This window comes from Mytilus galloprovincialis, chromosome 11 (genome assembly GCF_965363235.1).
Source record: "Mytilus galloprovincialis chromosome 11, xbMytGall1.hap1.1, whole genome shotgun sequence".
In the NCBI taxonomy this organism is placed as follows: Eukaryota; Metazoa; Mollusca; class Bivalvia; order Mytilida; family Mytilidae; genus Mytilus; species Mytilus galloprovincialis.
Genome location: NC_134848.1, coordinates 44,425,655 through 44,497,743, shown reverse-complemented (window position 1 = coordinate 44,497,743; position 72,089 = coordinate 44,425,655). Strand labels below are relative to the sequence as shown.

General features: G+C 32.5%; 3 protein-coding genes and 1 long non-coding RNA gene across 4 annotated transcripts; all 4 read right to left on the bottom strand.

Annotated features, from left to right (window-relative positions):
* Positions 1-22,825: 22,825 nt before the first annotated feature.
* LOC143051174 (uncharacterized) lies at positions 22,826-23,995 on the bottom strand. Its single transcript, XM_076224169.1, has one exon. It carries the CDS (start codon positions 23,819-23,821, stop codon positions 22,859-22,861), a length of 963 nt encoding a protein of 320 aa, XP_076080284.1. The 5' UTR covers positions 23,822-23,995; the 3' UTR covers positions 22,826-22,858.
* A 1,922-nt stretch (positions 23,996-25,917) lies between these two features.
* LOC143052235 (microfibril-associated glycoprotein 4-like) lies at positions 25,918-41,446 on the bottom strand. Its single transcript, XM_076225225.1, has 6 exons — positions 41,077-41,446; positions 37,646-37,760; positions 36,147-36,271; positions 34,774-34,870; positions 33,234-33,398; positions 25,918-27,980 (listed from the first exon to the last, which is right to left on the bottom strand). Exons 1-6 carry the CDS (start codon positions 41,368-41,370, stop codon positions 27,721-27,723), a joined length of 1,056 nt encoding a protein of 351 aa, XP_076081340.1. The 5' UTR covers positions 41,371-41,446; the 3' UTR covers positions 25,918-27,720.
* Positions 41,447-49,922: 8,476 nt separating this feature from the next.
* On the bottom strand, positions 49,923-51,163 carry LOC143051173 (uncharacterized). The gene is made up of 2 exons (XR_012970629.1): positions 50,944-51,163; positions 49,923-50,086 (listed from the first exon to the last, which is right to left on the bottom strand). It is a non-coding gene; the product is annotated as an uncharacterized LOC143051173 (long non-coding RNA).
* A 1,010-nt stretch (positions 51,164-52,173) lies between these two features.
* Positions 52,174-64,472, bottom strand: LOC143051172 (glucose dehydrogenase [FAD, quinone]-like). Its single transcript, XM_076224168.1, has 8 exons — positions 64,334-64,472; positions 63,471-63,676; positions 61,468-61,657; positions 58,704-58,832; positions 55,239-55,360; positions 53,193-54,879; positions 52,804-52,946; positions 52,174-52,343 (listed from the first exon to the last, which is right to left on the bottom strand). Exons 1-6 carry the CDS (start codon positions 64,464-64,466, stop codon positions 54,700-54,702), a joined length of 960 nt encoding a protein of 319 aa, XP_076080283.1. The 5' UTR covers positions 64,467-64,472; the 3' UTR covers positions 52,174-52,343; positions 52,804-52,946; positions 53,193-54,699.
* Positions 64,473-72,089: the final 7,617 nt, after the last annotated feature.

Below are 72,089 nucleotides of genomic sequence, written 5' to 3'. Positions count from 1 at the left end.
ATTCTTCAGTAGATTATGATTCACTGACTGCTGGTTGATAAACGACAGTTGACTTGTACATTTCTGTGATATTAAAGATGTTATTCAAATAACTTCATATAACCCTGCCCAGAACCGTCTGCATCTTCAAAATTGAAATAAAATATTTAAATATTTAAAAAATGTCCTTAGTCAAGCAAAGACATTTAAATTAGACAAGTATTTCACACACATATCTATGCTTTTCGCGAATATTACAACTTTCGTCATACACACCAACATTTGGTATAAATGTTCCACAAGATTGGTCAGGATCATTCTGGAAATCATGGTCATACCTATTCAACTCTACTGTAACATTAAATAGATACTCGAATATGTCATTTGTTACCCATCTTTCCTCTTTAAGGCCAATCCAGAGATTCGACATACCTGTAAATATATAACATTGCTGATGGACTATCAGTAACAGAGGATATCATCACGTCAATAATTCCAATTTTGCTGAAAACAAGTTTATAACTAACGTTTCATAAATTGTCAGTAATAAGTTTAGTAATAATGAAGAAAGTGTTCCGTCAGAACCAGCTGTCCGTAGACGTTTTGAATTATTTTTTATTATAAGCTCTTCAACTGTTTCGGTGCTTTTGTAGCGTTGACTATCAATTATTTGACTTTGTGTGCAGTCCGGAGAAAGGGCAACATAGAAAACTCTTCATAACTACCAATCTTAAATTCAAATTAGAAAGGGGGAAAGTCCATGGAACCTGAAAAACCAAACTTTAGAGTATATCAACGAACGATACATCCGTTATATTAAAAAAAAAGAGTGGGTTCCCCATAGTTTTATAGCAAATTATTTGAGCAAACCAAAAATAAAAAATGCTTTATTTCTTTGAACATATATCACAATTGACCTAGGCATGAGAAAGAAACATAATTTATATCTGACAAAGGAGTAAAATAGTTTTCACATAGTGACGAAACACTTCTTTATAATATAAATCATTAGAGTGTTGTTTTCTATAGTCCGAATACCAGCAGTTCAGTTACTCGTTTGATCAATACATTGATTGTGATTGCTTTTATGCCAAATTGATAATATGTCGTGCATGTTATGAACAAGAACAAATACATAGACAATAATAGTGCATTGACTTGACATATCAACGATATAAGGATGAGGCTTAGAAACGGGGAAATGCGAGGCCGTTTCGGGCCGAATCCTTATATCGTTGATATGTCAAGTCAATGCACTATTATTGTCTTTATACTGCAATATTAAAAAAAAAAACATTTTCAATTGTTATTTATTGTGTTAATGTTCTTTCAGAGCTCCAGATAAGAATTCACAAATTCGGTTTTTTACCCACCATTTTCTTATATAATTGGGTGATAAAGTTTTTTGATTGCATTATCAATTCCAATTCACTCCTCATGTTAATATCAAATTGGGGTTTTCACCACCAAGCTCCTTAATGTATTGGGTTTTTTCATCAACACAATATTGAATATTTAGGCAATATCAACCCCAGATTTTTTTACATCTTAAATATGTTTCTTTCTTTGTTTAGCTGTTTTATTTGGTTTAGGGTTAGGGTTAGGGTTATTTGCTAGCTGTTTTATTTGGTTTATTGACTGAGAAGCAATTGTAGGTTTAATTTGTGTTCCGTTTCAAACCTTTTGCCAGTTTTGTATGTTCTCATATAAACTGTAAAAAAACGGATATATATGTGTATTCACAGGCACTCGTCTTATACCTTTATATAATAAATTCTGAGACCAGTGCCTGTGTGTGTATTCATTAAGTAATTGTAAAATGAAAACAAATAGTATATAAACTCTAATTAAACTTGAATGTTTTTGTTGTATTCCAATTTTCATAAATCTGGGTTTAGTTGTCTTTTATTAGAACTTTTGGTTTCTGATGCTTTATCATGTCATAATTGATTTGGCCTTTCACTTTTTCCAACTGATTTCGTTTTTGACGAAACCCCGTGTTTATTAGCAATGTTCTCACTAAGGTACACACACACGCCCTTGTGTTCGGTGGACGCTTCCTAAAAACACTGGTTGAGTCTTGTTATCATCATAACTTTCCTTCGGCTATTCAAAAGAAGCTGAAAACGTGCTTCTATTCAATATTTTTACCGGACATTCACTTTCGTTTTAATTCAATATATGTTATGATGAACCCAGAGCAATTCGAGAAAAATACGACAACATAATTGGATAAACGCCGAGAAGATTTAAATGTTTTCAAAAACACGTGTACCTTTTGAGCAACGGAATATTCCAACAGGGACCCATTTCAGCTACTTGATGCAAGGATCTATTTTTAGAACGAAAGGACATCTCCAATTATAAATATTATAAAAATAGATTTACGCGACGACTGTAAACAGATAGGGGTAAATAACGCAAACGGTAGCCAATAAAAGGGTTGAGAACTCATGGTTTTGGCATATAATTGGGTTTTCCTATAAATTAATTGGGTTATTAAACCCTGCAATGGGCAATTGCATTGGGTTTTTTCTTATTTGTATTGCGTGATTACGCAAATACGCAGCTTATCTGGAGCTCTGTTCTTTATTTGATTTAAATATTGGGGAAGATCCCCTTTTAAAAAGGCCTCATATCACACAGACGGAGAAATATAAAACACGATGAAATGTACACCATTACCGCAATCAATGGTGAACGAATTCGTTGCAGACTAAAATATCAACAATAAACATAAAACATAATGATGTATAGGTTGCAAACAAATATTAATAAGTGAAATATGTTTTCCCAAAAATTGCAAAAGAAACAAGTTTGAGTCGTTAAACATGTTAAACGCATCGTTGTTTACATTGGAAACAAGAACAGGTTGAAAAGGTCGTATAAATAATTAAATATAATTTCGACAATTTCTATTCAAATATTCATGAGGAAAAGTGATATCAGGTCAGTGACTGTATATGGCATAGCAATATACAGTCAACGCATTTTGACTGCTCAAATAGAACGAGTGCAGTATAAAAATAAATAAATGCAAATAGTAAGTAACCTCAATGGTTGTTTCAAATGTGACTAAGGAATGGAAATATGGTGAAGACCTGTCTTTAATCGACTTGCAGTAAATCCATTACAAAAGTATGGCGTCCAAATGACTACGAGAGATGTACAATTATGCATCCATTTCTGCTCTGAGTGGGGACGGGACGTTAAATTTAGTATATTTATTATGCAAGGCTCTATGCACATTAAAAACTCTTGTTGTAACTGTTGATGAATGTGTACCTGATTTGTTGCAAAACCTTAAGCACAGACGCCATTTCTTACAAGAACTTCCTAGTGTATACATATACCTAATTTCTTATCGTTCTTAACATGATTACAATGCCTGCCACTGGCTGGTCAGCAACCTAAAACCAGACAAGCAATCGTCCTTGACAAAGGTCGGGACAATTATACTGCCTTTGAAAAACAATGAATCTTAACACGCAGGCAGTGTGTATATCTTTTTACACGAGGAATACTTATTTAACTTATTCATCATGACCAGACGTTGATCCACTTTGACAAAGGTTTAAATGCTTTTTCAAAGAAAGACAAAATGACCGTATTTCTTATCCATATTTACTCTTCAGGGGTTGCAATGTGTCGTTTGAAACACAGGTGTAATATATTGATATTCAAATACCGTTGCTAGTGCCCTCAAGGTCCTATAATAGATTACACCTTATGCTTTTCATAATTGACTGTTCTTTGAGATCGGACATCCTATGTTTAAATTAAGTTCAAAACTTTTTAATACTATCAAAAGAGATAAAACTTATGTAATGGTATACTTACAACTCGTAAAATGTGTGACAAAATTCCATTTTGCCATTGTGGTCATGCTAATTAAATCTCCGCCATCCCTTTGACAGTGGTTCCTTGCATGCTCCCAGGTTTTCCCGTGGCTGTCCACAAACATTTTTAAACACGTATCTGAGGAAAGGTCGTAGTAATAGCCTTTGTCTGAGCAACCTAAATTCAGAATATTGATTTGAAGATAATTATGAATTATGATACCTCAATATTTTTTGGGTAAATTAAATCCAATCATCGTGACAGCATCATAGACTGCACGTGCAGACATATCTGTTACATTGTATTATTTAATTAAACTATATAAATTTTGGTATGCCTTGAGTTTGTTATCAACTTAAATATTATTGGACTTATACGTGACTTATCAAAAACATATAATATATGTTGAAATATTTACGTAAAATAACCCCAATAGAGCACTGTATCGGCGTCTGCTATATTTTTGACTGCTCTCTTTGCTTTAAACTTTCCTTTTTTTGTGGGTTATATTTTCAAAAGCGTACACCGAAGCGTTTTGATTGGTTTAAAACATTATAAACAATGGAAATTCAACCAATGACATAACGTTATTTTCACTTTGGGGTACGAACAATGAAATTACCCATGATGCTTTAGACATTTTTGTATGGCGCCAATTGTACAAATGAGACTGATCTTCAAATGTTTTGTCACAACTTTATGGAATTTTGGATCCTCAATGCTCTTCAACTTTGTACTAGTTTGGCTTTATAAATATTTTGGTATGAGCGTCACTGATGAGTCTTATGTAGACGAAACGCGTGTCTGGCGTAGTAAATTATAATCCTGGTACTATTGATAAACACAAATACTTACCATTTTTGAAAGCATTGTAAATCTCAAATTCTGCTTGCATTGGAACATCAACCTCATCATTGTTTACTTTTTTGACCATGGTCGTGCATGTTTTATATATTTCATTCCATGTAAATGCTTTGCAATTTGGAGTAGAAAGAGATAAGCAATTGCTAGCACATTGTATATGAGAGCGTTCACTGACTCCTTTTATCACGAAATTCGGTAGACAGTAGATGTTTATCTTTATAAACTGGTGCTGTATCAAATGTTGTTTTATTGTGTAAACCTGCACAGTAAAAATAATAAAAGCTAGTACTGGTATAAACTTCATTGTTCCTTTACCTTCATAGGATTTCGGTTTGCTTTCAAAATTTTCAAGTGAAGACAGAGTTCAAGAATTGACTTTAAAAGCAAAATCATACATTTATTATATTCATTAAAAAAAACCACGCATATTGGAACTGATAAAACTAATTGAAAAATAATTAGATTTTCAAAATTTCAGAATATGCAATCAATATCCAATCAAAACTATGTTCAAGCAAGTGTTGATATATCTGATACTAATTATGAACATTTGTCATACAAAGCCTTTTCAGGGTTACCTTAAGGTCATGGTTAGAAACCGAACGTCGACCTGTAGTTGTTGACATCGTAGTGTACAACAAGTAATTGTTTTCTTAGAGTGTCGTTTTATGTTAGATAGGACACTATATCTTCGTTACATGCACACGCACAATTTTACAGAGTTAAACATGGCAGATGGCGCCCAATGCTCCCATTAACTAAAAAGATGTTTAAACAGTACAACATAAAAATAAACTATAAAAATCAGTTGAAAAAGGCTTAATCCATCAGATGAATAAAAATACAAGTACCAACACACATAATCGATGTGGCAGGGTTCTTCTGCATTCATTACAAAAATGTTCATTTTCGCATATGCATTTGTGTTATTTATTACAAAAAAAATGTTATCAAATTTTACAACCACATATTACGTTAGGCGTATTTGGGACCACATATTTTTTGGGGTGCAAAATGCTCTCCAACTATATAATTGTTTGGCTATATAAATTGTGTGATCTGAGTGGCACTGAAAATTATTATGTAGACGAAATTAAAGTCTGGCGTATCAAATTATAAGCCTGGTTTCTTAATAACAATGTATGGATTGTAGGTTTTTGAATGAATTTTTTTAAATCATGAGTTATTAAAAAGTTTATCTAGATATAATTTTTAAAAAAATATCACATTCATTATTTTACCCCATCAGGAGATATTGTCCTTTAAAGTCAATTAAACACCGTTTCGTAAATGTTTGTTATCTTTGTCAAAAGTATTCTCCTGAAACAACTGAGACAAATTTAACCAAACGGGGCCACAATCATCATAAAAGGAAGTTTAAGAAAATTGGTCAGATGACCCTGTCTTACAATCAACATGGTAGACAAGTATTAAACTAGAACAAAGGGGGAAAATGCAGATTTTTTTTTTAAATCTCTGAAACTAAAGCAAAAGTATAACTTGCATTTCATGCATCAATTGTAAAAAAAAAGATAACAGGTGAGCGACACCGGCTCCTTGGAGCCTCTAGTTATTTATGTGCCAGCTGAATCCACTGAAGTGTGGTATTTTCTGGCTGTGTTAAAGATCTATAGGTGGTCTTCTACTGTAATCTTCTCTTTGGTCGGTTTATTGCCTCTTTTACTTATTCTGGTTTCCCATTCTCAATGTTAAAACTAAATTGGAAACCTTATGAAAGGTATACATTCCCATTTAGGTAATGCACAGCCACAAAAAGGATGCTTGAACAAAATGTCACAAATAGAGATGATTTCAGGTGCTACGGAAGGGGAAGCATATTCTGCTCCAAATGTGGCACCCGTCGTGTTGCTCATGTTGTTACAAAGCCGGTAAATAGTCTAATCTGTTGGTCACATTCGTGAAAAGGGAAGGGGATTGTAGTTACGACATAAGGAACATATCCGATATCATCTTTATAACGAATATTCAATAACGTTCAATCAACTCGTGATGGCGTCTGTAATATTTACGAAGTGATGATTACAACTTCACCATTTGGATTCTTTGTTTAAAATGAAAAGGTAATAATCGGGGAGCTGAAATCGTCTCTTTTGTCATAAAGTTTTGTTTTCAACCGACCCTCATAGTCAATTTCTAGATATAAGTCCTAATCAAATGACAAAATCAAAAGCTCAAACACATCAAACGAATGTATAACAACTGTCATATTGGATCGAAACAAACAAGAGGTAAAACAAAAAATATGTCCTGCAGTGACACATCATATCATATACTAGTAATTATTGGTCATAGTGTACAAAAAAAACTCGGCAGGTATCACATTTTGAAAGTTAAAAAAAATGTGTCTAGATTTATATGACCATTACAGCAAATTCCCTAAAACGACCCAAACCCAATGTGGCAATCTCAAAGAAAAGGTACCCATGAAAAGGCTTAGAAACCCGTCGAGACACCTTGTAGCATTTCATTGTTTTAATCTTGAGTATCTGTTGGCAATCGAAAGATCCCACCCGATCTATCACGTTGGGTCATTGAAATATTAAATAAAACGTCTGTGAACAAATATTGTTCAGATAATGAGATAGAAATTTTCATTCTCAATTTTTTGTTTAGAATCTCAATTTGATGAACAAGGGCTATGGTTTAAAGTATTGCGACCCAGAGAAGGTGTTTCAAAATTGCAATTGTATACAATAACTGACGTGTCATTTGTTGGAGGAGGTGCACAATCGTTAGTGTACATTCTTCTATACGTGTCTCTCTATCGTACTGATCAATATTGCATAGCGTTTGTATCACTTAATGCTTATATGTTGTTTTGTTTTGTTTAGCCTTTTTAAACGACGATATGTGTTGATAGCAGGTCTTTGTTAAATTTTGTGGCAGATTTTCTAGACCGAGGTCGATCTAGCGTTATTAATATGAACAGACACATCCCATAGTTGACGATCGTTTGCTAACATGTTTTTTATACATGGTGCCGTAAAGCTGTTTTCACAACTGACTATATAATAGTAAAGTGGGATACCTCTAGTTGTAAAACTTAATTAAACAGTCAATATATAAATTTACTAGTATACTTGCACTGGTTGTACTGATTGATAATTAAGTCTTAGATGCATGGTTTTCTTAATTAGTGGTTAGTGGCATTGAACTAGCTGTAAGTAACTGCGAGTACTCTGAGATCTGTACTTATTGTCTTTTTTTTTGTTGTTAGGATGTACAAGTACCCGGCCACGTCCAGTTAAGTTAAGTTGAGTTAAGCCTTTTGCAACTGATTTTTATAGTTTGTTCTTATGTTGTACTGTTACACCACTGTCCCAGGTTAGGGGGAGAGTTGGGATCCCACTAACATGTTTAACCCCGCCACATTCTCTATGTATGGGCATATCCCAAGTCAGGAGCCTGTAATTCAGTGGTTGTCGTTTGTTTACGTGTTACATATTTGTTTTTCGTCATTTATTTTACATAAATTAGGCCTTTTAGTTTTCTCGTTGTGATACATGGCTGTGTACATAATGTATATACAACTCGTCCAAACATCAACCCAACAATGTTAGATCTGTAAATTTGCTTTCGCAAATTTTTGGTTCTTCCCTCGCCGGGATTCGAACCCATGCTACTTTGATATCGTGACACCAAATCGCCTGCACTGCAGCCGTCCCGCTAGACCACACGACCACCTGGTCTCTCTAAAAAAGAGCTTTCGCTGGCCGTGTGTTACCTTTCCTCGTTCGAATCCCGGCGAGGGAAGAACCAAAAATTTGAAGATCTAACATTGTTGGGTTGATGTTTAGACGAGTTGTATATACATTATGTACACAGCCATGTATCACCATCATTGATGGCGATCCGATGGATACATCTGTTGTAGAGTTGTCACTGACTCAGACGTACTTATAAATATAATTATTTTCTGTGACTGTATATTACATTAATTTGTAGGATCCTTTACTATAGATAATTTAGCTGATCTGTAACAATAACATCTTCATGCCTTATATATCATGTACTGTAGTACGCCGCTAGATTAAAACTGACGAGGAAAGGTAACACACGGCCAGCGAAAGCTCTTTTTTAGAGAGACCAGGTGGTCGTGTGGTCTAGCGGGACGATTGCAGTGCAGGCGATTTGGTGTCACGATATCACAGTAGCATGGGTTCGAATCCCGGCGAGGGAAGAACCAAAAATTTGCGAAAGCAAATTTACAGATCTAACATTGTTGGGTTGATGTTTAGACGAGTTGTATATATATATATATATATATATATATATATATATATATATATATATATATATATACACGTGTCTAAATTGAAAACTACGTTCAAACCTTTGATTGCGTTGGATAAAAACCGCAATTTTTATACGCGTGCATGTAAAACAAATTTCGTTTTAGAAGGGTCTAAATACAGCACAAACAACATTTTCCAAAAGACCAAAAAAGTGAAGAAGTATATTTAAACAAAACGCATTTGACTAACAGGTCGAACAACTGATGTTCTTTAACCCTGCTGACTGTCATTGGCGATTGCCTAATAAAATTAATCACAAGATGTAACAAAATGAATCTTAATATAAATTTAATACTAAACAGAAAACAAAGTAATTTGTGGCCACGATGTTATGACACAAACATAAGGTGTTAATATTTTTTTGTACACCAGATCCGGATTTCGACAATAAATGTCTCTTCAGTGATGTTAGGGATCGAAACGGTATTTGGAAGGCCATATAAAATGTACCCTCATTTTTAGATAGACTCTTGAATTTTAAGAGTCAATATAGGATGAACGGATCATATAAACTGGAGGGAAAATATGATACAAGCCCAAACGAAAAAATATAAACGAGTCTAAATTGAAAACTACGTTCAAACCTATGATTGCGTTGGATAAAAACCGCAATTTTTATACGTGTGCATGTAAAACAAATTTCGTTTTAGAAGGGTCTAAATACAGCACAAACAACATTACACGAGTCTAAAATGAAAACTACGTTCAAACCTATGATTACGTTAGATAAAAAACGCAATTTTTATACGTGTGCATGTAAAACAAATCGCACTAATTGTGCCCCTTTAATAGCAGACTTGTTTTTGTACTGTTACGAATCACAGTTTATGACTAAACTCAGTAAAGACCCGTCGAAATTGCATTTAATTGATAAATTCAACAACACTTACCGTTATCATGATGATATTTTTTTCGTTTAATAATCAAGAATTTTCTCAATATACTGCTGAAATTTACACCAAGGAACTTACTTTAAATAAATCAAATTTATTCGGTAATAACTGTCCTTTCCTGGATTAAGATATTTCGGTTTTAAACGGGGAAACTCCACACTAAAATTTACCACAAAAGAGACGATTTTTCGTTCCCTATTGTTAATTTTCCATTTTTAGATGGTGATGTTCCTTTGGCACCATCTTACGGTGTTTATATTTCACAACTTGTTCTCTATGCCCGTGTCTGTTGTGACGTTTTTGATTTTAACGAACGCAACCTATGTATTACTGGTAAATTATTAAACCAGGGATATCGTTACCATATATTACTTAAAACCGTTACTAAATTTTTCCATCTATAATACTAAAATTACGAGGTCCAATTTGTCAGCCGTCATCACGTAAAAACGACGAATCACAGAATTCAACTTTATATATAACTAATATAGTACAAAGGTGTAGATTAAAAATTACACCACTCCAGGCCCTTTCGTTTTCCACGTAATTAATATTGCCAATAATGAAGAAGTTCCGGGTCGAGTCCGCTACCGATACCAATAGTATATTCACCTGTTACCTATTACCTTATCTGTACGTTCCTCATCTGACAGGCGCACCACCAAACGTTGTATTCAGGATTAATATGCTATATACACGGGTCATAACCACAGGGTTGACACTACTAAATTGTCAAATTGTTACCTATTGTAGTATTTAAATCAGTTAGACTTTCTAAGATAACAATACGAATACTAAAAATCTGGACTAAAAATAAGGCGTATAGGTACAGTTTTCAATTTGTTAGTGGGCATGACGTAAAACAGCGAGGCAAAGAATTCAACTTTACTTATAACTTATACAGGACAATGCTCTTGATTAAAAAATACTCCATTCCAGGACCTTTTGTTTTCCAAATAATTAATATTACCAATAATTGATAAGTTCCAGTTCGACGGGTTCAAACAGAAAGACTTGAAAGCAGAGAAAAACTGTGTATCTTATAATCGGCATGACTTTAACAGATGACAATACTAATACTAAAATAAGGCTTGCGCATAGTTATATACTTTAATTCAATCACGGACCCGTGATATCACGGGTGTGTTCTAGTAGATATAAAGATTTGGTTTTACCTGTAGAAAACTTATTTCAAACGGGATAGCACAACCTCATTTTTACGGAAATGTTGTTAACCGTGCCCGGAAATTTAGAAATGATCCATGTAAACTTGTCGCTCCTTTAAATAAACTTATTCTAAAAGGTTACCTATTCAACACTGTAATAAGATCATTGAATATTGTTTCTATTGGTATAAATATTGATTTTGTTATCAGTAAATTAAAAACTAACTAAATATTACTAGTATGTTAAATTCATATACATATTCATGGATCTACAATCTGTCGATACCTGTAACTTGGCATTGCACAAGGTCATGTTTTTCTCTGGCTGTTTAAGACGTCTTTACACTAAATCCATTGGATGTTGGATATGTACGGATTGATAGTTTAGTCTAAGATGCATGATTTTTATTAGTTGTTAGTGGCTTTAAACTAGCTGTCAGATAACTGCTAGTACTATCTGATCTGTTCATTGTGTCTTTTTTGTCGGGATGTATAAGTACCCAGCCACGTCCACTTGTATTTTTGTCCATCTCATGAGTTAAGCCTTTTTCAACTGATTTTTATAGTTCGTTCTTATGTTGTACTGTTATACCACTGTCCCAGGTTAGGGGGAGGGTTGGGATCCCGCTTACATGTTTAATCCCGCCACATTATTTATGTATGTGCTTTTCCCAAGTCAGGAGCCTGTAATTCAGTGGTTGTCGTTTGTTTATGTGTTACACATTTGTTTTTCATTCATTTTTTTTACATAAATAAGGCCGTTAGTTTTCTCATTTGAATTGTTTTACATCCTCTTATCGGGGCCTATTATAGCTGACTATGCGGTATGGGCTTTGCTCATTGTTGAAGGCTTTACGGTGACCTATAGTTGTTAATGTCTGTGTCATTTTGGTCTTTTGTGGATAGTTGTCTCATTGGCAATCATACCACATCTTCTTTTTTTATATTCGTTGTAGAAGGGTCTAAATACAGCGCAAACAACATTTTCCAAAAGACCAAAAAAGTTAAAAAGTATATTTAAACAAAACGCATTTGACTAACAGGTCGAACAACTGATGTTCTTAAAACCTGCTGACTGCCATTGGCGATTGCCAAATAAAATTGATCACGAGATGTAACAAATGGATCTTAATATAAATTTAATACTAAACAGAAAACGATAAACTTGTGGCCAAGATGTTATGCCACAAACACAAGGTGTCAATATTTTTTTTTCTGTACACCAGATCTAGATTTCGACAATATATGTCTCTTCAGTGATGTTAGATATCGAAACGGTATTCGGAAGGCCATATAATTTACCCTCAATTTCAGATAGACTCTTGAATTTTAAGAGTCAATATAGGATGAACAGATCATATAAACCGGAGGGAAAATATGATACAAGCCCAAACGAAAAAAAAAGTCTAAATTGAAAACTACGTTCAAACCCATGATATCGTTGGATAAAAACCGCAATTTTTATACGTGTGCATGTAAAACAAATTTCGTTGTAGAAGGGTCTAAATACAGCGCAAACAACATTTTCCAAAAGACCAAAAAAGTGAAAAAAGTATATTTAAACAAAACGCATTTGACTAACAGGTTGAACAACTGATGTTCTTAAACCCTGCTGACTACCATTGGCGATTGCCAAATAAAATTGATCACGAGATGTTACAAATGTATTTAATATAAATTTAATACTAAACAGAAAACGATAAACTTGTGGCCAAGATGTAATAATGCCACAAACACAAGGTGTCAACATTTGTTTTTGTACTCCAGATCTAGATTTCGACAATATATGTCTCTTCAGTGAATTTAGGGATCGAAACGGTATTTGGAAGGCCATATAATTTACCATCAATTTCAGATAGACTCTTATATATATAGATTCTACCACTGGATCGAGTGTGATACGGTATTTATCCACTCGAGACAGTTCAATTTTCAAGTTTAAAATGTGAGGCTCGCCGAGCGTTTTAAATATTTAAAATTTAACTGTCGAGAGTGGATAAATAATTTATTACACGAGATTTAGTGGGGGAATCTGTTTCTGTAATAATTTTCAAACAATATGCAGGCAAATTTAGTCCTTCTTTTCGGATGATCTGCAAAAAGATGTGTTCTTTTTATGTGACGTCATCAGGCATGGTCGCCTTTTTTCATACCGTTACAATAGGAATTTCAGAGGAAAGTAAGAAAATTCGACGTCATAATCGGATTTTAACCAATGAAGAACTGAGATCAAACAAACCACACGTTGGTTAATTTTTTTATACAATGGGTGTAGAAAGGGATAAATTCACGAAGAATTAGAGAAATATAGTTGTCACTGACTCAGACGTACTTATAAATATAATTATTTTCTGTGACTGTATATTACATTAATTTGTAGGATCCTTTACTATAGATAATTTAGCTGATCTGTAACAATAGCATCTTCATGCCTTATATATCATGTACTGTAGTACGCCGCTAGATTAAAACTGACGAGGAAAGGTAACACACGGCCAGTGAAAACTCTTTTTTTGAGAGCCCAGGTGGTCGTGTGGTCTAGCGGGACGGCTGCAGTGCAGGCGATTTGGTGTCACGATATCACAGTAGCATGGGTTCGAATTCCGGCGAGGGAAGAACCAAAAATTTGCGAAAGCAAATTTACAGATCTAACATTGTTGGGTTGATGTTTAGAACCCAGGTGCTTCGGATAAGAAATTGAGAAGTTCTTTTTTAGGCTTTTGAAGCAAGACAAAAGTAGAACTGAAGGTAACCCAGTGCTATGGATCAGAAAACAGTTCATATAATACAATACTCTCCTGTTGAAATATCTGATAAGCCATTTGGGCTGATATTGGTGTCTCGGGATGATACGACATATGATACGGATTTTGCCATGTATTATTCTCTATATAACTGTATTTATTGTTAACATGATATCTTTCAAATAATGCATTAAATATTTGTCCCTGGACGTTATGTCTCTTGTTCTTGTGTCTTTAGTGATGTACGAAACCTAAAAATTATTAAAAATAAAATAGCAGATCTGTTGAAAGAAAGGAAGTAAATTCTGCTGGGGAAAAAATGCAATATTTGGATTAATATAAAAGGCATCACCGACGTTTACTAGTACAAAACAATTTACATATTAAATGATTAATTCAACAGAACAAGAGTTCTATGTATGTTCGATCTAAACGAATATGAAACACTTGCAACTGGACAATAATCAATATCAATGAAAAGTCAATTCATATGTTACAGATTAAATTTGCAATATTTTTTAGTGTAATCATTAACAACTGGCATTGAACAAACTAATGATAATAAAGGACCACTTCATCAACTGTGTCCCCTATCTCAGAATTGCCGTAAACGTTATTGATTTTGGACAGGCATGTATTAGCGCTAAAAGACGTGAGACGTTCTGGCGTGTAATACTGGACTCGTTTTGGCGAATAACAATTATCGGACACTTTTGGGGGTTATGAAATCGGACACGTTATGGGAATATTACGGACACGTTTGGGGAGAATAGACACGTTTGGGGGGAAGGACACGTTGGGGAGTGTTACAAATATATCATGCATGTTCTGGACACGAACAAATTTACAATAAATACAATTCTGACCGAGCGTGGCTGCGTACTCGTGCATCCCGCAAGTTAAATGGATTCCCCTTCTTTGGAAACTACTTTACTGCCGGTAAGAAGAAGACGCAATTGCAACAAAGTAGTAAAGGTATCTTCAGTTAAACAGTTTTTTTTTTGGTACTATTTTGTAAATGTTAAACTAGTTACACTCATGTTGGTCTATATCTATGTATGTATCAACATAGGTTTCTGTTCTTTAACTTCAGTTTACCTCAACCAAATGTCATGGAACATACATTATGCTTATTCATGTTATTACAAAAAATGTACCACAACACACTGATTAAGTTTAAATTTGGCTGGCATCACTTTTATTGTCTTTGAGTTATGCCCCTTTTTAAAAATACATCCCCCAAAAATATAGATTTTAGATGTTTCCTTTCTGTTACTATAGTTTGCCTCAACCAAAACTTAAACACAATGCCTGTTACTGCAAATTAGAGATCAAGTTTTCATTTTATTGGGATGACTTTTACTCTTCAAGAGTTATGTTCCTTTTATAAATTGAAATTGTTTTACGTTCTCTAACTTGAATTTAAACCAATTGTGAAATTTATAAACCCTGTTTATTATCAAACAAAACAAAACACAGACCAAATTCGAATTGCGGTGGCGTCACTATTAAGGTCGAAGAGTTATGCCCATTTTTATCTTATATGCGAGCGGGGGCTTCCGTGTCGTATGGACATATTTTCCATTTATTTTAGTACTTAAAAAGATTATTAAATATAATAAAAGTGAGAGGTTTAGCTAGCTTTAAAACCAGGTTCAATCCATCATTTTCTTCATAAGAAATAGCCTGTACCAAATCAGGAATATGACAGTTGTTTTTTCAATCGTTTTAGCTTTTGATTTTGCCATTTGATTAGGACTTGCATCTAGTAATTGACAATGAGGGTCGATTGAAAACAAACTTTACGACAAAAGAGAAAAGTTCGATGTCCAAATTGTGACCTTTTCGAATTAAAACCAAGAGTTCCAAATGGTAGAGTTGAATTCATTTTACGGACGCCATCACGAGTTGGTTGACCGTTATGAATTATCCGTTCCACAGATGATATCGGATATGTTCCTTATGTCGTAACTATAATCCCGTTCCCTTTTCACGAATGTGACCTACCGAATTAAGACTATTAACCGTCTTTATAATAACACGAGCAACACGACGGATGTCACATGTGGAGCAGAATCTGCCAACCCTTCCGGAGCACATGAGAACACCCCCAGTTTTTGTTGGGTTCCTGTTGCTGTTGTACCCCTTTTTGTGAAATTTTTACCTACATGTTTGTTTATTTTGTTCACATCGTTGTCAATATAATGGAATTTGATGCGATTGTCATACAAGTGAGAGGTTTAGGTAGTTTTAAAACCAAGTCTGATCCACCATTTTCTACATTTGAAAATGCCTGTACCAAGTCAGGAATATGACAGTTGAAATCAATTCGTTTGATGTGTTTAAACTTTTGATTTTGCCATTTTATTTGGGATTTTCCGTTTTGAATTTTACTCGCAGGTCAGTATTTTTGTGATTTTACTTTTGATGTATTGAATAGTTTTTTGACCAGTTATTGTAATTTGTACTAGGAAAATTTATTATCACTGAGTTCATTTTAAAGGGATGAGGACCAACTGGTTTCATTTGTGCAGCGATTTAATTCGCTTCCCAAAAAGTACTAAGAAACAGAGGAAAAAGATTACCGTTAAGTAGTGATGTTTCTTGACCAAGAGGGGAATGCATTATGTTCACATGTAATTGGAGTCAGCACTAAGAAACAGAGGAAAAAAATACCCTTAAGTAGTGATGTTTCTTGACCAAGAGGGGAATGCATTATGTTAACATGTATTTGGGGTCGGAAAGATATAGATGGTACAAACATTAAATGTGTTAGACTCCTTAGTTTTACTATTAGCTGTTGATTACGTGTTTGTTTTTTGGTTTTCCTGATATATACGCACACTGGGAATTTTACATCAATAGACGACGTTAATGGTAAACCACATTCTAAGACGTAATAAAAATGTCCTTAGTTAGTTTAGACAAAAACGCATCGTTTGGATAAAACCAATGCGTGATGGTGTCCAAAATATTTACGGAGTGTCATTTTTAATCTTTCATTCTCATAACTTTGTTGGAGCAGTTTCTGCGTAAGGAGTACACTCCTGTATATGAAGTGCGTATAGTGTGAAAATGCACGAGCATAACGTACCAACTGAGATTTATAAACACCATATGATAGGACAGAGGGTATGTTACTGCTGAGAAATGGGAAATTAATAATTGGGAAGTTGAAATCGTCCCGTTTGTCAAAGATTTAGCGTGAAGTCGTCCATCTATATCAATTTGGAGGAAAAGATCAAGGTATGAAGCAGTCCTTCTAGTATCAGAAGTATCCTTAATTTCAAGTTCACTGGGATATATGAAATGCAGTTACATTTTTTGTATTGACTGAATTATTGGTCAAATGAAAACAACTTAAAGGTACATGTATTGTCCGAAAACTGGAAAATCATACCGTTTTACGAATAAAATCCCATAACTCGGAAATGTAAAAATTTAGAATTAATAAAAATCGAAAGGGAGCTTATGTCAATAGATATAAACAATTCACCAAAGTTGCAAGAGAACTGCTACAGGCATTTCTGAATTATTGTCCGAAAACTGAAAAAAAAACTTGTTTAATGAAGAAAACCGCATGACTCGGAAACGTAAAATCTGAAATTTATAAAAATCGAAAGGGATATCACGTCAATAGATATAAACAAATCACCAAAGTACTAGTTTTATGCAAATTGGTTGAAGCGTTTTGAGTAAATGTCCGACATGTTGTAGTGTCAATAGGCTGATTTTTCCTTTGTACTATCTAAAGTTTCTGACGTTTGACTATCCATTGCAGTGATAGTGTCAAAGGCGAATATTTTTTCCTTTGTACATGTACTATCTGAAGTTTCTGACATTTGTATATCCATTCATGTGATAGTGTCAATGGCGACTGATTTTTCCTTTGCACTATCTGAAGTTTCTGATATTTGTCTATCCATTGCAGTGATATGGTCAATACCGGCTGATTTTTCCTTTATACTATTTGAAGTTCATCCCCAGTTTTGGTGGGGTTCGTGTTGCTTAGTCTTTAGTTTTCTATGTTGTGTCTTGTGTACTATTATTTGTCTGTCTTTTTATTTTTTAGCCATGGCATTGTTAGTTTATTTTTGATCTATGAGATTTACTTTCCCTCTGGTATCTTTTGTCCCTCTTTTCTGACATTTGTCTATCAATTGCCGTGATTGTATCAATACCGGCTGATTTTTCCGTTGAACTATCTGAAGTTTCTGATATTTGTTTATCCATTGCAGTGATTGTGTCAATACAGGCTGATTTTTCCTTTGTACTATCTGAAGTTTCTAACATTTTTCTATCCATTGCAGTTATTGTGTCAATACCGGCTGCTTTTTCCTTAAAGTTTGTACTATCTGAAGTTTTTGAAGCATGACTATCCATTGCAGTGATAGTGTTAAGGCGGCTGATTTATCTTTTTTTTTTTTATCTTTTATTTGTTTTTCAATAGTCAGGATTTTACACACCCCATTACACTACCACCTGACAATGGTATCAAGGGGTAAATACAGAATATATAAGAAAAAAATATAGCAATATATACAAAAAGAATCTCTGACTAATTAATTTTTAACAATAAAAATATTTTAGGTTACATATAAATTGTATTTGATTTTTCTCTCCTCTCTCTCTCTCTGACTTACTCACATACAACACTAATACTTTCACTCATCTGTTTTGTTACAATATGTATCATGACTTACTTTTTAATACAATTTTTTTAAAGAAATAAATTTGCTCATAATTTATAAATTATTTCTTTTCTCTAAACTAAACATAGATAATATGAAAACAACACTTAGTTAAATATTACATGTAAAGGAGACCAAAATTTTTCACAGACTTGGACTTTATCATTTTTCTTTGCAATATGATTTTCAAGAAATTGGTATTTCTTTATTTTATTCTTTAACTCGATCATATTTGGTTTTGTTTCATTTAATTTACATTTATATATATAATTCTTTGTAATTATGATTAGCAGATTCAATAATAAACTTTCATGTTTGCAACCCAGAAACACATTCTCTTTGTTGAGATCAAAATTTACAAAAAAAAGTTTCACAATATTGAAAAAAGACTGCCACAATTGAAAAGTTATTGGGCATTCAAAAAACAGGTGTTCAATGGTTTCTTCTCCAAGTTTACAAAAAGTGCATAACTTGGTATCTTTTAATTTGATTTTGTACAAAAAGGTATTCGTTGCTATAATTCTATGCAAAAATTTATATTGAAAGGTTCTTAAATAAGCATCTCTACAAGACTTTTTTGTTATCATGAAATACTCTGACCATTCTGTAGTATCAATAACTAACAGCTCTGCCCATTTCAAAAATTTAATTGTTGGTAGTTGAATAACTTCATCTACTAAGTTTTTATATACAAATTTGGCTTTCACATTACACCTGATTTTTTTTAAGAAAGTATCACCAGTGTTAGACTTATCTAAATCTTGATTTAGACAGTTATCTTTAAGGCATTTTTTCATAGCGTTAGGGATTTTTGATATCAAACCATAATATTTAATAAAATTGTTGGTTTGTACTTTTTCTTGAAATTGCTCAAATTTATAAAAAATCATATTTTCAAGATTAATAAGGTCACTTACTGACTGCACACCCCCCTTTTCCCATTGAATGTAATATGGGAAATCATCCAAAGAAGAAAAGTTCAAAATATCTAAGGATAAAATGTCACTGACAGAAATCTCAGTAATAGGTTTTGCAGCGGAAAAGCATAGTAAAACATCCTTCCAGAAAGAATTTTTACATCTTTTAGCAATCTCAATCAGCTTTTCTTTCTGAAGATTTAAAACCCTTTCACCCCCATACTTCATAAGGTCTGCCAGTAACAACTGCTGCCAGCCACCGCTAGGGTTTGCCAGCAGTCTTTTTATCCAACTAATTTTCAAATAGATATTAAATGAATGAAGATGTACCATATTAAGTCCACCTTGTGCAATATTACCAACAAGTGTGTTTCGCTTAATTCTGTCTGGTTTTCCATTCCATATGAAATCATAAAATAATGAAGTGAGCTCTGTTAACCTGGAGTGTGATAGGTTTGGTAATGCAGTCAATAAATGGACCAACTTTGAAAGAGCAAGTGATTTAATTACTGTAATTTTTCCTAATAATGTGAGTTTTCGATGTTGCCAGCTCTTCAAAATTGCAGAGACCTCTTTAATTTTCTTAGCAAAATTAATTTCTGTGATACAGCTTAAATCTAAAGAAAATTCAATCCCCAAAAGTTTAAAATTTGAATGTGACCAATGAAGTTTTAAGTCTGGACATAAAATAAGATCAGAATATTTTTTACTTCCAACCCATAGTGCTTTTGTCTTTGAAGCATTTATTTTCAAACCTGAAATTTTATAAAAAGATTCAAAACATGAAAGTGTTTCCCTCAACGATATTTCCCTTCCATCTAACATAAGGAATGTGTCATCTGCGTACATGCTTAAAAGTGATTCATCATCATTGATAGTAATTCCCCTTATGTCAGGATTACCTTTTAATTTCAAAGATAATAATTCAACCCCAATTATAAATAAATAGGGAGAAAGAGGATCTCCTTGTCTGCAACCTCTTTCTAAATGAAAAAACTTAGACATGTGTCCATTATTTATAACACAACTTGATGCCCCTGAGTATAAAGTTTCAAACCATCTACATAAAGAAGGGCCAAAATTAAAGCTTTTCAAAGTATTTTTTAAAAATAACCATTCCAAGGAATCAAATGCCTTTTCAAAATCAACAAGTAATAAAAGACCTGTCTTATTATTTTCCTCAAGATAGTGCATCAAATCATATAAAAGGCGTGTGTTCTCACCCATAAATCTGTCTTTAATAAAACCTTTTTGTGTGTCCCTTATGATAAATGGTAAAACGGGTTTAAGTCTATTAGCTATAACAGCAGAAGCTATTTTCATATCAGTATTCAAAAGACTAATAGGACGCCAGTTACTAATATACTGTCTGTCTTTTCCCTCTTTAGGAATGCAAGTTATTATACTTTGATACTGAAAATCAGAAAATTTACCCCCAGCATATCCAAAGTGAAGAGATCGAAAGACAAAAGGGCCAATATCTTTCCAAAAAAATTTATAAAAATCTACAGAATACCCATCAGAACCAGGACTTTTACCATTTGTCATAAATTTTAAAGATTCAGCACATTCTTTAAAAGTTAAATTTCCTTCACAAAGATCACTTTGTTCTTCTGTAAGCTTAATGTTATGATTAAAAAATGATGTATCATTGCAATCTAATTTTTTGCTCGAGTACAAATTTTTATAAAAATTTTGTTGTTCCATCAGAATTTTTGATTGCTCTGAAATATGCTGACCTTTATCATCAATAAGTTCTGTTATGGTTTTCTTAATAAAATTTTTCTTTTCTAATTTACAAAAATAATTTGTACACTTTTCACCATTCTCATGCCAGTTAGCTCGGGATCTAAGCAGCAAGCCTTCAACTTTCTTTTGTCTACAATTTTCTAGTTCAAGTTTTTTTTCAAATAAAGATTTTTGAACCTCATCATTTGGAGAATGATTCATAATACTTTCAAAATTTAAAATATCATTTTCAAGTTTGAGAGTGACATTTTTTTCCTCTCTGGATTTATTAATGCTGTAATTTATTGACAAGGATCTAATCTTCATTTTTAATATTTCAAAAAATGTTTGATCATTACATGACAACTCAACAGAAAGAAGATTTTCCATATCACCTGACAGATGGTATTCCAAAATAGTATCATTAATACATGATTTAACCATTTTTATATAATCTGCATCTCTAAGTAACTGAGAGTTAAATTTCCAATAACTTTTGCCCCGTTTCTCTAAACAAGCTGAGAAGGTGAAAAGAATTGCCGAATGGTCTGTTCTATAACCAGGAATGATAATGGTATTCTTCATAAGTGAAAAAAGGTCTTCTGAAATTAAAAAATAATCAAGGCGACTTTGTTTTATTGGTGAGGACTGACGCCAGGTATATTTCCTATCTTCTGGATAGCATGTACGCCAAGGATCAAGTAGTTCAAAAACATCAATGATTTCATCAATTTTTTTACGGGAGTTAGGGTTTCTATTATGTTTGATATTATATGTATCCATAAATTTATCTAATACAACATTCCAGTCACCACATAGTAAAACACTGGTGTTTTTAAAGATTAAAATATTCTGCATTATTGTGTCAAAGAATGAAGGTTCATCTGTATTATAACCATACAAACATGCAAGACTTAATCTTTGTGAAAAAATTGTTATATCTAAAATAATGTAACGACCATTATCATCAATAATAGAATTATGCACAACAAAATCCAGACCCTTTTTAAACATAACAGAGACACCTGCACTTTTACTGTCTTTATGACTGAAAAAGCACTTATTTCCCCATTCATCCTCCCAGTATTTTTCAATGTCTTTATTGCTATGAGTTTCCTGAAAACACACTATGGAAGTATTTTTACTCCTAGCCCAATCAAAAACATCTGCCCTCTTTTTAGAGTTTGAAAAAAGACCCCTCACATTCATTGATAATATCGTTACATTATTATCCATGATTATATCTGAAGGGATGATTTATAAAACATATAAGCAAGTTCATAAGTACAAATATACAATTGTAACACATAAGACATACACAAACATACACACATACAAACATAAGATGTCGCATATTATTTTCTTCATTCAACATTGAATGTATAAACTAATTTACAGTATGGCATTATATAGTTATGAATAAATCTAGCAAAGGAATAGATGTTTTAAGGGGAGATAAGATTATATTAATTTCATAATAAATGTTAGAGTTATTTCCCCTATACTCTATAGTGACAGTATAATTTATATTAATAAAAAGAATAATAAAAAAATCTCTTATACTATTTAGTATATATGTATCCAGGATTTTGTAATTTGGAGTTGACATGACACACTTCAGTATTTATCTTTCACATTTATATCTATCTATTTATACTGAAAAAAACTGTACATTTTCCAAAAAATATTAACAAGTGTAACAGACTTATATGAAAACTAATTAATTTCCATCTTTTAATTTCTTTTTCATTTTTTCTTCTACATTGTCAAATAGATCAAATCTTATTCTGCTACTAGTTTCAGTTTTGGCATACACATTACAGTTATAAAACCATACATTTTCAAATTTTTCAGTGTTTTTAAGTCTTGCCATTAGTCCAAGATTGCGTTGTGATATGTCATCATGCAATTTCACTTCATTTTTCAGGGATCTTTTTTGTCGCATTATCCGTATTTTAGTTTCAGTATTCTTTACCTTAACTATGACAGGCTTCTGATAACCATCTTTCCCAGGTATTCTGTGGATGGCTAGTACATCACTGGGCTCAATATCTACTTTACAGTCACTCTTTAAAGTTTCAATAAATGCTTTTCTCAAATTCTCACCCCTTTTTTCAGGAAAGTTTAGCATTCTTATATTATGTTTTCGACTGTATTGTTCATTATAATTGGCTAACTTCAATGCATCAATAGATCTGTTATTATTGTCACCAACCTTTTCCACTAAGTTTTCAATAACTCTATCTTTTGCCCTGATTCTTTCCCTCAGATCCTCATTCTCAATCATCAATGTATCTAACTTATCATCAAGTTTTCCAGTTGCCTCCCTTATTTTACACTCAAACTTACTGGTGATCTTCTCTTCAAAATGATCTAATAATTTCTGGACAATGTTACTAACTAAAGTTTTTAAGTCCTTTTGTTGTACCAAATTAACCATAGCATTAGTAAGGTCAGTCTTTGTAACTGTGCCCTGAAGAGATTGTTTTATTTCACTTAAATCATTTTGAATACCAGTCAAATCAATACCTTCCACACTGTCATTTGCAACATCTGAATGGGATCGTTTGTTCTGCTTGGATGGTTTTTCCTTTACAGAGTCTTTAGAAGAATCATTGCTCCCAGGCTTTTTAGCTGCTAACATTGTTTGTATAGTTTTTGCTCCTTTACTGTCCCCAGGCATGGTGGTAATACAGACAACACTACTCAGAAAATCAATAAATTACAAATACTTTTCCAATTCAAAATATACAATTCCACTATAGTAAATCCATCTTTCAACAAAATGTGAAGTAAATCATATTTCTGTAAAGTTCATCAAATTCCAAACATCATGATATGATTTGCATAGATAAATTCCTTCAAAAACCTGCTGATTTATCTTTAGTACTATTTGAAGTTTCTGGCGCTTGACTATCCATTGCAGTGATAGAGTCAACGACGGCTGATTTGTCCTTGGCACTCTCTGAAGTTTCTGTGTGAAATGTTGCAAATTTATTTTTATTGCCCAATAGAGATCTGAGGATTACTCCAAATAGACAATTTACCGGGTTTGTAATAACATGAGTATAACGACGGATGTCAAAAGTAGAGCCATTGCATTGTCAATTAATTTTCGATCTATGAGTTTGACTGTCCCTCCGGTATCTTTCGTCCCTCTTTGACAATTTGTTAAAGTACTTTTTTTTGTCTTCTCTTTTTTTGAAGTTCGTTTATGTTCATGTCATATGCCTTTATGAAGATGAGATCTCGGTACTATGGAGTTTCATATGCCTTTATGTAGATGAGATATCGGTACTATGGAGTTTCATAACGACAACCCTTGTGCGTTTTCCTCTAGAAAACCTTATTAAATTTTTACTGACTATAGTTTTCCCCGTGAGTACATTTTAAGTATCAACAAGAGGCTGTCACAACGACAGCAAACCGGATTTATTAACATTTATTTGTATCCTGCCAATATCACAAGAACCATAACTGATGAACGGTGAAAGTGAAAATCGTCAATATCAAATTTGACCTCCATTTTGTCATTAGTATCAACATATTAAAATTTGAAAAGCTTCGGTTGAATGGTTCATGAGTAAATGCACGGACACGACTGGAAAAGCCATTTTTCAATCTTTCGAGAACCATAACTCCTGAACGGTAAAAGTCAAAATCGTCATTATTGAATTTGACCTCTATTTTGTCATCAGTAACAACATATTAAAATTTGGGAAGCTATGGTTGAACAGTTCATGCGTAAATGCATGGACACGACTGGAAATGCCATTTTTCAATCTTTCAAGAACCATAACTTCTGAACGGTAAAAGTCAAAATCGTCATTATTGAACTTGACCTCCATTTTGTCATTAGTAACAACATATTAAAATTTGGGAAGCTTTGGTTGAACAGTTCATGCGTAAATGCACGGACACGACTGGAAATGCCATTTTTCAATCTTTCAAGAACTATAACTCTTGAACGGTAAAAGTCAAAATCGTCATTATTGACCTTGACCTCCATTTTGTCATTAGTAACAACATATTAAAATCTGGGAAGCTTTGGTTGAACAGTTCATGCGTAAATGCACGGACACGACTGGAAATACCATTTTTCAATCTTTCAAGAACTATAACTCTTGAACGGTAAAAGTCAAAATCGTCATTATTGACCTTGACCTTCATTTTGTTGTCTGTAACAACATATTAAAATATGAAAAGCTTTGGTTGATCGGTTGTACGGACAACATTTGGTTGCCGGCCGCCTTCCGTACATCCCCAAATCAATAACCTACATTTTTGTCACTAAAATCCGGTTAAAATAGTAAAATAATAAAAAAAAAAAAAAATTCTAAACGGAAAGACCCTTAAAAATAGCTAAATCAAAAGCCCAAATCCAAAACAAATGGATAACAAATGTCAAATGTCGAAATACCTTTACTCTTGATTCCCCCCTTTAGAAAATTACCTTAACACTAAGAACATTGCATCTTACATAATTTGATAAAACGCAAGGATCACTGGGAAATAGAATTATGTTTATTTTTGAACTTTTTCCAACCGGTCAACGTCCAGTCCGTATGGGATCGATAAATGTGTTGCCTCGTGTACGGAGAGTGCCACGCCCTCTACATGTTCAATAGCCTTTAATTTGTGTTATGTATGTGATCTGTTGTTGACCAGATGCAAGGCAAGCCTATGTTGGTGTCCCTATCAAATATCTTGATCACCCGGTTATATTCCAAATTGCACTACTGGGGTGCAAGGATATATTGCAAAGGTAAACATGGTTATTATTATACAATTGTTTAATAAAAAAAGTAGTCTACAGCTTATTATTGTAGAAATAGTGATTTAAAACAAACATGTTATATCCAATTAAAACATTTTTAAAGTATGAATAATACAAAGATTGTGGTTATTAATTATACAAAGTTTATGATAACATGTCATTGAACACACTAGAATAGACATGGTTTTGTTCCTGCAATTCAACACATTCAGTATACATTTTCTGCATTCATTTATACCGGAAAAACAGTTATTAATAGAGTTTATATTAGATCAAAATGAAATGTTATAAATAGCACATTTTTAGATTCTAATTACATTAGAAACTTCAGTTCACAGAATTAACTATTGAAAATGTAAAAATCTATGAAAAAAATGCAGCATGTACAAGACAATAACACACATATATCAGCTGTATGTACAAAATTAATCACAACTATCAAATTTAAGAAGTCAGATAATCCATCTAGGGTATACCTGGAGTAAGTTTCGCATTTAATATTTTTTATTAACGTTGATTTTAATAATGAAAAGTGAAAAATATCCTAACGGGGAATTTCACAGTAATGTATTAATTTAACAACGTGGAATTGTGAAATAAAATGGGGAACATATCATATCTGTACTAAAGCATTGATCACAGGGGACTTTCAATACTGTAGCAGTGTTATCAACCTAGTGTTTTAAAATTAAAATAACAATTTGTGAATAAAAATAATTAAGATAGTCTGTATAGTTACATCTGGAACGCACTTAACATATCATGTAAAAACTATGGATGCTTAATTGTAATAAGCTGTGTGACAAAAGTGGCATACATTAATAACTAATTTTCCCGAAGGACTATCTCATATATTTTTTTTATCTAAATAATCCAATAGATTCCTCAGTAAATTGATTTCAAAGTCCGTATCATAGAGATATTGATAGAATTGTAAACATTTAATTATCTTGTATGTGATGATTCTTTTGTTTTAAATATGAAAATAGAATCTGTTTTAAGTCACTGTTGGCGATAACAACAGAAATTCAGACGTTTATTGAATAGTTCCAAAAAGTATAATAAACATGCTTTTTTCCAAAGCACGATCAAATATGTTCGTTAATTATTCCTTATTGAACATTCTCAGGACAATTTGATGACTACTGTCTTAAAGTGATTTTATAATTCGTAGATGTAGATAAACCTTTCAATAAAAGAAAATATCCCCTATTTAAATTTGTCAGGTACTTAATTAAAAAATGTATGTAAACATCAGATGCTATGTCACAGACATTGCAGTAGATGTTTTGTCTTCTGGTAAACGAACATGTGTACGCTGCTTGCTCGCGAACAAAAATCAAATTCGCATTCTGTGTTAGATGTGCAGATTTATTAACGACCTTTATTAAAAAGTCCACAAAAGTTCTGACTATAAAATTACGATTGATGGTTAATTTTTATCTTTGTGTCGTCTGTGATATACTTATAAACAAATGTATATTTAGAAACATATAACAAGACGTGTGCTAATTAAATGCTACTAATGTAAGGACGTCTCCAACGATTGATGTAGCAAATAAAGAACCCTTAAGTAAGGATTGATTGTATTTTTTCCTTTTCCATAACGGCAAGTTGTTGTATCATCTGAAACGCTAAACTCGCTGTACTCTGTATATCCCGAATTCTATCTTCAGTATGCACATAATTTACAATCTGAGCTTATCTTCAAATTGTTTTTTATGTTACGCAACTAAAGAATGTTCTTAAAATGTAACTTAATGTGTGCTTTTGCAAAAAAAACTGAGTCTTTCTGAAAAGGGTTTCTATTGTCGCTTAATCATCATTTTAGTAGATTTTAGTGAATATCGAAATCCTTTCCATGTACCCCAATTGATACCATCGGAATTAGACGAGTGCTGTCCACCAAGATATTTCCCATTTAAATTAGAATAATGACAATCATTGTACCACCATGCCCCTTTAAATGTAAGTGCGCAGTCGCGAGAACTTCTGTCATTGTCCTGGTCTTTAGTAGAGAACATCATGCCGTTGAGATTATAGGTTGTGTACATCAGGCTATCTCCTGTGTAAGTAAATAAAAAGTGAATATAAATTTACTTAAAGACGTATAAACCTATACAAGAAACACTTATTTGATGTTAAGTGTTGTGTGTCTAAAATGATACGTCGAACAGTTAGTAATTTACACGAATGTATGTTACTTAGAATTGGCTAAATATCTATCTTTATTCGTGTCTTTAATATACATCATCATGCCATTATGTTTTGCATCGTGGCGAGTAGACATCAGGCAATCTCATGAGCAAGTAAATAAAGCGTCGATAATTGACTGGCGTATAAACTAATTTAAGACACACTTTGTAAAAACTGGGTGATAATTCCGTATTTCGTTTGAAATTTGTTCAAAAAAAAAATATTCAAAAAGTGATAACATAAACGGTACCAATTTTACTATACCAGATGCTCGTTTCGACAATTAATGTCTCTACAATATTTGTAAAATTCAAACATAAAACAAACGTTAAAGACCTGATCAAACCAAAAAGGAACTAAAGTATAGTCAAATCCGGACAAGGAATCAGAACATCTATGCATGAGAGAGATTTATTCCTTGATTTAAAATAATTTCCAAAATTTAAAAACAGCAAATTTCAATCAGACTGTATACGTATTTTCAAGCCAGTCGTTTTTTTTTTTACCTGAAACATGCATAAATTAAAGGGACATATCCCGAAAAGTATGCCATAAAGTAATACTATTCTTTGCATATACCGATAGGTCTTTTTTGTCAAAAGTCAGGAACAAAATTATAATGTAAGCTCTTCTTTATCGTATGGTTTTAAAATCAACCTTCTAAAGAGACTAAATACATGTTTCTGAGAGAGTAAGAGCTTATCTAGTTGAAACGTATCATTTAACATTTTATTACAACTTTTACTAAAAGAGCTTAATTAAATTGAGAATGGAAATGGGGAATGTGTCAAATAGATAACAACCCGACCCAAGAGTAAAAAACAGTCGAAGGCCACCAATGGGTCTTCAATACAGTGAGAAAATCCCGCACCCGGAGGCGGGCTTCAGTTGGCCCCTAAACAAAAATGTGTTACTGGTTCGTACGGGTCCTTGAATCCTGGAAAAGTCATTGATTTTTATTTTGGGGGAAAAAGGCCTTGAAAAGTCATGGAAAGCTATATTTTCGTGAAAAGTCCTGGAAAGTTGTAAACTTTATTAGGTGTCTATAAACATTTTGCTTAGTTTTTGTCGAAACTGTTTCCTCAAAAGGTCCCAGTCTTGGTAAATGTAAAATAAGGATTTAAAAATTGGTTTCTTCATAATTTTAGGTGAAAATATATGACCGAATCTGGTTCCCTGTAATCCCATAATTTTTGCAGTTTGCTTCATTCAATAACATTATCAGTATAAGATACTAGTGTACTAGTTCAGTGAAAATGTACGTCATACTAAAATCCAAAACATATAAATGAACTAAAATTAAAAAGCATACAAGACTAACAAAGGCCATAGGTTTCTGACTTGGGACAGGCGCAAAAATGCGGCGTGGTTAAACATGTTTAGTGAGATCTCAACCCATCCCCTATGCATCTAACCAATGTAGAAAAAAAAAACCAAACACATATCATTACGCACAGTAAAACTCAGTTTGAAAGAAGTCCGAATATTCATGTATGAATCAGATAAGATATAGAAGGGGTATACGTCAATGTAACAGTAACTAGACATCACAAATAATCAAACGTATCTCCAAGTAGCCACACTATCTATACAATATGTCAAGCTCTATATAATGCCAAGCCTAAACAAAGTTATATATGAAACGCAACCAACTAGCAGATGCCGTCAACATAAAAAATATCCAAATATATACCCCCCCAAAGCAAAACAGAAAAAAAAACAAAACCAAAACGCAACCAACTAGGAGATGCCGTCAATATCAAATTATCCAAATAACCCCCCCCCCCAAAAAAAAATAAAAATAAAAATAAAACAAAAACAAACAAGCATTTAGAAATGTAATAACACACCCTTTTGAGATTATCGACAAGGGTGACTGGAGAATAGAAAAAAAATCTCGCCGAAATGTAGCGTCCGTTTCGCTGTGCGGGATGTACCAAGTTCGCAACCACGTCCGGTCAGAATAAGGACTTTTAATCCGATGTCTCATGTAATATGAGTGCTACGCTCTTTGCACGTTAAAACCTTTGATACAACTCTTTGGGGGATCTGGAGGTGGCCTGTTCCTAGGCTATATGTCTGTCCCTATCCATTATACCCTCATTGTCCTATTGCAGTCCAAATGTCACCGACCTTCATCCCGGACGGCCTGTATTATAGGACCTGCCTATTGTTAATTTGTTCTCGTCCTGAAAATGCATGAAATATTTGCCACTGGACGTTAAACATCCTAAAAGCAATCAATCATTGACGGATTTGCAACTCTTTGTTTAGTTTAGTTGCATGAAGTTAAATCTCATTATTGTTAATAATAATTTATATTTAGGGAACCTCAAATGTGTGCAGTTATTTAATTTTTAATTTGATTTTAATTATGAACATTTTGTTCGTTGCAATGTACTTTAGATCAATTACGTAGGAAATTTCCGACTTGCTCTATCCTTAAACAGAAGATTAAATTGCTAGATAACTGTCGGTCTTATTTTGAAAAGCATAAAATACATGCATATAAAAGAAATAAATTAATTCATAAGATTACGCTGTTTGTGGACTGTGAGTCCCTGAAGGTATCATATTCTCAAATGTTACGTTGACAATTCATAAATAATTAAGAAACTCCCTCCGGTAAACCTGACAAAGACGAATTTTGCTTTTCTTTTTAGGTCACTTCTGGTCATATAATTATTTGTTTACGTTTTCAATAATTTAAACATTCCATCTTTACCCTTACTGATGGTTTCTTTAGATCACATAAATCATTACGTATTTTTGCATTTATTCTTCCTGGGCTTAGCAATATTTATTTCGGAGCTTGATACCGATGCTTACGATTGTATAGAACTTGCATAGCATAATCAATAAAAATATCATTTTTGAAATGCCTACTACAAAACTTCATGCCAATAACCATGAGGATTTTTTCTGTCAGTCAGTATATAGAAATAAGAAGATGTGGTATGAGTGCCAATGAGACAACTCTCCATCCAAGTCACAATTTGTAAAAGTGAACCCTTATAGGTCAAAGTATGGTCTTCAACACGGAGCCTTGGCTCACACCGAACAGCAAGCTATAAAGGGCCACACATGTCCATTTTCTCGTTAAGCCACTTGTTTGTTTATACAAATAATCAAGAGGAATGGTTGATTGTGCTGGATAATAATTTTGTAGTCTCGTCTGACCAGAATTAGGATATTTAATTTTATTCCTCATGCAGAGAAAATGCCATGCTCTCTGTACCTGAAGAACTCACAACTTGATGGGTGGACCAAATGTCTGACCCTATCTAATTTACCCTCTAGTGGTTGTCCAAATGTCCGGCTCTTCATCAACTTGGAGCTCCATTACAGGACCTACCAATTGTTTGTAAATTTGTTTGTATCCTGAAAATTCATGAACTATTTACCACTGGACATTGAGCAACCAACAATCAATTAATCATAAGTTTAAGAGCCATTATGCCGACACCAATGTTGATAAATCAGAGAAATCAAAACTAGTGCCAACAGTCTCAGTCTAACTTAACCGAAGATGGAGTTGGTTATTTTTAAGGCTACTTTTAATCATAAAGCTCCTCTCGTATTTACAAAGTTGTACATCCTTGCCTTTTTGTGGGTATGGGCGTTCCCGATAAATGTACAAAACCCTTTGGACGCAACAAATTTATAAAGTTGTTTTTATGATACATTTACTTAAAAAAAACCACCCTTGTCATAACAAGCTTATGTCAATATTCTTAATGCATGAACATTGTGAAATAATATCACCGAACCAGTATTTGACTTCTCTACTATTTAGACTAACATTCCGTACAATAGACTTTAAAGACAAATTAAAGGAATTGGTCGAGCTTTGTTTTATAAAACAGAATGGCCAACGAAGAGATAAATATCTTGTTTAAGGAACGGATGAACCATAATTTATGAGAGAACAAACAGTTTGATTCCAGCAGAAAGTCCATTAAATTGGCATCTCTTAAAGCTGATTTATTTGTATTGACAAAATATGTGTTCATTCAATCGTGGGATTTTGTCTGATGCTTGGTCCGTTTCTGTGTGTGTTACATTTTAGTGTTGTTTCGTTGTTCTCCTCTTATATTTAATGCGTTTCCCTCGGTTTTAGTTTGTTACCACCCCGATTTTGTTTTTTGTCCCTGGATTTATGAGTTTACGGTATACTACTGTTGCCTTTATTCATTTGGAGGACGTGTGTTTTAACAACCGATCGGCGTTTCTAAAGGAATTAACTGTGCTCCTTTGTTTGCCTACTTATGCTCTTAATTTTTTATGAGACAGACTTAAAAAAGAAGTTTTAGTCCGATTGTGTTCCACTATGTTTTAGTTCGAGATGGTGGAACATATCCGATCAACCTTCAATATGATTTGCTTATTAAACGTTTCTGTGGCAGAACAGTTCTAAAATATATTAACATAGACAATTAAATGATTGTTAATTGTCTGTTCATTATATATAGCTGACAATATTAGATACATATGCAGGACATGTTCATGAGATACAAGTATATCCGTTCTTGAACCAGACCGTCACATTAACAAGATTGTTAACATCGTACACGGTTAGAAGCCGATGTAATGCAACTCAAACGTGCTCACACAGAATAAACCGCTGCCCCAAGGTTATGTGGAAAGACAATTTAAATATAAACAAGTATATACGTTTAAATTCTCTTATTACTATTTGGTGACATATTTATTGAGTCTGGATTCTCGTGAAACAGATCAGTAACACATATAGTAGCAAAAGAATCATTCAAAACATTTATGAAATTATTAAAGAGAATTTTATGCCCAACATAGCAGACATCACGATATTTTTCTTGTATTCTATCTATTATTTAAAATCAGTGAATGCATTGCAAAACGTGGTAACATACTTGAGAATATAAACTTTCTGACCATCTTGTTTAGATTTAACCTTAAATAGCCTTTCATTTCAATTTTGTTTCAATGATTATGGAGAATACATTTTATACTTGTACAAATCCGCACTAAATAAAACTGATATGAGGCTTTTCAGAAGTTTGCGTTGTTAAATTGCTATCTTATTGAAATATATCACATAATGCCCTTTATTCATTCATCCTGTGAAATTCTAAAGATATACCTGCAGTTCCGTTGTATCCAGTAACATGCAGAGTATACTTTGTTGTGGCATCACCTACACTGAACTCGCTGTACTCTGCGTATCTCGAATTGCCTTCAAAATCCTCAAGATGGATGTAAAAATTGTAGGTTCCAGACGACGTTAGAATATTTATGAATTTATTTCCTGTGCAAAAGAAAAATAAAAGTTAAATTTGCAATCTATCAATCGGCTGAATATTTATTTTCAATCGTCTTCTTGAAATGTTTCTTTGTTTGTTTTTTTTTGTTAAAATTAAAGAAAAAAACAAATCGAAAGAAAACATCACATTACAGGACAGGACAGCACAATATACGAAAGTAATTTTATTGGTGAAACCTATTTTCATGTATGAAAATCAAAGAGGTATTTTTTTGTGTTTTGCTTTGTAAATCGTAGAAAATTATGATTTCGGATGTGTCGTTAAGGTAACACAATACAAAGATTTTTTTACTTCCAATCACTAACCTTTGAAATGCTGTAACTTTCTTATGAATGCATAGAAAATAATAAAAGAGGTATATATAGATAGATAAAAGATTAATCTTTTAAATGAATGCAATATTTTTATTATTCAATCATTATGTAATCAATTATTATGTAATTAGTGGCAAAATCTGGGTAAGTTCACTTGAATGAATTTAGCTCTCTCATCTGTTTAACTATACAGGAAATTTTAACAAACTCTTAATGAACACATCATGGGCTTCAAAAACATGTCTCAGATTGTCTCTATGGTATTCCATTCTCTCATAAATCTCTAATTAGTGTAAACATCCTAACCACACAAAAGAAGATAATGTTTAATGAGGTGTAAAATTTGTTCTATACATTCTATCTGAAATCTGAGACACCCTTTTGTAGATAATGGCTATAGGAACAACATATAATAAAATCAACCCGTTAGGGATACCTATGCAGAAGCTAATTTCATTTGAAAGTGGAAATTTGGTGAAAAATATTTTAGACACAGTTAACATTATAATTGGCTACATAATTGTTGCATAATACTAACATTGCATTAACATGATTAATGTGAAAGAGTAATCTGTTAGCTATCCAAAACTACCACTTTTATAAATTTTCAAGCATTATTAAGAAAGTTACAACATTTTAAAACTTGGGAGTTGGAGTTATAAAATCTTTGTATTGTGCTACCTTAATTGGTTATTTATATTTAATCTATGGCATTAGTAAATGTTTGAAAAAATATTGATACCAAAGTACCTATTTAATAAAAAGAAAAAAAAGCTACAATATTTTACCGAAAGTTTAAGATAAATCATGTGTAATTAATAACCTTTAAATCAAACATTAGTCGTCTCCGCTGATATTGTTATCGTTCGTATAAAAAGAAATCATTTTCAAATCTTTCTCCGTAATAGTAGGGAAACATGTGTACTCTAATAGTATACGAAAAACTAATCAAATAGTTATCAAAAATACCAGGATTATAAGATGGTTTTACTAGCTGTGATGAATGAAAAATGTGTTTTTCAATAGATTATAAAGAGAAAATTACCCAACCAAAACTCCGATTTCAAATCTCCAAATCCAATCTCATAATCTTTCCATCCTTTGTAAAAATCAACAGTTCCATTCATTCTGCTTTGGAAAACCTTTCGGAAAAATAATACAACATTTATGATAATGAAATTTAATAAAACACTTTCTCGACTTTCGCGTTATTCTTTTAACGTAATTTTTAGCTAACCTGACCCAAAGTATCATGTTAAGTACTGCCATCACTTTACGTTTGTCGTTGTCGCCATGGCTTCATTTATAACCTAAGGGCAGACTACTGTTAGTGTCTTGAAAATACAAATTCTAGGAGTTATTGCCCTTAAATGAAGATTTATTGACTATTGAATAGAATTTGTTTATCTTCTTGTAAATTTTGATAGAAAGGTAGAAACTGCAACAGTAGAAATGATCAGCAATAAAAGGCCTTCAAAAATTCTTAGATGTTCAAAAATATTGGATGACTCTTTATAACAGTTATGGCAATTAAATAAAGATTTTTTTTACTAATTTTCAAGACTAAAATAGATAAGTAGAAACAGTGCAAAGCAAAACCCTTCAGCTATCTACGGTCAACAACAAATGCAATTTGATTTCAACTATCTAGATTACGCCTTGTATTGACTTTATTCAGTTTGTGAGTTAATCGCCCCAGTGTACACATCAATAATCTCTAAAAAAAAAAAAAAAAAAAACAGATTCCGGGAATCAAACAGAAATTGCAAAACAATAAGTAGCACAACATAGACAGCGAATGCTTCTTCCTATTCGTAAATAAAAAATTACGCCACCCACCTAAAATAACACTTACACAAACTGAAGTTACAACATGGTAATTTAAATTTAAAATAAAGGTCAGGCTTTTGTTTCGATATATGTGTTGTGAAATACTAATATTCATTTCACTTGTTTGGCAAAGTGAACGTCAGTTTTTTAAAAGAATATACTACATATTTAAATAAAGGCAACAGTAGTATACCGCTGTTCAAAACTCATAAATCCATGGACAAAAAACAAAATCGGGATAACAATCTAAAACCGAGGGAAACGCATTAAATATAAGAGGAGAACAACGACATAACACTAAAATGTAACACATATAGACAAAATCCCACGAGAATAACAAATATAACATATATATATAATATCAAAACCAAATACATGAATTTGGGATAGACAAGTACCGTGACACGTCTTATCGCAATGTGAATTTACACTCAAAAATAAGAGAAAACAAACGACACAACGTTATAATGTAATACACTAAGAAACGAACTATAATATAACAATAATATAAATCTGTATTCAGTAAAAAAAACATTTAATTACAAAATAACAATAGTTACATAAAATCTACATCTTCACTACACTTACTGTCCATCCAAATCCTGCTGTGTCCATGTCACAGTAAACATCAAACTTTTCATTTGATGGATATATTGAATATACCCCAGAACAACTTCCTTGTGGAAGATCACTGCAGTCACGTGGGCGAAGTTCTGAAAATTATTTTTTTAGTTGATGACTCATATATCAGACAATATATTTACGTATAGTAAACGACGAACGAATGAACGACGACTCTTTGTAATGCAAATAGTTGACATGACTTTATTAGCAAGAAGATCATTAAGGTTTTCTATTTTTGTCATGTTTATATATGTTTATCCTTGAGATAAAATATATTTCTTGTTTTAAACAGGACCATGTCTGTTCAGTTGTTATGGTGACGTAACTAATGATAATTTGGCATTTTTTTTCTTTATAATAATTTTTCAGTTTTATATATTTTTGAAACAGTGGTCTAAATTACTTTCTCAATTATTCCTTAAACAAATAGTTATTTCACTTTTATAATAATTAGCAACAAAAGTTCTGTATACTCTCATTGATTGGTAAAAACCAATTAATAAGTGGGACACATTTCAAAGAGACAACAACCAAAAAAATTAAGGAAAAGAAGAAAAAAAGAAAACATTGGGAAAAAGGATAACCATTTATAGACAACCATCAACCCAACAAACACTACACAATAGTTTAAAATAAAACATAATAATTGTGTACACAGCGATTTCAAGATGACCTTTCATTCACCTTTCTTTTCTTCTATTAAAACAAACATTTCAAGTTTTTGCTGATAAATAAATACAATAGATTAATATGTTTATCGATATGTCAAATGTAATCAATAGTGTTTGACTTATTATCTGATACATGTAGCTGTTAAACGATAATGATTTTTAAAAGCTAATTTTATGTAAGCATTGATAAAACGAAATAATTAAAAAAAAACTTATTTTTGTATTCTCGTTCTCTGTTATCATATGACGGTTATTTTTAACGCCAGAACTTTACCGTTAAAAGTTGTCTGTAAATGATCAGTGTATCATGTTACTTGGTTAAAGTTATTCAGAAAAGAAGACCACTTTGTCGTTACAAAAGGCAAATGACGATAACGTTAAATTATTGGTCGCTTTTTGATCTTTCACAACAGAGCAACTATGTACATTTTATATTATTTAATCTTTTATTTAATATTATTTAAGTTACAAACAGAGAGTTTGTTTATATTTTTTTATTTCAAAATGTAATACTTAGTTGTTGAATGCATGGAAAAAGCACAAAAGACATCATATTTGCTTTTCCGTGTAAAAAATGACCTGCGTAAAATGAGAGTTACTAAATGATCTTTAATATATCTATATTGTCGTACTTTATGGATCGTTTGTTCAATGTATTCATACAATAAAAACCCAAGTGATAGATATTCGTGACGATTTATCATCGCGATATATTTTTAACCGCTCTCGAAAATAAGTTGATCTATACGAATTCTTTGTGTAAATGCATATGCCTTGATATATCAAACTTACGTGTGCTATTTTTAGATAACATCATAGGTAATGGAACACAATAGTAATCCGTTCCTCTTGGCATGCATGCTTCATTGAGCTTACAATCATTTCCTCTGCATTGACCAGCTAGTTCCTAAAAGTTGAGTAGCCATCAGTTACATAAAGATGCAAATGTCAATCCTTTATGATAATTCTCCTGAAGATACAATATTTTCAGAGCTGGTGAACATTTATTTCCATTACCAATGTATTTTCAGATTGTTTCGATTGAACATAAAGAATCATCGTTAGAGTTAGGATTTTGGACTTTGTTCATGATGTTGATTTAAACAATCAAACACGTTAGAACATTTTAACGAAGACAAAATGCTAAAAAGTTTCAAAAGATGCCAAAATGTAATCAAAGGTATAACTTACTTTCTCGGTGTTGTATAAATAATTTCTAAAACAATTCAGTGTAACTGAAATATAGGATTACTATATTTGTTTCATAAAATTACAAACAACTAGTTACAATAATTGCAGTAAATTGCAAAATTAAGCTACATTTAACTCGTTTGCCTCACACGTCATGAAATGTAATATACAGCACACACCTCACTTAAACATAATCACCCACGAGGTGTTTATTATGACTATCTATTAGCTAACAGAAATATTTTGCAAGAGTAACGGTCTACAATCATTTTTGTCTCACCCGCGACGTGGAAAGCGATACATAGGTATTGCTTTCCCGGCGGCGACGGCGGCGTCGGAGGATGCGTTCACAATTGTCAGGTTGTCTGCTTAAGTCTGTTTGATAGGAACTGTTTGTGATAGATTAATGCTATTTTGTATAAAGATGCATTACTATCAGTACATATTAGTTTGACGGCAATTTCAAGGCTCTGCCCTCTAGGTGGAGGTCCAGTATCTTTCAATTAATAATCAATTTAAAATGATGAGTTTTCTGCATAGGTCAGTTTGATAGGAACTACTTGTAATAAATCAATGATGTTTTCTATAAATTCGCAGTTCCTTTCCCCTGGGTCAACGTCCAGCCACTTTCAATCAATTAGTAAGTAAATTTCAATGTTAAGGTTTCTCCTGATGTTAGTTTGATGGGAACTACGTGTGATAGACCAATATTATTTTTTATACAGTTGCATTACTATCAGTACTTATAATTTTGACGACTATTTCGAGGCCCTGCCCCGAATGTCATGGTATAATGATTTGGGATTAATAAGCAATTTTCAATGTTTACTTTTCTGCTTTAGTCGGTTTAAAAGGAACTACTTGTGATCGATCAATGATATGTATAAAGTTACATTACTATCAGAACATATCAGTTTGACGAGTATTTCGAAGCCGTACCTCCTCGATTATAGTCCAGTGACTTTGAATCAATAAGCGATTTTCAATGTTAAGTTTTTTTCTTAAAAAAATAAAAAGATGTGGTATGAGTCTCAATGAGACAACTATCCATCCAAGTCACAAAGGTAACAATTATATGTATATTATAAGTACGGCCTTCATCACAATGCCTTAACTCACACTGAACAGCAAGCTATAAAGGGCCCGAAAATTACTAGTGTAAAACAATTCAAACTGGAAATCCAACAGTCTAATCTATATAAAAAACGAGAAACACCTATGAACCACACCAACAAACGACAACCACTAAACAACAGGATTCTGACTTAGGACAGTTTGTTTAGGAACTACTAAATCAATGATATCTTAAAGTGACATTACTATCAGTACAAATCAGTTTGATGACTGTTTTCGAAGTGCTGTCACATTGGTTATGGCCCACTGACTTTTAATTGTTCCAATCTTTTTTCGAATTGTCTACCAACATACGAGACATTTCTTTATGTCAACAATTTTATCCAGAATATTTGAAAGTTTCGCACTATTTTCAAAATTTGTCAAATCTGAATTATCACATGATTCTACTTATGTCACAACAATAATGCGTACATTGCTTCTAAAATTATTAAAAATGTAAACAATAATAGCCTCATATTAACTTATTTTCATTTACAATAACTGTAAAATACGAACTTAACCCTGAAAAAAATGAACTAGTCAGTTTTTGGTATATATCAAATATAATACCATCCAACTAGTATGTGAATAACGTTGATGAAAGAAAATACTCTATAGTGGTAAATTTGAGATCTATTCAATATCCAATGACGTGATCTGACTGTTTGAACATAAAGGATACCGGTTTAAGTGCTCATGGCACGTTTCCCTGACATAACCTTCTTCAGGCGTTCCTTAATTAATTTTGTAATGGACGCTAAAGACCATATTGTCTCGGCCAAAAAGATGAAATGTTTAGTTAAAAAGTGTAAAACAGAACAGTCAAAATCGTACAAGGTCAACATAACTTAGGATGGTTTCAACCTTAGCTGTAGTATTAATACATAGTTTATAATATAACATTGATATTTACAATATATCCGTTTAGTTTTGCAAGTACAAGTTATTTGTTACAAAGCGGATAGTTATCTCGGGAAATCAGGAGGTTGGAATTAATTGAATGATCTCTGACTTGATATACTCTAAAAGTGTTACACGAAGGGCATAACAAATCATTGCCAGAAACACTTCAGTCAATCAAAACAACAAAACAATAAAAACAACGTGTGCTTATTTGTAATTTTGAGGCTGACATTTGAGTGTAAAATTATAAGCCTGGTATCCTTGATTAGTTTTTCTTACAACCAATGGGTCGATGCCACTGCTGGTGGAGTTTCCTCCCTGAATGTATCAATAGCTCAGTAATCAACACTGCTGTCTTGACATGCATTATCATTGATATGGTAATATTGATAAATAAACTGTTTACAAAAATTTAAATCGTTGAATTAATAAGGATGTTCTACCCCAGGAATAAATGATCTTATCTCTATCTTGGTTGAACTTTCCGTAATTTTTGGTCTTCAATGCTCTTCAACTTTATTTGGATAATCAACTTTTAAGATTCGATGGTCACTGATGAATCTTTTGTAGGCGGTACTCGCGTCTGACGTACACAATTATCATCATGTTTGCCTTAAATGAGGTTTTTACATAGAAATTTCAATTTTGTATTATTTCAATTGTTGTGTCTATTTCTGTATTTCGAGTATACTACTGATTATATATTCATCAATCAATCATAGCTCATCTCAGTTTTAATAGCGTCTGTTTCAAAGTATGTTGGCCTTGATTCTGACGGAAAACACTAACTTTTTAAAACGATCTGCGTAAAACACACAGCACCTTATCTGATACATAATGTATACTTGAAATTATTCTAGGGGATTCTTTGGCAGAATATTCCTAACAACCAAAAATATTAAACAAGGTGCTTATTTCACTGTCTAACGCATTATATATAAATACATATTATCGTCTACAAGGTTAAGTGAATAATTTTACCATCTTTTTTATACATATTATATTGCAATTACCTTTGGAAATGTTGAAGCAGCAACAAAGCTATTTCCAATACTCTCAACGATTGCACATTTACTTTCCCCGGGTTCAGCATCATTTATTTGGCAAGTTTTATTCGCTGCTATAAAGTTAATAGATTTGCAGATTTTTACTCTCGAGCAGTACTGAGCACATATTGACCACATCGGCATTGGTACCTCAAACAGCACATGACCAATGAATATTTGATCTTTTTGTTTTTCGATTACGACTATTTCACATAATGTCCACACAAATAGGAAAGCTATCGAAAAGATCAAACGGTACATTTTGCTCCAATTGAAAGACCATGAAAGTATTTATGTTTCTTCCTTACTCGAAAATCTTTGTTCAAGTAGACTATTTCATTACAAAAAAACTTGTTTCTGTTATGAGCCTTATAAATGCTTGTAATTGCTTAGGATTTGTTTGGTACAAATGAATTATTTTCAATCTGGTTATTTTTTAACTATCGACCAATTAACTAACGTAGTTAAAATAATAATTACAATTGATAAAGAGATGATATTTTGATTTCATTTTGATATTATAACACCATTTAGAGTTACTACTACTGTAAAATGCATAAACAAAATAGAAGGTAATGACGTTTTCCGTTTTACATTCCGATAACTCATTAAAAACATATATATTATTCATATGCTGATGCAGTCAAAACTATACTGTTTTGATTATCTAAATTTCAATCAAATTTCCTTTTTTTCAATATTTTAAAGTTGTCAATATAAAACTTTCAAAATCTCCCAATAAACCTGTTTAAAACAAAGTCAGAGTATAACTATCTTTTGATCAGTTGTACGTGTATCAAGAGTCTGTTGTGAAAATTATTGTCACAGGATAAGGTAACCATGGTAACTGTTTCTCGTGAACATTGGAAATAGTATTTTGTTTCCAACACTGGTTAAAAAATGAAAAGTAAGGATGGTCCACACTTTCGTAAACAATAGTATTTTAATGAAAAACTCGAATTATTTCAAACTAAGTTTCAACCGATTTAATTGTTCGGCTTTCCCCCAATTATAATTCACTACAGACTAGCGGTACAGGGCTGATGTATAATTTAATTCATACTTTTGGTATATGGATATAAACTAGCCTCTAACTTGTATTTATTTATTGTAACCGACTATTCAATATCAAATATCCTTTCTTTCTATATGGATCCAACATGGTAAATCCTACCTGCGACCTTTGGGAATTTGGCGGGCGACCTTGCAACCCGAGGTCTCATTAATGGACATGTGACCTGTTCCCTTTAAAAATGTTATAAACCAGATTTTTTTAAGAATTTTACCTGGTAATCTAAGGCAATTTCGAAATGTGACCTTGTGAGATAAGGGGGTAATATTCTGAAGCTCCTACTATGAACGGCCTGTTTCACCCTAAACCATGCTGATATAAGTCACAGCTTCTGTTTACATAGAAAACAACGTATAATTGCTAACGAATGAGTTTGCTAATATTTACATTGTTTAGTTTGTTTATTCCAGTCACTTTAAAGTATATTTTTTGTTTACAATCCAAGTATGTCCAATGAATAATATTAATTATAAAGTTCATATTTTGATAAACCCAATTGTTAACCAACAGACGGAGAACGTTGTTATGATGGATATATCAAATTCACAAAGTATAGCTCAAAATGATATCTTAAACTAGAATTATTCTTTTCTCTGAGTTTAACTTTATATAAATTATAGTAAATTCCGAAAACCAGATAATTTAGTTTTGGTCTCAAAAAATGAAATGATTTGTTTCTTTAAAGGACATGCTCATTTTAATTATCACACCCGTTCAAGGTTATAGCCTTCACTCTAGCTATAGCCAGTTTCAACACTGTTGAACACATGGTTAATCTGTCTGCATCGTATTGATCTCCTTGTCAATTGACAGTTAATTACAAGACGTTTTATGAATATTTGAAGACTCATGTAACCTAAAAGACGTTATCGTTGCTTATTTCTCTAGTTGTCTCTATTAGAAATAGATATGTCAGACATAGAAACGTGATTGCATTTTATTTTCAAAATGAATGATAAAATATATCGTATAATTTAACGGTGTCATTTTTCATTTGGTGTCTGAATTATAGATGCTCTGCGGGAGGAAAAATTATTAAGAAACAATCAGCCAGAACCATTTTACAATGAAACCATTCACGCTGATCAATAGATCCATAAAGCACAGATGTTTTGCGAGATACATAGATTACTCTAATTTCATCACTTCATAGACATGTATAAGGCGAATCATTAAACATACTTTTATTCTCTTTTTTACATTTTAATCGTGTGTGTTCAACTAACAAGCCGTGTTAAATTAGTAAATCTGACGCAAACCATGAAATGCTGTTTTTAATACGTGTTAATTGTTACCTCAGATTAAAACGAACGGTGTATCATTATAATTAGGGGTATTCATATTTAGTCGAGCGAGTGTAATTTAGTTAATGTATAAAATTATGAAAGAAACTAACTTCAGAAATAAGATTTGAGCTATATAACATATTTTTCTATGGAAGGTATCGATATGATATTGACGTTATCGTTGCTTATTTCTCTAGTCTTTGGCCTTTGTTAGTCTTGTATTATTTTTATATTAGTTTCTTGTGTACAATTTGGAAATTAGTATGGCGTTCATTATCACTGAACTAGTATATATTTGTTTAGGGGCCAGCTGAAGGACGCCTCCGGGTGCGGGAATTTCTCGCTACATTGAAGACCTGTTGGTGACCCTCTGCTGTTGTTTTTTCTATGGTCGGGTTGTTGTCTCTTTGACACATTCCCCATTTCCATTCTCAATTTTATGAAAAAATAGCAATGTATTAACATGAACAACATTAAGATAATAGCATAGGTGAATCCCTGATGATGACGGGCACACATTGTAAACTTTCATGAATGTAATACATGTATCTTTAGTGTTAATACAACACCCGCCGTAACAGTAAATAGGTGTAGCGGATTGATGTAAGCATTACCCTGTCTAGTAATACTAGCATTTTTTTATCATTATTTTGCAATATAATTACAATTAAGCACTATGTATATGGATCAAGATTAATTTAATCAAACTAAAAAAAAAACAAAACAACAAAAACACCGAACTCCAAGGAAAATTCAAATTGGAAAGTCTATAATCAAATGGCAAAATCAAAAGCTCAAACATATCAAACGAATGGAAAACAACTGTTATATTCCTGACTTGCTACAGGCATGTCCTTATGTAGAACATGGTGGATAAAGCATGATTTTTATAGATATCTGAATCTCTCACTTGTATGACAGTCGCATACAATTCAATTGTATTGACAACAATGTCTGGAAAAAAAACAAGCAGACATAATACTAGGTAAAAATGTCAAAATTAGGGGTAAAGCAGTAATGACTTCCAGTTTAGTTAAATATTTAATTTTTTCACTGTATAATCACAGAATTTATATTTTATGTTTGGCCTTTTAAACATTTTTTGATTCGAGCGTCACTGATGAGTATTTTTTAGACGAAACGCGCGTCTGGCGTTAATATAAAATGTTGATCCTGGTATCTATGATGAGTTTATTTACATTGAACCTCTGAATTGTGCAGACTAGGCATCATGAATAAATTATGATCAGTCCAAGAATAGTTTGTGGGACCTAGGACAATTGTTCACCAAGAATGGACCATGATTAATAATATAAATGTTTTAATTTGTAACAGCACTTTAAATTTAGAATTCAAAGAAAGATAATCTTTGAAACAAAATGGAAAACACAAATCTTACAGGTTTTAACTCTCAACCAAGAGTACATAATTGAAAGATAAGGCATAGTCCAAATGAGACAATTTTCAATCAGAGGAAATGTTTTCTTAAATGGGGTTGTATTGTCAGTCGTTTCCTGGAGCTTATTCTGTTTGATTTTGTTAAGATGATGTTAACAATTTTGCAATCAATTTATTTTTCGCTTCACTGGAAGCTCTTCAGTAAGAAGATGAGGAAACGCACGAGGAACATACCTTATCTTACGGATTACCTAGTCAGGCTGCGTACGCATCAAGGAATAACACCTTAATATCTTGCTTCTTTTGTTCATAAAATTATGAAATTCCGAACCATCGATCAAAACGAATGTTATACAGAATGAAGTAACCGACTTGACAGTGTCTTCTTATTTGAATATGAGGTCGACAAAAAGGCTCATTTATTCATTTATTTAAACATAAATTAGGCCGTTAGTTTTCTCGTTTAAATTGTTTTACATTTGTCATTTCGGGGCTTTTTATAGCTGACAATGCGGTATGGGCTTTGCTCATTGTTGAAGGTCGTACGGTGACTAATAGTTGTTAATTTATGTGTCATTTTGGTCTCTTGTGGAGAGTTGTCTCATTGGCAATCATACCACATCTTCTTTTTTTATATATCATCCCAAATTTTTCTACCTGTGAATTTAAACGCTTTACCCTCTTATAGTAAAGTTTTAGATATAATGTAGTTTCATATCTTGTGTTAGAAAACTCACGAGACGGTTTTCGAAAGTTGCCCTGAAAAGACCGTATTATAAAGTGAAATGGCGAATTTGTCAAAAAATGTGAGAATTTAACATCTTGTATGTATAAACCTCGACAAAAACGATATTCACACAGGAGCTGCATTATGTATTAACCTTTCCTGCTGACAAAAATCAATTTGGGCGACGTTTATGCTCAATTCTAATTTAACCGAAATGTTCCCGAAAGTATTTGATTTTTTTGCTACATAAGGTAAACCCAAATAATAAAAACTAACTTCATATTTTCCTTCTCATAAAAGTTTGTATTTAGGATGTTAAATATTCAATAATTGGAACATTCTAATATTTTATTTGAAATTCGCTGTTATGTATATTACCGTACATAAATTTTCAATGTGTTAAAAGTTTAACATTGTATATCTTTGTGCATTATGTAGATGGAGCAATATCAATTCATCAATACATACTATAAAAATATTAAAGGAAAAATTCAACATTTTTACTTAACACTTAAATATATTCATTATAATATAAAATACGTATTTGGCAAGTTTTATCAATATATGCGCAGAAATAACGAAGATAATCTAAAGAATTAGTTTCTATAATTACTTTTTCCTGTAATCCGTGACGTCAAGTACTACTATGGAATGCTGAGGTTGTAAATACAATCATTTAAATTACGAATATGTACACTGAAATATGAATAATCTGCACAAATTCACTTGTTACATATTATTTCGTTCATTTCAAATTTGTGTAAATGTACCCTAAAATTGCTTTGTAAATTGCGTATAAACAAACACAAACACACTAGTACAAAGGTACAAGTTCTTGTTCATTTTAGTAACCTGAATACCTGTTCTTAATACATCGTAAACTGTTAACTCAAGTTTAACTATGATAACCATATTATTATGATTTTTCTTAAACAATTATTCCGACAGAATAATAAAAATGATATGGCTTTCATTGGTTTTTTTTAGATGAAATGTTTTATAATTGAACATAATTTAAATCGAATTGCATTTAAGATGGTACCCAACACGTTCACTAAAATCAATTTGGCTCGTTTAATTTTCATAAAATTTTGAGAAAGTATTTACTTTGACACTTTGAAAAAATATAACAATTTCAAAAAAATTGAACCTACCATTTTATCAGAAAAATTACACTGGTTATATAACAGTTTGACAAAAACTAATTTTGATCATTGAGAAGCTTAATATTCCATTAACAACACAAAGTCATTAAAACGTTTAGCTGATTTTACAGAGTTATCTCCCTGTAGTGTTAGGTACCGCCTTAATAATGCTCAAATGAAAATCAAACCACAATCATATCAAGAAGTTCTGATATTATATTCATATAAAGGTTAACATTTTCCTATGCGTTCCTTTGCTTTTGTCTTTTAATGGGACTGGAAAAATAAGATTAAAAAAACAATACCTAAAACTAAATAGTAAGGTCTTGTTTTTTATTTTTTTATTTTTCTAGTGCAACCAAATATAATTATTGTCATCATCTGCATCAAACATATTCATTCAAACATGTATATCATCCACATCTACTTAAGTGCGCTACTTTCTTGGAGTATACAGTTCCGGCATTTGAAACATCACCTTAAGTTTACCACTTGGCTTACGGTATATTTTTATAAATATGTATAATTCGTGTTCAAGTTTATAGCAACATTGCTTAGTTTCTACCACGGAATAAAACAAAACAGAAGACAATCTACACAATATATATATATATATATATATATATATATATATATATATATATATAATATATATATAAAACGTCTGAATAATAGTCAACGATTTTTCCCACGAGGGCGCTGGATCGTTTCGAGTAACGCTACATGTACACAATAAATAAATTATATAAACGCCTAAAAAGTGTACACAACAACACCAATAACAAACTAGAGGCTCTAAAGAGCCTGTGTCGCTCACCTAGGTCTATGTGAATATTAAACAAAGGAAGCAGATAGATTCATGACAAAATTGTGTTTTGGTGATGGTGATGTGTTTGTACATCTTACTTTACTGAACATTCTTGCTGCTTACAATTATCTCTATCTATAATGAACTTGGCCCATTAGTTTGAGTGGAAAATGTTAGTAAAAATTTACAAATTTTATGAAAATTGTAAAACATTGACTTTAAAGAACAATAACTCCTAAGGGGGTCAATTGACCATTTCGGTCATGTTGACTTATTTGTAAATCTTACTTTGCTGAACATTATTGTTGTTTACAGTTTATCTCTATCAATAATAATATTCAAGATAATAACCAAAAAGGGCCAGCAACCCAACAACGGCTTGTCCTATTCATCTGAAAATTTCAGGGCAGATAGATCTTGAACTGATAAACAATTTTACCCCATGTCAGATTTGCTCTAAATGCTTTGGGTTTTGAGTTATAAGCCAAAAACTGCATTTTACCCCATGTTCTATTTTTAGCCATGGCGGCCATCTTGGTTTGATGGCCGGGTCACCGGACACATTTTTTCAAACAACTAACCCAAAAGATGATTGTGGCCAAGTTTGGATTAATTTGGCCCAGTAGTTTCAGAGGAAAAGATTTTTGTAAAATATTACTAAGATTTACGAAAAATGGTTAAAAATTGACTATAAAAGGCAATAACTCCTAAAGAGGTCAACTGACCATTTCAGTTATGTAGACTTATTTGTAAATCTTACTTTGCTGAACATTATTGCTGTTTACTGTTTATCTCTATCTATAATAATATTCAAGATAATAACCAAAAACAGCAAAATTTCCTTAAAATTACTAATTCAGGGGCAGCAACCCAACAACGGGTTATCCGATAAAATTGCCAAAATTTCAGGGCAGATAGAAATCCACCTGTTTAACAATTCTACCCAAGTCAGATTTGCTCTAAATGCTTTGGTTTTTGAGTTATAAGCCAAAAACTGCATTTTACCCCTATGTTCTATTTTTAGCCATGGTGGCCATCTTGGATGGTTGGCCGGGTCACCGGACACATTTTTTAAACTAGATACCCCAATGATGATTGTGGCCTAGTTTGGTTTAATTTGGCCAAGTAGTTTCAGAGGAGAAGATTTTTGTAAAAGTTAAAGACGACGACGGACGACGGACGACGACGGACGCCGGACGCCGGACGCCAAGTGATAAGAAAAGCTCACTTGGCCTTTTAGGACAGGTGAGCTAAAAAGACACGTCCACCACCACTAACTTGGATAAATATCGCAGATATAATATGGTACATTGGTATAATTTAAAAGTCTTGTCTTTAACTTATTTGTATCTTATGGACACAAGCGAGTGCAGTAGGTATCTCTTTATAAATATACCTAAAACTGAAGTAAGCATTAATGAGTTTCATTTTTCTAAAAAAAAACATCATGCTAGAGTAAGAAGCGCCGAATATTTCCAGAGGAAAATTTATTATTCAAATTAAAAAAAATCGAATCGCATTCAATAATAGTATACGTTATTTAACATTTACAATGTCAAGGAACGTTAATTTTAATAACATCACTTCCTTAAGTCTGTTTTCACCATTTGTTTAGCTCCTCGTGTCTTCAGGTTTTTATACACCACTGGCTTTCACATTTTAGCGTTTGAGCGTTCCCGATGAAATTAAATCAATAAATGGCTTAAGACGCAACAAATTTGTAAAATATTATTTTAACTTTATATTTCAATTAACTCAGAATTGCAGGAAAAGATAAAAACAGGCAATAGAAAACCATTTGTTATTATGGATAATGCTAGCTTCTTTTCATTCTTTCTAACCAAGAAGCTCCTGTATGAAGTCGTTTTCAACATAGCTTGTAAGGACACTTATGGATTTCCTCCTTGGGAAGTGTCGTTGGGTATATGATGAGTTCCAATATGAATTGTCAATACCTAATTCATTTATTGATGGTAATTGTTGGTTGTTTGATGTCCAGTTTTGTTTCTAATTTTGAATTCATTTTCTGTTATGCTGTTTCTCTTAATGTATTATCATTTTCCACTCCATATCCCCACTGTGTGATATGATATGGAAAAAAAAAAGAATAATCGTTGGTCATTTTATACAACGCAAATATTTAACCGACTCTCCTATGGAAGATGTAGGAAGAACGTTTAGTTGTACAACATGTAGAATTTGATGAAGATTTGATATTTCAGCTTCTTTTGTCCAAATACACAAGTATATCAACCCAAAATGCATGTGTGCTTGCCTTTTCTTTGTGCTTCAACAAAGAATGTTTTTAACAGATGACAACATAGTTTAATTTGGTTAACTTTGCCCAATGAATTATTGTGTACAAATTTAAAACAATCAACTTGTATATGTGTTTATTTATATATTTTTAATTTCCGTGCTCGTTTAATTAGATCTGCAGCCTTTTCAGCAATCATCACAGTTGGAGCATGCGTATTACCAGATGGAAGATTTCTCATGACTGATGCATCAACTACTCTCAAATTTCGTATTCCTTTTACCCTGTCAAATAAATAAATCAACATACCTCATTAAAATGGTAAAATGCTCTGTTTTCCTTGACTTTTTCATGCTATAATGTCAACAAAACGGATTAAACTATGGAGCTGTTTACCTGCTTTCATTCCGTATTTTGTTGCTATTTAGGAGATAACAGTATTGTTTTTTAAGCTCCGATGACATCAATTGGTGATTTGATGGTGACAAGTTAAGTTCATTGGCGACAAGTTAGCGGAGCCAGTAATCGGGTTTTTGCGACCATCAAATCACCAATTGATGCCATCGGGGCTTAGAATACAATATTGTTATCTCCATTCTAATGACACTGACAGAAAATAACGTCAAATTATACATTTAGATCTCATACGTCGTATGCGTTTGCGCGTACGTTTATATAACATCAATTCTGAATTGATGTCATGAAAATTGGTGACGTTATCCAATCAAAATGAACGTTACAAACAATGTTGCATTATAATTATTTTTCTGACCTTAAAAACTGGCGACTCAAGACGTGTTTCTCTTCAAATTCTACTATTTTACTGCTTTTTGTTGTCATTTTGTCTTTTTTTCTTCTGGAAACATGCATGCTAACGTTTGATTTACGATGTTTAATCGGTTTTTGTTTGTTTGTATATTTTGTACATCAGTTTCGACTAAAAATTATCTTTCCACTAGATAAACATTTGTTTCTCTGTAAATACGCTTCATATTATTTGAAAACGAAGGTAATCATATATAGCTAAAAAGTACACGTTGGTTGCAATTACAAATATGTCAAGTATGAAGTTAAAAAACTAAACTAAGTGGTTATTTATAGAAATTAGAAACACAAATCCTTATTTGGACGTACTGCTTACCGCAAATAAGGGTCAACCACCGTGGTTGGGTCCGACTTTTCACCCATTCTACAAGTACCGGTTTGATGCCCTCCATTGTCTGCAAAATGTCTGATTATACAGTCCCAGTGGGCATCTGTGTTAAACGGTAGTCTATCACAATGGTTTGTTGTATCCATCAGAATTAACCTTGCATCTATACTTTTCCATGCTTTGGTTCTTTCAAAACTTTGCACGAGACGGATGCATATAAAAGATGGCGTTCAAGGTTAAGTATTAAAACGGATGTAGCAGTAGCATTTATGATCATGTTTTTTGTTGTTGTATCAAAAGCAGATGATTTTGTATTTTAACGCTTAATAGCATAAGAATATCTTAAACAGTTAAAAAAAAATGATAAACATTGATGCAAGTATAATAAAACCTTATATATCACAACAGCTATACGTTTAGCTCTCATAATAAAGTGTTTAAAAAAATATAACCTCGTGTTTCCTAAAAAAGATTTGAAATAAGTGACACATTTCAGAAATATTCATCACGGGCATGGTGTATACATGTATTTTGGATGTTCTAGCCAGGTAATACGTGTTCATCACATTATGATTAATGGATTGTTGGTTGCTTAACGTCCAGTGACAAATATATCATGCATATTCAGGACGAGAATATACAATAGGTATGTCCTGTAATAGGATTTAGGTCGGGTATTGTGCATACGAAAATGAGTGTAAATTGGATTGGAACTGACATTTCCTTTGAAACAGGCCACCGATGGATACATCAAAAAGTTGTTGCAAAGGTTCTTAACGCGGACAGACCGTGGCACTCTATCTACATAGGGCATCGAATTTAATGTCCCGATTCTGACAGGATATGGTTGCGAACTTGTACATCCGCACATCCAAACGGACTACAACTGTACTGCCGGTCGGAAGACAGTTATAATAGTTATGTTAGTTTATGTATAACAATAAGGGTTAAAAAGAAAATTCGAGCTATGAAGATTAAAATAAAAACAAAAACAAAAAAACGAAAAAAAAAAGGCAACCGCAAACTTATTCTAAAATGTTCATAACATACATAGGACGAGAGCCCCAAATAACTGACTTTTCTTTTTTTCGACTTAATTACCAGACAATTAAATATCAGTTCGGCGTTCATATACTTTAGTCTAGTATTCGAAATCTGATCGCAGTTTTTAAATTGACAGACACAATTGATGATCAGATAATTTAACAATTACCTGAAATTAACTTCGAAACATCTATAGGTTGCGAGAATGCATTTGGATTTATCAGCGGCGAAACCAATGGATCCCTACTCTTTAACTTTAGAAATCCTCTACTCTCTGGATGTAAAGAGTATATCAGTGATGCAAATCCATAATCAGGTCTTCTAGGTTGAAGATCACGTTTTATCTGATATGAAGATAATGTTTGTATCAAATTATAAGAGTATATTTAACATGTTAAAATATACTAAACTATACTGAATAACGATTTTCGGCCTCAATGAAATCATTTTTGGTAAACACTATAACACGAATTCGTTATAATGCTTAACCAATATTCTGTGATACAGCAATATATTTAGAAATTTGAAAATTCTCTGTGCAAGTTTATTTGGTTGAAAATACACTGACTAAAGAGAAAACCCCTTAAAAGATACAGAAGTGTGGTCTCGAATCTTGTTTTTTTCATATTATTGCTTAAACTACAAAAACAAATCTTTGCTAGTTACATTGTTAATGGAATAAATCATCCAATGTGAACATCAATTGGCTTTTACCAGTGAATCCCAGTAGTGAAACATTTAAAAAAAAAGTTTGCTTCGTAATCAAAAATACCTTACCACATGATAGTTTTTTTTTTTATTTACCTCGTCGATTAAAGAATTTGGGTCTCCTCCAATGTCTCCCGCACTTCTAAGAAATTCTATCTGTATATTTGGGTAGGCTTTCTTGGTACCTTTCATTGGCATCTTTGAAAACACATGTCCATCAATTGTTGAACTGTATCGTCCTAAAAAAGAAATGGAAAGGTTTCAAGTAATTGTCGAATGGAAGTATGTATTACCATTAAAACTCCAAAAGAAAATCAACGATGAGGAATATTTTCTTTGAATATAAGTAATTTCTTTTGGATTTATATGATGTGTATGTATAACTACTTAAGGTTTATATCTTTGCAAATTATTATACATGTCATTTTAACATACAAGATTCAAAATTTAATGTATCAGGAATTTATACCAACAACTTTACATACCTCTCCTGTGGAGTATATATTCCAATTTTTCTGCAATATCGTCCTGGTTACTATTTGAAGTAAGTGTAGTGTTAATCGAGTAGGTCAATACCAGGGAATGATGATCTTTGTAGTTTTTACCAACAGGCAAGTTTGCCAACACTAGGATCTAAAATAAAAGTTGGAAATATGTCTTAATTCTTTGAACTTTAGTTTTGTCAGTTGAATTGAAATGCATGTACACAATATAATTATTCGGAACAGGTAAAACACTTTGTCGAGAAAAAATATATCGTATGTATATGTATTAATAAGAACAAATATAGAAGATAGAAACAGCAATGAGTTTTTATGGATTGGCTATTTTTTATGAACCCTTACTATATCAGGATAAACAAGAAGGAATAAATCAATGACACTTTGGAAAATGTCATGATGCAGAACCAGTTTATGTTGTTAAGCTGTAAGTATCGTTAATTTGGCACAATCTGTATGTAATTATGTGCGTCTTTCCTTTCGAAAGCAATTAAAGCCAATATCAATTTAGATAAATTGCTTAGTTGCTATGTTTGTGAATGAAACACATTTTGGAGGTGGTATTTGATAACTGCTTGTGGTGGTGTTAATACGAAACTCGTAAGCCATATTTTTATTCTTTCACTAGCACCAACTCTTCTTAATAATGGTTTGGACGATACGCGTTCGACATCATACCAGCGCTTTGGTACATGTCTTTGTTTAACCCTTTAACAATACAAAATATATAAACCAACGATAAATGTGCATACTTCATTACTTAGACATAACCTAATGTGAAAATTTCAAACGAAGACACTTGTCTTAACAGAAAACACATCATCGTTATCTTATATATCAAATTTAGAAAAAACGTTGAACTGAGTTTTGATTGCTTCTGTCACTGATCGAAAAGATAACTTTAATTTTACCATTTTGGTTCAATATGTTGTATTTATATAGTTATTAACAAGTTGTCTCTGTAATACGGTTGACCGCTTCGAAGAAAATGTTATGATCACAGTAAAAGCAATAAACATAGGACGCATATGAATTCGCCTGTAGCAGTCAGATAGCATATGCTTCACAAATTACAGTGCTGATGTGAGGCAAACGGAAGATCTTTCCAAAACATGTGCCAAAGAAGATCACTCTTACTCCCTTGCCTTCGAAAATCACAAAAATATATTTCTACAAAAACTGTTAGAATGCATACCAAGAAGAAAATGTTTACATACTGCCATCAAACCCAGTACCTTTAAAGACAAATATGCCAATACTCGCATGATATTGAAATATTTTATTTTCCAAAGCAGTATGCGTGGTCCCTTTTTTACTAAAAATTTTTCCTTTGAAGTAGGTGTTGCTTATTCTTATATATACATGCATTGGTAATATAGTACTTCTTTTATTCTTTAAACATGTTAAATATAAATCACTTTTGAAATAGATAAAATTTTCAAATATTTATTAAATTCAAAGTTTTGCATCATTTGGCATTACTTTTATAGTATCAGTAACTTAACTTTAATTGTTGAAGATGATCTTGTGGTCCTATTCCAGACAAAAGAAGAATATGTGGTGAACCTAATGCACCCGCTGATAATATTACTTCCCGTCTAGCGTAGATTTTAGTTCTCCGTCCAAATTTTAAAATCTCAACTCCTATCGCTGTTCTTTGTCGAAATAATATCTATGGATTAAAAAAATATACCTTATTTGACTCAACAGATTAGTAAAGATACATCTAAGTTTATTTATATAACTTGTCCTCATACAGAAAATACACCACCTGCAATGTTTATTTCACTCAATAATTATTACTGGACATATTGGTATCAATTTTCTTAATATTTTTCTTTTCAGAAATGTAAGGATCATCGCAATTATGAAACAATATTTGTAAAAGTTTTAGATTTCATTTGCTTAACTGCATGAATCACATAAAACTGGACTGTTAAATAATAGGATGTTCTGCCAATTCATGGCGAAATTTATATTACATTGTTAGAGCTTAATCCAAATAGTAGAATTACGCATTTAAACTCTAACCTTTGATACATGACTTTTAATGCTGACTTGTAAATTTTTTCTACGTATTACTGGTCGCAAATAACATGCGGCAGAACTACAACGCTCGCCATTCTTGATGTTGGCTTGCACCGGACAAAACCCTAAAACAGATATTCTTAAAATGTTTTGTCTATGATCATCTCAAAACAATAGTTTTTATAAGCTCGAATGTTTCATCAGTAAAAATATATACATCGGTCTCAGATATGTCTACTTTGATGTCATTGAATTATAATGCACACATATGTATATTCTTTACATGCATGGTGTGTGCATGATTATCGTTCATGATTATGCGGTGATTGTCACTGCCTGTAACAGAGATGTGTCTGTAAATATGATATCATGCTTTGACACCAACAATATTTGAACTACAATCTTTATAATATACAATGCATTTATATTAATAGTTCAACAAACCAACAAAGTCAGTGTAAGCTATTGTCAAAGCATGTCGTCCGTTGTTTATCGTTATTCTTTACTTTTTACAAAAATACTTTCCTTTTAAACTACTGGGCTAATTGCAATCAACCTTGACCATACTCACCCTTAGAGTATGTAGTGTCTCATGAACGGCCCTGCAGACAAACTCGGCCGCCATGACTAAAACATTATCATGAGGGTAAAATGCAAGCTGTTTTTAAACCGTTTAAAATAAGACGGTTTTTTTCGGCCATGTTTTTGGTGTTATTATTTGACTTTTTAGTTACCCCCATGGTCATGCAGTCATTGTTTCAATCTTTTGATTGAAATAATTACTCATGTTTCTCTAGAGTTAAATTTTTCACATGTTTTAACGTTAATTTTGTCAGTTTCTTGGCAACTACACATGGAAGATAGAAAAAAGTTAATTGCACAAATACATATCGATTAAGTCAACAAAATGGTGAGTTGTGTTGCCTTCTAAAAGACAATTTTGTCATTTTAGGAAGATAAACTATTAAAACTGAAAACTCGATCAACAAGAACAGATTTACAAATTTTAACAATATATTGAAATTAATACATTCAAACTTGTATACACCAACCGGCTATGCGACAATGAAAAAGGATCTGTTTGACAGTTGAGCAGTTTTTACGGGTTATAGATTGACTGGATTTAATGGTTATGACATCAAATATTTTGCATGCATGAGTTATAATGTCATTATAGGCTATAAACTAAAAATAGCATTCTGAAAAATTAAAAAGTTTTTAATACAGGTAATATCGTGATTTCCGAGTAACATTTTTCCATGAATATACTAGTTGTTCTATGCTTTATCACCGCAAGTTGATGACAATCCCTAGCACCAGTTTGGGCGGAATTGTTTGCAAAATAATTCGGATAGTAACACCATCTGCTTCGTCCCGGTCAAACAGATCATACTGGAAAGAAATACATAATTTAATCTGCATAGTAACCATGGATAGGCGCAAATATCAACTTAGGTAGAAAACATTTTTGCAATTTAGGTATCTAAAGTGAATGACTGCAGATACTTGTAGAATACATTTTGACTGACATTTTAGAAAAATTAAAAAATGTATGAATACATTATGAAATTGAGGGCATATAATTATTGCCTGTTTCTCAAATATGAATTTCCTGGTTTGGTGTATCCAAAGTTCCAATAACCAGTACCGTCTGATGTGTAAACAACGGTATAGTGATCCTGCAATTATTTTTCTGAAACTGTCATTTTGGTCTTAACATCATCTCAAAAGTCCGTATAGTTAATCAGTTAGTCATGTTCAGTCTTGCACTCAATTTACAGATTAATTGACTGTGGTGAATTCAGTCTTATTGCGATAATTCAGTATGTTATTGATCTGTACAGGAAAAATTTGTTCTTCTTCAATGTCAGGGTCATCGGTTTCATCGTTATTCACATTGGGGAACCCAGGTGTACGAACACACGATATGATTGTATTTTATTGTTTCGCTCAAAGATTTATCAATCCTACTGATAGTACGTTTATATTTATTATTTCAGAGAAGTCTTGTCGTTGTAAAAATCGATCTTTGTGATGACATATTTAACCATATGTTTCCTGTACCTGGCTTTGAAGGCACAAATTATTTAAGATCAAGTGACTGAAGTTACTGGATTGCCAAATGACAGGAAACTTGTTAACGTTTATGTTTTAAAACATCTGGATTTCTTTGCCTTTTCCAAGAACAAACGGTTGCAGTGTTTTTCCTGTTCCATTACGTGCTAGCATGACTGTTACTATTTACATAGCTAGCTAATATACCGCCTTTGCACGATTCTCTATTTTAACTAAGTGTTTTTTTCGATAATTAGTTTAAAAAACCGGCGTTAAACACACTTGTGGCTAGTCATTTAGCTCTCCGTGTGTACTTCCATTTAAAGGCTGTTTTCTTGTCGATGCTGTATTATCCATGTTATCCTCTTAAATCGTCTTATACTTACCACTTTCTAGTCAGATACAGTTGTTTTTCCAATCTCTAACTGTAATATAATATCTTTCTGCGTTGGCGTATGTATTTTTCAGATTCCTAGACAAGATGCTACTTTTCTTTCGACGTAATTTCTTCGCGAGACCTTTTTGACGACGTTGTAATCAAATTGTTATCAAATCGTTTTAACTCTTTGGCACTAAAGTCTCCATTGCTTGTTTGAACTAACTGCCTTCTTAATGAGATTCTAATTCGGCATACACAGGGTCGGGTAGTTTGAGGGTATTTCTGAAAAGAATTTAAAGGGAAAGAAATCGGACTTCAATTTCGACCATCATGGACAAGAAACCGTTTTTTTTTTGCGGGTCCCAGCATGGACAGGAGACCGGTTTATTTAGAGTCCGGTTTATCCTGGTTTAATTGTTGTAGATACAAACATACCTTGAGTTAAAAAATATCAGGTTACAAATAATCTACGAAAGAGTCTATACGGCAGAAATCGTCATTGCATTTTGTTCTGCATAAAGTTAAATTTGTGGCCTTAACTAAAGTTGAAAAGCTCCATAAATAAATCTTAATAACGAAATTAGTAAAACGACGTCACATTTTATCCCATTCATGACTTATATTGAAGCGTTAACGAATAGACTAAAATTCTGCAACAAAAAGATATGACCAACACAGTTTCCATTTAATTCAAATATTTTTGTTGTTTGGTGTCAATTTGCAAAAGCGCAAGGCGTGCAATACAGGCTCCAAGGAATCTTTAGTGTCTTCTCGCAGGGATGAAACACTCTTCAAGTGAAAGAGAGGCGAAAGATACCAGAGGGACATCCAAACTCATAAGTCGTAAATAAACTGAAAACGCCATGGCTAAAAAATAAAAAGACCAACAAACAATTGTAAATAAAAAACAATATAGAAACCTTAGACTTAGCAAGACGAACCCCACCAAAAACTGGACGTGATCTCAGGTGCTCCAGAAGGTAAGCAGATTCTGCATCACATGTGACACCAGACGTGCAATAACCGGTACTGACCTATTTGATTGTATCCATTACAGTCGGTAGTTTGATAACCGATTTCGGCAGCTGCTTGTTGATGGAAAAATTCTAGAATTGAGGCAGGTTTATGAGTGATTGTAATAGGTCCTTTCCGTCCATGGTACTCTGCAAATAATCAAAAGATTGATATTTATGTTATAAAAATGCCTAGTATGTCGTATCCCCCATTATGCTTTGGAAACTCATATTAAAGACATATTTTTGCATACTTTTGTTTCGAGATAGTCCGTATATTATTTCATTTATACATTGAAACTTGAGAATTTTATGCAAAATTGAGACCTTTACAACGTCGTCTACATGTGAACATCAACTTGTAGGTAATGTCACTTTAAGGTAGGTTTCATACAGGGTTAGGGGGTCATACTTAGAATGTGTGCTCGATTTTTGTTAAAGCGGAAATATAATCAGACGATTTGCTTAATTCACATGTGTGAAAAATTAGGTGAATACATAGAAGAATGTCACGTGGTACAACATTTTTAACATAATTCATTGAAACAACAGCTATTCCGGATCACACTTGTTTATGATGCTCATTAGTTTTACAACATGATGTTATCAATGACAAAACAACTTATGCGTTTCAAAAATTGAATGTTTATGCCATTGGTTAGTTTCTTGTTGGGTTGCTGTGTCATTTACCTTTAACCTTTTAAACATACTATGCCGTTCAATTTATATCGTTGGGTATATTCACTGTACATGCTGTATACTGCCATCATAGATTGTAAAGGAGCGGTACTCAATCGGTTTAGTCCTTTGCTAAAATCAATGCGCAAGACTGATTTTTTTCATAAAGAAAAATAAGTCCTTTATTGCATTATTGAGACTGTTTCAGAAAATACCAAATATTTGTGTTTGTTCGGGTCAATTTTTCAAATCAGTCATTTAAGAGGAGATAACCAAAACTAGTTTTTTTTATAGAGTATGTTAAAAAAAAAAAATTTGCCTAGCACTTGTAGCAAGAAAGCAAGTTCGGTGAAAACATTTTTTTCTTTATGTTTTCTTAAAGCATATTATTATGATGATTTGATTATCTTTTTCATATTTTATTTCAAAATTAAATCACATAGATATCTTTATATTCACAAAAAAATGTGTTTTTTTCGTGAATAATCGATCCAAATTTGTCTTATATTGCACGACCTGTAGCTTTACAAATGGCACGGTGACCCATACATTTTATTACATTTTTGAAAAAAAAGCAGGGTACAATAAACATCTTTGAAAAGAATATAAAATTTTTATCTGATTTACTCTAAATATATACCGATGATCCATTTAAAAACATGTTTTGTCACATTTTGTATGCTTATGTGCAATGAAAATGGAAAATTGTTCTACAACGAACACAATGCAAATTAAATGTTCAGAGAACAATTGAAGGTCTTTCCACAAAAAACCATGTATTTTGATATGGAAGTAGTAAAATTTTGTTTAAAATGTAATTTCCAGCGTCAAATGATAGCTTATTGAACGCTGATTCCCAAATTATATGGTTTCTATGAAATATTTTTTAAATAAGGGAGATACTTTGTTACTTCCGGTTTGTAAAATTTTTCTTCTGGTATTATTTGAAAGTTTACTTGACACTGATTCCAAAAATATTTCGTTTTATATACTTTTATTTTAATAAAGTACAAACAATAGCTACTTCCGGTTTACACAAGGCGACTTCCGGGCGGTTTTTCCAAGGTAAAATGGCTTGAAACTTAATGCAAAAAGTCCCATGGATTTTATCATGTATACATATGAGATAAAAGCAAAGGTCAAAATCTAGAACGTCAATTTAACCTATAACATTGAGCTCCATTTCAAGGTTATCAACCAAGGACCTCAAATCAAAAGACCCTTGGTTTTAATTATATTTGGTTCATGAGTTATTTCACCATATGCATATTTTTCAATAAAAGAGGGGAGACAACTCTAATTTGAAGTAAGCGTACATTTTAAACCAATATGTATGTGTTACGGTATGTCGCAACTAACTAAGTAAAAATATGTTGTCGATATCTTATCTCGTGTTTGAAAAGAGGTGAAAATAAGCCAAAATCCAAATTTTGAAATGACCCTGACCAATGACCTTGACCCTATTTTCTTTTTTTTGGACCAAGGACCTCAAATCAAAAGAACCTAGGTCTCTATCACTTATGGTTTACCAATGACAATTACATTTTACTTGTTTAAATACAGAAGGGAAAATAACTCTCATATGGAGTTTCCGGACCACTTCGGTCAAAATTATTTTTAAGATCCCGAGGATATAACGAGCATATTGGTGAAATAATTTTGCCGTAATCTTTAACGGTTGCAAAGAAGATTTGTACACAGTGTTTGGGGAGATAACTCTTACAATAAAAAGTGTTCGGCTTAACAGGGTTAGTTTCAAAATCGTAATAACTGTTCGATATCATACGCAAAAAATCTAAGCGACATCTTGCGAAACAAAAACATGAAAAAAGCAACGTCAGAAAAAAGTGGCGGAAGAAGAAAAAAAAATATTAATAATAATCAGAAGAAAAACAACAGGTCTTTCCACAGAAAAGTGGAAAGACCTAGTAATTAGTAGTCACTACAAAATATTGTGCATGTAAGTGTCAGATAAACGTACCCACTAAGTTTGATACCTACAAAAACATGTTCATGTTGCATCAACATATTAAATCTTATGACATTAAATGAAACTTTAACAGGAACCAGGCTGTCCAGTATCACTTTCCTACTTGCTCCTACATACTTGAGTTTTGGAGTTGTTGAATTTTCATTTTCTCCATCTTTTTAAAGAAAGGCAGAACGTCCTTGTAACTCCATCCTGTACATCCTTGATTTTCCCATTCATCGAAATCATGCCGACTCCCTCTGATAAATACCATCCCATTCACACTGCTTGATCCTCCTAGCAGTTTACCTCGGGGGAAAGATGAAATCTGGTTAAGTTATATAAATAAAAGAGTATTTTAACTATGCAATAAGGGATGCTTATGATTTAACAGGACCCTTATCATATGTACACGAATTGCAATAGGTCATTGAACTTGTTACCACTGAATTCAGTTATTTAAACTAGAGGCTCTCAAGAGCCTGTGTCGCTCACCTGTATCTACTGTGGTTTTCGAAATCATGTAAAATAAGGTTACAATCATATCAAATAGTATTACATACCCTGATAATGATAGAGGCCAAGTTTAGTTTAATTTGGTCCAGTAGTTGAATTAAAAGCAGTCATCCCATTGTAGTCTTACAATGGTTACCGAAGACCCCTTATCATTATCTAAATTAGTTTTTAAGTTGTGACCATTTGAAATTGTTTTTTTTACAATTTTTCCCTAGACTTCTATAGTAAACCCCTATGTTCTATTTTAGCCATGACGGCCATGAGGGTAGGGTGACAGGGTCATCGGATACATGTTTCAATAAAGATACCCCATTGAAAACTGTGGCTAAGTTTGTCTATTTTACAGTAGATTATGGTGGTACCCAACACCTTGACTAAAATTAATTTGGATCGTTTAAGTTTCATAAAGTTTTGACAAACTATTTACTTTGACCCTTTGAAAGAAACATATATAAATTTCAAAACACTTGAACCAATCACTTTCTCGGAAAAAAGTTGTTGGATATATAGCAGTTTGACAAACACTCATTTTGATCATTGAGAAGCTTAATATTTCCTTAACAATACAACCTAATTTAAACGTAAATTTTGACCTGATTAACAATTTTACCCCCATATCAGATTTGCTCTAAATGCTTTAGTTTCAGAGATATAAGCCAAAATCTACATTTTACCCCTATGTTCTTTTTTTAGCCATGGCGGGCAGGCAGGGTCATCGGACACTAGATACCCTAATGATGAGTGCGGCCAAGTTAGGTTAAATTTGGCTTAGTAGTTTAAGAGAAGTAGACTTTTGTAAGTGATGAGAAAAGCTCACATGGCACAATGTGACAGATGAGCTAACAATAAATGCAATGTAATCATATATAGGCTTCTATTAACACATTATTCACCCCTCTCTCCCTAACTAATAAAATAACAATATAGATTAAATGATGATTTAGTTTGAAATAAAGGAAGGGAAAGAGTAGACGGCAACTTGAAAGTGAGGGTATATAGGATAGGGACCACAATTTTGGCATTCAACAGGCCTAGGACACTTACAGACCTCTATAAGAGTTGTTAAAAGGGTTATAAATGTGCAAAGAGGTACTCTCTTTAAGCAATGCATCGGATTTTCGTCCGTGTTCTAAACGGACATAGCTGCGTATTTGCAATTCCAAACCGCCAAACGGAACCCCATTTTGGAAAGGGTAATACTGCAAGTAGAAAGAAGACCAAAGTGACTACATTTTATCTTTCCCGCAGTCACCTTTTGTGTGGTAAGACAGAACACGGATTTTTGAATGCCAAATGTAACTCTATGAAGAAGCGCTTACAATTATAAATATAAAAAAGAAATGATTTTTTTTTTTAGAAATATATAGGCCATGTATTATCTATCATTAGTGTTTTAAACCCTTGTCGTTAATTTTACGTTAATACAAATAATAGGTATAATTAAAATGATAGGGAGAAGCTTGTAACACTATATAACTTCTTAAATGTTTTTGTTCTAAATAACGTGCCCTCGGATGACAATCGCAGTCATGTTAAAGTAACAGTGGAGTAATAAAATTGATATGAAACATATTAATGAACTTAATCCTGCTAAAATATCAAAAAATATAAACGTTAGCGAGTACCTTGTCTTTTTGCGCAAAATGCGAGTATCTTTGCGGAACAGTTTTGAACTGCCAGTCAGCCTCTGTTCCAAACAATCTGCCATAATGTCCTGGTACGACGGAAAATTCTTTTTCAAGTTCGGAAACACCGGCTTCAAGAAGGAGAACAGAGACTGGTTCCTCTGAAAGCCGTGAAGCCACAACAGCGCCTGCAGATCCAGCTCCAACTTGAAATAAAATCAATTATAATGCCATTCAAAGTCGTATATCATTTAACAACTTATAATATACAGCATACTACATACGTATGTGTGATTCTTTGTCAATCATAGTCCCTGCAACGTTATTCGAAGAAAAGCACAAAGGTGTTTTGGTTGTTTTAGTAAATTGTTCCGTGTTTAACCTGTCCTTTCTGGCTCGTTTGTGAATGTTATTAACTGTAAATGTAAAACCAGAATAATGAGACAGTATAAACGCGTGTACTATTTGAACACATGACAATATAAAGGATGGGATTGATGCTGTCAATTTCAAAGCCAATTTATCTCTGTCAGTAGCAATACTCGTATTGTTAGTTTAACATTTGATTAATTATACTTCGGATTAACATCGATATATCCTAACATAGGATATATATTAAATATATACTAAATTAGACGAAAGAAAATCAGAGCTGTCGCTGGCATTAATTCTGTAATCTGTGATATATATTTTGATTTCAGTCTCTTTTCGCGACACACCATAAAAGTGTTTTTGTATCTTTAGATTATATGCGGAGCAACCGTGATGTCACAATAGTAAAAAAAAAAAAAGCAAAGACGAGCATTTCAACAGATTGACATTAATCATTTATGGTATGCATAGTATATATAATAACTTATTACCGATAATATAATCATAATACCGCTTCAGAGGTTTGTCAAATATTCCCGGAGGATCATATGGTCTTGGTGGTAATACATCATTCAAGAAGTTTGTGAGAGCAGCAACATTCAATAAAGCTGCACCAAGGAACATATTTAACTTTCTAAAACAAATGAGATTGTTTTGTATCTATGGATCTTTCACATACTGAATACAGTGGAACGTCTTAAAGCCAAACACCAATGTGACCATTAAATAAAAAAACGGTTCTATTTCTAATTGCGTCCAACAAGATTTATTTTTCATACGTATTTTCTGTTGTATATATCTTTATCCACTTTGTTACCAAGATGAAAACATATGTTTGTGAATGAGTTACATGTAAGCCATTTAATTGATATTTTATAGTGTGTCTTTCTATGTTGTGATGTTAAACTATTGTTTCAGATAAGGGAGAAGGTTGGTATCTATTAAACATTTAAACCCGCTGCATTTTTCTGCACCTGTCCTAAGTCAGGAACCTGATGTTCAGGGGTTGTCGTTTGTTGATGTGGCTCATAAGTGTTTTTCGTTTCTCGTTTTTTATATAGATTAGACCGTTGGTTTTTCCATTTGAAGGGTTTTACACTAGTCGTTTTGAGGGCCCTTTATAGCTTGCTGTTCGGCGTTAGACAAGGCTCCGTGTTGAATACCGTACTGTGACCTACAATAGGATTATTTTTACAAATTGTGACTAGGATGGCGAGTGAGCACTCATACCACATCTTCTTATATCTGTATATGTGAAATGTAAGCTTTGCTGTATTATCATGATTATGCGTATAATACAAATATTTTCGCGTATTACTTGTTTTCTTCTACATAACTTCACTTTTCTTGTTTGAAATATAGCTTACAATTATTCATATATAATAAATGACATATAACATATACCGTGAGTGCAGCATTTAAGTTTGTAAACGATAAACGAGCACAGCAGTATAATATGTAAAAGAAAATACATATTAGGAAAAAAACATAAAATTAAAGACTGAACAACACAGATATGATTGCAAGGGCTTCTGAAGATCTAGTAGATCCTGCTCAATATAAAACACCCATCTTCTTGTACATATAAGTACAAACCTGACGATAAATTTTATTCGGTAGATCATATTCGAGCAGTGCAGTTTGTACTAGAAAATATACCACACTAGGGGGAGGTCAAATTAGACACTAAACTTAAAATACAACGTAGTTATCATTTTTGTGTTGTGGTCACCCTCGTTGCTTATGATCTTTTCTGAAATTTAGTTTTTTTTTTCTTCTCGCAAGCCGTCATCGATGCGTGCGTCACTGCATGGTAAAAGTCGGAGTTATCGCAATAATAACAATAATAATGTCTCTAAAATAGATGCTGTCACATGGAGATGAATGTTCTCGATATAATTCACATGCTTTTGATGCATTCTTTGTATTTAAAGTTTGAATATCTTTGATTGATATATCAAATTTCTTCTCTTGACAGCTCTCCACAATAACTAAGCTTTTTGTTTCGAGCAATTTCATTTTACACTATATTTTCTATCTTACTGCTTGAATTGGCTTAACTATTATCATTAAGATTCATTGTGTTGCTGAGATGCTCAATCTTTAAAAAAGTGATGACTATATATACTCTGTTGATAATTGACACATCTGCAGGAAACGGTAGAAACAGAGATACACGGTGCATTTAGTACAATAATTACATAATAATTATTGAAAAACTGGTTATTGTGATATATGGACTGTCCAGAGGACAGTGGTATTGACTAAGTAAGCGATAATGACTGAGCTGTCGCAGTCAATACCACTGTCCTACGGGCAGTCCATGTATCACAATAACGACGAGTTCTTCAATAACTGTTATGTTTATTTCATTGAGGAACCATGTTTTTAAAAATTCTCATAAATTCAAATTGTTCAAAACAAACTCGAGTTATTGTACGATTTCTATTGGAATTGAAGACCAGTCATAGTGATTACTATAATTTAAGTCACTGCCATTCGTTTAAGTGCAAATTTTCAGTATATGAATAGAAAATAAAGTTTTTTTTTATAATTTTATAATTAACGAATCGCGATTGCGTTTTATTTAAAGGGAAATCACTCTAAACAGAGAAAGCACGCGACACTGGTCATTAACATGTAAAAGTCCGTTAACGACCGGTTTTCTGATCCGTTTATTTCTGTTTAAGACCGATAGAATGTTTTCCTAAAGAAGAAAGAATGTCATATTGTCCCTTGTTATTGAATAAGAGAAACTAATTCTTAACCGATATGAAATAAAAGGTATTAGCATAACCAGTAAAAGAAGCTGTATGGTTCTCGTAGTATGTAACTAGGTGATAACCCTTTTTTAACATTATAGAATCCGCGTTGCCTAATAACGTCTATTTCACAGATGGATTTAATTTTTCTCCATTCGTAAAATAACAAAGGTTCATGAAGTTGACAACTCGCACCTTCTTATATTACAAGTGGGATTGAAATAGACAAAGTGATAAAGAGTTTTGTATGCATTTTTTTTTTGCCTTTCCATAAGTTGTCAAACCCATTCAGTTGCCTAATGAATTGAATGTATTAAATTTGAATGATAAGAAATAACAGATGTTTCGTCTCTTAGACTTTAGAAAGAAATCTGTTTATTACTAAAATGTCAGAAAGCTGTTCATATTCAGTATTAACTGTATTTTATCGACCTTTATCAAAACCTGATATTTGTTTTCATTATTTTGTGCTTTGGTGAGACTCTATGTAAATTGAAGTGTTTGTACAAATAGTTAACAACTTACCTGTTTTGTAATTTACACGATATAGTTGAAACATTGATAAAATTTATTTTACACTCCTATAATAATTTATTAGTGGCTAAAATTTCATCATAATATAGTATGTATAATTTATCATTGTGTCATATTTAGAAAAACAATAATTGTATACAATTAAGGTCATTACAAGTAAAATGGGTGATTATAAATATTTGTTTTAATTTTTTTTTCCCCATATGCAATGAAAAATGGATGCAATTTTTATTGGTTTTATAATACCGCATCGGTGATAGGTACTATATAGACACTAACATTACTTTTAAACATTAAAACACCACCAATTACTTTTATTTGTTTACATTTATTTATGATTTTTTACCATTAGTAAACTTTTGTTGCTGAAAACAACACTTTAAAATTTTATGTTTTTATTTTTTTGGTTAGAATGAAATTCTTAATAAAGCGAACTGATTTTGATTAGATAAGTACAGTCACTACATTTTGTAAGTCAAAACGACAAAATCATGGTGCAAACTAGGCAATAACACTTAGGATAAAATGATAGATATTGTTCTCAAAATAAAATAACATTAAATTTCACATTTAAAAGAATATAAAAGATGATCAACTAGGTCCTTTTTACTACTGCTTTTTTTGTTATTGTTGTGGTGTGGTTACTGTCTCATTAAGGTCTAAATGTTTACCTCAAAACCAGAGGAAATGCAATTCATTTAGAATCAGGTGGTGCTTACCCAGACAAAAAAGAATCTTTGAAGGAAAAGAAAATTTAGGGGTCCCTGTTTATAGGGGTGGTAGAACACCAGTTCAGACAATCTCAGATTTAAGCTTCTTTATACCGACCATTACGTTTTGTAAGTTTTGCAACAGAGTCGGATATATTCTCCTCTTCTAAAAGTTTTTAACCAAAATGTACTTTAATACCTCTCTAGCAACAAGAACTTGTCTCCAATTTGAACCATGCATGCCATGAAAGTATTGTAGAGATAAAATCAACATCGAAACCCATTTCAAAGGCAATGTCTGGTAAAAATATTTCTATCCCCTCATTTTCTATTGAAGGAAAATCAGAAACAACTCTTTTCGACAATTTCAGTTTTTATTACAAACCGAAGGTTTACTACAAACAAATCCATTATTTTACGTTTCTGAATAAAATGGCATGTCAAACAGTTGTTTCATCAAACCGTAGAAAAGAAAAATGATTAAAAAATTGTGATTTGCATAACAATAGGTGGTACATGTAATGATGAAGTGTTACAAATGATTACGTCAGCATGTAGTTGAGACAAGCCTTCTTAGAATTGAACTTGTGGTCAAAATTGTTTTTACATAGTTTAAATTGACTAAACATTCAGAGTAGTTGATTATAAGTGTTATGGGAAAACATGTATTGACGTAAATTAAGTAATCTGTTTACATAACAGTTTGATATTTGATCCGGCTTGTTAGTTGTAGCGGTGTAGAAATGGGGAAAAACGTATTCCTTTTTGAAAGTCCTGGGTTAATTTTATAGTGATTTTTGAACCAAGAAAATCATCTTAATATATAAGTGTTACAAGAAAATAGCGTTTAGTAAAGTTTAAGTCGCCTAGCAATTTCGGGCTTACCATATAAAAAAGTCTCAAGCAGCTACAACAACGAAAGCAAATGTACCACTGTGGACACTATCGAGTAAAACACGCCAATTTATAGATTCCAGACTTACTACTTTATTTTTATTCAACATTTGATATCTCAAGGTCTTTAAACTATGCATCTGAATTCAAAGTTCAAGGAAAAGATCTAAACGTGAATACATTTGTAATGGGTTAAGAATAAAATAAGACAGGATTTATAAAAACACCTCAATACATCGCAAAAAAATAAATTGTCCGTCAAAGAATGTAATGAGATACCAAGATTGGTTAAACAACCATAAATTATGTAAAAGACAAATAGTCAACACCATGACCGTAAATGCAAGGGATATGAACGCCTCAAACAAGAAGAAAAAAAAAAACGATTTAGAACACTCCGGTACGCAGCTACATAATTCCGTTTTTACACTACTATCGACAAGGGCAGATAACTTCGTTCAATCTCATTAATTATTCATGCGTCGTTGTACCTGCGACGCCATGCTCGAGATGAAAAATGTCCAGTTCACCATCTCTTGGTGAAACAACGTTGCCTTAGTCATGTTAAGATGTGGAATGGTCCAAATCAGGGTAATTATCGAAAAATAGAAAAAGTTGGAGAATTTATTTCAGTTAGACGATTTTCTGTCGAGTGTTAAGCCCCGCTTTCTACGAACTTTAAGCCAATCAGAAACTAGCTGCTTCATTTAGAAGCTTGCATCAACATTTTTCTCGGGCACCTGTATGGTGACGAAAAAGTAGGAAATTTTTGTTATTTTAGCTAGTAATTTTTAAAGTAAGAATTAACCACACAACATCACAAAAAATGCAAAAGGAACGTATAAGCGGAGAAGTTGGCAAAACTCAGGCCTCCACCTGGCGATGGTGTGCCTCCGACAGTGTCGGGTATCTACAATCCTAATTTATGCATTCTTTCGACTAAAAAAATAGTTATTTGCACTGATAAAATCTATTATTTTTCCATTTGAGTTGATTTAATGTTGCATTTATGTCGCATTTCCCTTTTGAATAAATATAGGCACAAAAAGGGGGGATACAAGTGTTGCAAGATGGCGAAATTATTCCCCTTATTGTCTTCAAGCAGGGGAAGTGATATATTTAGATCAGAGTTGGTGCAGTTATGCAGACCAATATGCTTCATGTGTGGTCTAGCCCATGCCGTCATTCATTTTATGATAGTTATGCATCAATTAAGTCCAAGCTTCTCACAACATTTTCAGAAAACGTAATCGCCTGTACCATAGCCAAGTATTAATAATATTTGAAATACTTGTTATTTTTACTTTGGCGCTTTCCTACAACATATTTGAAAAGGCTCCATGACTAGTTTAGTTAACATATACTTCAAACCTGTACGGTAGCCCTGATTAATAATAATATGCATGATATTTTAGATGCATGTACTAAATAATTATTTCGTTTTGTAATTTAATGACCTTTATCAGGAGCCTGTAATTCAGTGGTTGTCGTTTGTTTTTGTGTTACATATTTTTTTTTTTTCGTTCATTTTTTTTTTAAATAAGGCCGTTTGTTTTCTCGTTTGGAATGTTTTACATTTACATATTTGCACGTGCGGATCCAGCATCATTTGTCGCTATGCAAAACTAGGTGTCTGATGCAGCATTGGTTACGTTTGGGATGCGAAGAGTTCCACCAGAAATTGTTTAATTTGGAATCAACTTATCCTGCAAATTAAATTTAGGTTGATTTAACTATATCAGCTATACTATTATAAACAACTAATGGCACGTAGCCTTTACAAATTTCTAATTAATTGACTGTTCAAATATGTAAATTTAACAAATGCACAAGGATGTCTTTCAGGACCATGCTTATTTTGGGTAATAATGCGCTGACTGAAATATTAATACTTCAAGAAGAAACTGGGTTCCAATAACCGTTTTTTTAGAGGGTAAGGTGTTATCTTACTATTTTAAAGAATATTAAAGAACAAAAACAATATTTCTGTATTGTCCAATCAAACCTACACTATATTTTCAAAGAACCATAGTAACAGATGGTGGCAAGTGATGTTTCTGCCTATAAACAAGCCATTCACACAAGGAACAGTTTTCGTTTGTTTTCCGGTAAATAAATAAAATAAAACGCATTTACAATATAACATAATTATGTACATTGCACTCTTGACATGACAACTACATGATTTATATTATAAAACACTTTTACATTTAAACAAATATCAAATAAATAAAGGCAACAGTAGTATACCGCTGTTCAAACTCATAAATCCATGGACAAAAAACAAAATCGGGGTAACAAACTAAAACTGAGGGAAACGCATAAATATAAGAGAACCGCGACACAACACTACAATGTAACACGCACAGAAACGGACCAAGCATCAGACAAAATCCCACGAGAATAACAAATATAACATCAAAACCAAATACAAGAATTTGGGATAGACAAGTACCGTGACACGTCTTATCGCAATGTCAATTTACACTCAAAAATAAGAGAAAACAAACGACGCAACGTTAAATTGTAACACACACAGAAACGAACTATAATATAACAAAAAACATATTCCTGACTTGGTACAGGACATTTTTAAAAGAAAAAATGGTGGGTTGAACCTGGTTTTGTGGCATGCCAAACCTCGCACTTTAATGGCAATGTTAAATATAACATTGAAATGACAACATAATATTACAGGACTACAATACAAATAAATAGGAGAACGTATTAGACAAAGAAACACATGATTAATGAATAACAAAAAGCATCAGGTTTAAAATTCAATACGCCAAAAAAAGATTTTTATCCAGATAATTGAATACAGCTGTTCTACTACTTCATTTTGAGGTGTTGATTCATTTATTATTGACGTATTATTATCTTGTTTAATTCATGCGAATATTATTGACTGCAGTGCAGTTAATTTTATTCTAAAGATTCATTTTCAGTTCAAAATTATGATATCATAAAGGAATTCTCTGCTTAAGGTACATATTTTTTTTTTATCAATATCATTATCAATGTTTTGGTCCTAGAAGCTTGATAACGTTAGAAGAAAATGAGTTCCTTACATGATTGTATTCCAATTTAATGTCCAGCAAAGGATACCCTGTGACGTTGCAAACTAAAACTGCTTCGGTACCCAGCTGTACGTCTACTCTTGAGTTGGCTTTTATCACAGGAGCAGTGTAAGATCGAATACAAGTGACATTTAGCACAGTACTTACATTAACTGGTATAGAACAAAAATCTTAAGTATATGGAATATTTAAGATTTGTTTTGTATCAAATGCAAATTTGGTAAAGTTCTAGAGACATCTTTAATTTACATAAACGCAAGATCGGAA

Coding starts and splice junctions, on each gene's coding strand:
- LOC143051172 (XM_076224168.1), bottom strand. CDS start 64,466: ATGTTCCTTGGTGCAGCTTTATTGAATGTTGCTGCTCTCACAAACTTC. Junction 61,658..63,470: donor ATTTTGCGCAAAAAGACAAG/GTACTCGCTAAC, acceptor TAACTTAACCAG/ATTTCATCTTTCCCCCGAGG. Junction 58,833..61,467: donor TCAACAACTCCAAAACTCAA/GTATGTAGGAGC, acceptor GATTATTTGCAG/AGTACCATGGACGGAAAGGA.
- LOC143052235 (XM_076225225.1), bottom strand. CDS start 41,370: ATGTACCGTTTGATCTTTTCGATAGCTTTCCTATTTGTGTGGACATTA. Junction 36,272..37,645: donor GTTATCTAAAAATAGCACAC/GTAAGTTTGATA, acceptor AATAATTTTCAG/AACTTCGCCCACGTGACTGC. Junction 27,981..33,233: donor TGGATACAACGGAACTGCAG/GTATATCTTTAG, acceptor TTACTTACACAG/GAGATAGCCTGATGTACACA.
- LOC143051174 (XM_076224169.1), bottom strand. CDS start 23,821: ATGCCTGGGGACAGTAAAGGAGCAAAAACTATACAAACAATGTTAGCA.